We start from the raw sequence: 71,805 nt of genomic DNA, 5'->3' as shown, positions 1-71,805 counted from the left end.
GAGCAAGCAGGAGCAGGATCGGCAGCAGCCATTAAAATATCGAATTTCAAACTCAATTATGACAAAACATCTACATTCCACAGCCGAATGCTCATCGAATGCGCCTGGCAGGTTCACGTCTCTAGAGATCGGTCTGTGCACCACCACCGCTGCACGGTGCGCTGCATGCCTGGAACGAGGGCTCTTCCAGGTTTCCGTACCATATCCTGTAGACTGTGACAGGTTTTCTAAAGAGAATTTTACTTTATTGGGTGCTGTTTGACCTTTAGGATGACATCCTGTTTGCCTCAGCTTACAGTCAATGCAGTATATTATGCGACAAATCAGGGCAAACATTACGTAACAAGATTGGAATGGATATATTTATTTAATTAGCTGTTTATCTCTCTAAACCAAAAGGGGGTTTGGACCACTTTTTATGTGACAATTAGGTTGGGTGGATGATGTCCGGAATGTGAAGGGTGTATTAGTATTTTACAGTGTATAATTAAATCCCCTAACATGAATGTTATTATCACAATTAATATCACCGTACGGCAAGATCAAACAAATAAAGAAAACTAGTGGCTTAGAAAAAAATCTAGTTTCAAAGAATTTTCAAACTATTTTTTTTAAATTCAAGACACCAATATAAGTAATATCTAATTGGATATTCTTGAAAAGACTAAGGCGAACATTATTCTCCCTATTATGATATTTCAGTTAGGTTGAAACGATCTAAAAGAAAAAAAAATGAAACCCTATCAGATATCCCAAGTTACGTGACTTTAATTGACAATAAAATGGAAATATTTAACCTTTAGTCTATAATTTTGATTGTTCAGAATTTCAATCAGTTATTTTCTGATCTCAATTTTACTTGAAATCTTCTAGAAATTTTGAAATTTTATTTTAAGAACATTCAAAGCTATCTGTGGTCTTAATACAACGACCACCACTGTAAACCATGGGACGTGTTTAAGAGATTTCATATCAAACATTTACTATTAATCCCCTTAACAATGTATCTAGATACAAATGTTTCCCCTAGATAACGGACATGGTGACGACATATTTCTCTGCCCAAGTCTGCATAATTGTAGCTTCCTCCGAATCAATTCATCAGCAAAGCTCAAGTTTAAAGTCATCGCTACCACGGTTTGCAACTCTTAACTCTCTTAACCCTAATTAATCCGCACTCTTAGATGTTTCCACACCTCAAGCTCATAAGTTTGTGCCCAACAAAAAAAAAGGAGCAGCAAAAAAAGGGCCACCACTAATGCATTCACGGACTGATGGTTCCCACTCAGCTCGTTTACCCAAAAGCAGTTTGTTAACAGCGTCAAAGCTAAGGGCTAAGGAGCTCTCGCTCGATCGGAATCAGATAAAGCATACACTCGACACTCAGCGTGGCGAGTGGTATGTTAAATGCCGCTTTGCGCGATAGCGGTTGCCGTTCTAGCACTCGACCGGGCTGGGAAATATGGAAACCCTGTGCTATTTCTGAAAGCAGCGAATGAGCAGGAACAACAACACAAAAAAATCAGCAAAGCGCAAAAAAAAGCCTCCATCCACACTCGAAAGATCGGACCAATAAGAGCCCAACCCAAACGCATTGGGCTGTTGACTTGGCCCGGTTTCGTGCCTTCGGTTAATGCATTCTGCTTCCATCGAACGGCTAATTGTACTGCGTTCTTACACACGAACGGGGCGCGCTGCTCGGTTGAGCGATTTTTGGGGTCTTAAGACACCCCGATTGGCAACGAGGGAAAGATGGAATGGCAAAAAAAAGGTTCCGTCGATGCTTATCGCCAAGCCTTCGAAAGCTCACACTTTGAGGTTAGGGTGCTTTTGCTCCGCCAGCGACCCGAGCAAATGCAGCAACTGCGGACCGGCGCATCGGAAACAACAAAACCAGCTAGCAAAAATGCATTCCATCGCTCCAAATGGCCCTGTTAAATGTTTTATTCCAATTGCTACACGATAATCGGTATAAATTAACTCTACCGTAACGTCTTAAGCGATGCCGAGGAGTTACCGGATACGCAAGCGACGTGAAGGAAGGCGGGTTCAGCGCTGCGGTACGAAAGAGTACGAACCGAAAAGCAGTGCGAAACAGGCGCTCAGCCAATGTTTATTACCTCCGTTTTTTTTTTTACAGCGAGCTTAAACCCGAACCACGATTAACGTTACCTAGGTTACGCTGCTAATTAGATATAGATTCACGGCAAAAGTGTGTTCAATAAATGCTCTCCCCCGGCACAATCCACGCCGGGCAGGAAAATATCTGGTTGTACAAGTGCTTAACCAGCTCGGAAAACATTACGGATTAGAGCGTGTTTGCACATGCGCAAATTAAGCCACTTGCGACAGAAGGGGGTTTAAGCCGTGACGTTTTAAGGCACGCTTAGGCAGCGCTTAACCAGCGCTTTACGTCTTAACGGGTTCTCCTGTAACCTCGGTGATCCGGCAGATCGGGGAACTGCCGGGAACAGGAGGAGAACGAAATCTGGCTGCTCGTACAACCTTTAGCCTGTTGAATGTGCTAAAATCGGATCCGATAAATAAAGTTAATCCGAAGCTGCGAAAACGTTGTTACGAGCCCGTGCGGCCCTAGCTCCGAGGTTAGTTGTATCCGAAAATCGATTGAAGTGAATTGATAGCTATTCGATTGTTTGTCTTCGCTGTCTAACTGTTTCACTCATCTTTGGTCATTTATTGGTTATTCCAAGTAATTAGGCAATTGTAAAATCCTGAATAGAAGGTCACTATGAATCAACAGGATATGATATCTCTAATGAAGATCTCAGAACTTCATATCTCTTTAAACTGAATGAACTTTTGGTTATGTGTTATGTTATGTTAAGGTGTTATGTGTCAAAAATCCGAAGTGGTTCATTAACTTGAAATGGTGATTGGAGCGGAATTGCTTTTGTGTGAGATGTTTCCTGTCATATATTGGATTGCTAGACTGTTTTAAACTTATTCGACTAATCCATCCTTCAATTTAATTTTAATTCTTTAACAGACGTCGTTCAAATTGCTGGTTGATTCTAAACAACTTGAATATTACGTTCTCAATATTATTGGCGCTTGATAAGACTCTATATACAAACGATTCCAGTAAAGTGCGGAATAAAACATAAATAAATCCATATGTAATTATATTCAGAACTTATGAAGATCTTTAGTTTGTCCTGAACTTTATGGTATAGTTTATTGGCTAAACCAAAAAAATATATCATGTTTGTTGTTTATTGTTTTTATAGAGACTTTGAGCTGGATAGCTTCATTCGCCTCTTAAAAAAATATCACAAATATATTTTTAATATATTTAAACCAACATTATCTTCTTATTGGATAATACGACTGGAGTTAGAATTATAGAGAATTAAGAGTTATAATTATAATAAATAAAATAAATAAAAATTATCTTCTTATCACTATTCAACAGCATAGACCTTAAGAACGTTTTCAGCTATAAACAGTCCTCAAAACACCCCATTTTTGAATTTATTTATAGCATTATTATGAATCAAAGTAAAATGCAATAGCCTGGTGTTGCGCTCTCATCTCAATTAATAAATGAATGCAATATTCAAATTGAATTCCCGATTGCCCCTGTCCAAAACTTCCGAGATTCCTAGCCACTCCGGCACAAACCTTGGATCATCTTTTAACGCCTCCAGCGAACGGCCCCGAAGACGTAAACAAGGTGTACTGTGCTTTGCAATGGCACCCGATCGTCTATAATCTTCCCGGTGCCATTCAATTAGTGAAATTGCAACTTTATTTTCCTTCGGTGCCCAGGTATCTAGCCTTTCATCCCGGTTTGGCAATTAATTTCTCATGGCCCACACACTCCTATCCCTTAGAAAGGGCACCCATACACACACACACCGGCGTGGCATCTTTTTCCTCCAATGGCTGATATTTCCTCCTTCATCCTCACCAACAATTCAAGGCTTAGGCGCTGCACGCATGAACTGTTGGGCACAATTGGAACGCAGGACCAATTGGCCTCATCGCGCTAGGGTCCTTCAATTTCGATTTCCACTTTTCCCTTTTTTTGTTTTTCTCCCCACACCGGCCCTTACGATTCGATAGCAGCTCAAAACCGTTGGGCTGAGCCTTTTGCGGCCGATGAAAGGGCACCGGCGGTACCAAGGGCCACAAATCTCCCACCGGTCCCGAGGCCCCGAAAGGCGGGCAGCGCATTAGAGCATTGCAGTATCGCAGAAAGGGTCCACAATTTTTCTTCCATTTTCCACAATTCATTTCTATTTGCAAGTTGCCCCGCGTTGCTTATCTCCTTTTTGTGTATGTGTGTGTGTGTGTGTGTGTGCTTGCCCTCGTGCAGTTGCCAGGACGCGCGTTGCGAATGCATTCACTCCCTCCTGCCTTTTTTTTTCTCCTGTTCCGTCTCCTTTCTTTGACAAGCGTGCTCACACACGCACGCACGGAGTTTCATTCTTTTATTTGGGCTTGTTCTCCCGAGCAACAAAAACCGTATTAGCATCCTAATCTTGTGTGAATGATACGATACCCTCGCTCCAACGCTGCTGTACCTGGGACCACAATTTGTGCCGAGTTTTCCTTTCCTTCCATTGCTGCTACTAGTATTGAGCTGATCCTTTCCCTCCAATTGCACGGTCACCCATCGTTGTGTGTGTCTTCCACCGGAGCACTTTCGAAAGGCAACGAACAATATTTGCTACAGCTTTTTTTTTGCGTTCGAAAAATGCATTCACATTTGCTCCTAGTTTAAGCGAGGTGTAATGTAAAAAGTCCTATTGCACACTGCAGTTTTTATTAGAACTCCACGAATTCCACTGGTAGCCTACAGCGGTGTATCCAGATGAAGATCGCACAGTGTATAGTTCTGCCCTTTTACTTTTCCGACTACAACTCGCGCTCACGAGGCCCTTATTTTAAACATGATTGGACCTCCCAATAAAGGGAAAAGATGACGTATAATGTAATAAGAGTGATCATAATTATTTAAACAATTCGCCATTCTGGTTATTGTAGTAGAATTTTAACAGTGACCTTTACCCCGAACGTGATTGGTAGGTAGAGTGCTTAAAATATATTTAAAATTATTCTTCTGCTCATATTTGTATGGACGTGAAAAGTAACCTTGAAGAAAGTTGGGTGCAAAGTGAAGTACTCGGCAGAAGAAAAATCTTTTTCGGTACTATCCGTCAAACACATCCTTTATGCATTAGGACCTTACATAATCACAAACGTACACATCAATAAAAAAACACCTGAAAACAACGTGAAAAAAACTAGCTCTTTACCTTCCTTGCGAAAAAAAGGATTTCATTTCACTTTAACCACTCTCATTAATTTTGTTCCACCAAAATCCACCCGTCACGGTCACAGGCGGCTTGTTTTCTGCAGCGTACACAAATCCCGACCTTAAAAACTGACTCGCGCCCTTTCATTACATAGTACTCTCCCTAAGCGCGTGGCTCCCGGTTATTGCAGTGTCTAATGTTAAGGGTTAGCGGCACGACATTTATTGTAGTTTTAATTCCTAAAAATACTTTTTATTTGTCTGTAGTCAAGTTTACGGCTCCGTTGAGGGTGGCCAGCAACGCCCGGAGCGCGGATGCAGTTTGATGAGTAAAGCAGTCGGTAAAAGTAGTCCCCGAGTGTGGATTAGCAGATGCTGTGGCTTGAACGGTAAGTGCTCGGCACCGGTTTCAATGTTTGCTGTAACAGAAATGAGAATTTTTACGTCTTAATTTCTATTTTTTATGGCAGATATTTATAACAAATAAGAGAAATCAAATTTAAAACATTGGATTTGAAACATTTTATTTTATGATATTTCCCAGTATAGGTAGTCGACTCCAAATTATTTGTGATAAATATTAACATGCTTTTCCGTTATCCACGATTTCACTCACTTTTACTTTTTACTCACTTTTTTCAATCACTTTTTTGTAATATTATAATAAACACTAGAGATGTGCATAATGAGTAGGAATTAATTAACGAATTAAATCTTGTTAGTGAGTGAGTTAATTCGATTCATGACAAAGGGTTGTGTAAACTCATTTGTAATATAACTTGCTCGCCGAGATTCATGTATGATTCCAGAATGTAATTTTATCTGCCCATTAACAGCAATACGGCATACATGTTTTTATTTAGCAGCACCCTTAACACAACACATGACAACAATTTGTGCAATACATACATCGATTCTCACGACGACTTCACGATTTGTATCGACTATCAACTTGTCCATGTAGAGATGGGAAATTAAATTATTTTCTGGGATTTAAATTTAGCTAAAGAGTTAGAAAGAATATTTAACTCTTAAACTCACTCTTCAAAATTTTAATAATTTGTTGCTGCAGCCTTCAACTGAAGATTTAAATCGAGAGTTAAAGTCGCCCTTATGGGAAATAAAATTCTTTTCTGGGATTGAAATATGTGCTAAAGAGTTAGAAAGAAGATTCCCATTCCCATTCCATCCCAAAGAGTTAGAAAGAGGTTCCCATTCTGAAGAATTAAATCTTAATTATTATGATTTGAATCCCAAAGAGTTATAAATACTCTTCTTGGAAATTTCAATTAACTCACTTTCTAGAAATATTTCAATCATTCTTTCATTCTTACTCATTGTGCGTATCACTACATCCTTGTGGTCGGTTAGTCATTACACTTGTGGGTAAGTTGACACATGACTCTTTGCGACGACTATCCACTCATTCGTGTGTGAGTTAACTACACTCATGTGTGAGTCACGATACATGAGTTATGATTCTTTGTGACTATCAACTGATTCGTGGATGAGTAGTTTGACACATGTGTTACTATTCTTTACAGCGTCTGTCAACTCATCAACAACTCCCCGTGGGTTTTCGAGAAATAATTCTGACAGACGGGGTAAAAGAGTAGGCACTTCCATGCAACTCATTCACTCTGAGTTGAATCTTCAAAATGAGTTGTTATTCCCATCTCAAATAAATACATTTAGCACTGTCCTAATTTATTCCTCTAAGAATTTATTATAATAAATCAATTACAATAATTCAAATTCTAATCTCAATTAAGAGTTTGAAGTTATTATCAAAGTTTTTTTTTATTCTAAACATTTTTCTATGCCTATAAGAAAATGTTTCTGACGCATTGCACTCAGTATTCGGCTTCGAACCCTAACAGCGCCCATCGGAACTAGCCGATTCGGGACGTGCCGTTTCGGTGCGTATTAATATTTACCTATCGAATTAATTCGCTCACCGCACCCGAAAAACGGAATCCAAAACCCCCATAATGGTACAATTTGCCCGTAAATCTCTCCAGGGGCGTTATGCGTGGTTATGGTGTGCGCCCTCCCGTACGTTAGACGCTTGGGATTCATTCCTCCCTCGCGATTTGGGACCCTCGCTTTTGGGTTGGCAAACGGTCACGCATCTACCTCATCATTGCCGTCGTCATCATCAACGTCATCTAGGCTTTGATCCCTGTCGTCGCCCCTTGCAATGTGCAAGAGGTTCTCCATTTTCCCTCCTATTACCCCCCCCCCCTCCCTCTTCCACCCTCCTCTTTATCGCTCCTCCTCTCAATCACCCTTACAACACGGAAGCAGGAAAAGAAAATCCTCCTTGCCAACCGCATCGCACGGGATGCTTCTTCACCCAGGGCCGGTAGGCGGCCGACTGAAGCCAACACTTTTCTGTTTACATAAATCATTAGCGCAATTGTTTGGCTGCCGCTGCAAACGAGACGGAACGGGGCGTGCAGGGGCATGCTTTTGGGCTGACTTTTTGCTGCCAGTCGGGAAATGATATGTTTACACGGCCGGCGGTAGGCGTGTGCGGCGGTGTCTCTAAGTTATGCAAACGAATGATTTATGGCGGCTAATTGGCAGCGGGCCGTTGCGATCGTTTTTGCGGGAAGCGCACATGGAATTGATTTTTATTTTCAACCATAAAAAGAATTATGAATCAATCAGCGAGATCGCTGTGCGAGTGCACTTTATTGGTCCCGTGCGTGGAAGCAAATTGGCAACATCGAGACGGTTTCGACAACACAGTCCGTCGCCGTGATGTGCTTCATTTCCGGCGTGAACCACGACGATGCGAAACAAAATGTCGGCGATGAAAGGTGTGGAATTTTGGAAAACCAACCGGATAAGCAGCTTTGATGCATGGTGGTTTTCTGTTTCTTCTATGAAACAGTGATGTTTTTGCTTCAACACAACCTTCTCGATTGTTTTATCAAACAAGAGCACCATTATGATGATACAAAAATATAACCAGACCGTCGTCCTTGAGGGAATAAAACTCTATAAAAATAATGTTGTCCTCCATATTGGTGCTCATACATAACATTAACATTCTAAAACATTAGAAAAATATATCAATACGGAAGCAAACTTAAAGTCTCTTGATCTTTAGATGGCTATTTATGGTCCTAAGAAAGGTCTAATGTCTAGCCTTAATATTTATTGACTTTGTATGCAGAGTTTGCAGGCAGTTTCTGATGGATTGCAACGGAGAGCTTATCAATGTCAATGGTTCTCTAGATCAGTAACTATAGTTACTCCAGGAAATTTTCAACAACAAAAAAGATGATCTCATTATTATTCCCAGAATTTTATGATATAACTATCACATATTTGCATTTTGAATGAGTTCTTGAATTCAATTCAATTCCAAGTACTCAGATTAGTATTATTAATAAATATTGCTTTATTTATATTTAATTTTCAATTATTCGGAGAAGAGGGTAAGAAACAATTTTATTTTCATATCCCATGAAGTGAACCGAGGATAATATAGTTAACATAGCGAAGTGCAAATGGTTAACTAATATTGAACGATGCTGTAAACACAGTCACATAACAATGACTCACAACTCCGATACAACGGAGCATAATAAACAATATATATTATTTGAAATCCTACCAAACTATCGAACCAATAATTTGTACACAACCTAGCCTTTTGCTGTGAATAGGCGTTAAGTAACCCCTTACATTATTCTACCTCATTGTGCAACTGATTAACAACAGTATCTGTATAAAATCCCCGACATGTATTCAAATCCAACTATGCGTTCATTGAGCGGCAGCAAAACCCAACGCAGCATACAGGATTGCATCCCACGAATCTGTTCCAGTGCAGGACAACTAGCGAGCCCCGGTCTTATAGAAAAGGAGCAAGGAGTTCCACTGTCCCGCTGCCTTCCCCATCTCTGCATCTCTGTTCTCTACTGCGGATCGTTCATTAAATGCGAGTCCTGCGTCGAACAAAACTGCTGCAGACGGTGCGTCGCCGGGGATGGGATATTACGTACCGGCCCACGCATTCCACAACAGTGAGCAGCCATTTGCCCCGGGGGGGTCTTGGGAACAGTGCACGTTGAAGTTCCTGCCATGCACACGACGGCTTGACTGCGACCCGGTTCTTAATCCTGCTTTTCCTTGCGATGCGCTTGAGGAAGAATTCACCTCGCCACGACCAGTCTATCGCCACCGCCGTGACAAAAGGATCCGCCCGCCAGGCACGGTCGTCTTCGATGGAATTCAATTACCCCACGGGTAATGGAAAAGGGTCTTCCGTCCAACCAGCTACTACAGCAAAATGCCTATGCATCTGACTGGTGGGATCCAGCTCGGGAACTACGAAGCTTGGGAACGCTCCAGTCCCTTTCCAGAGTCGTGCCCTGCCACGCATCCCGAGGTTTGTTGAGGGTCTCTTTTCGTTGTCCCTGTTGGACTCCCTGATGACGCTTATGACCGAAGATCCAGCACTGACATGTACGACATTCCTAATACAACCACCACAAGATGAAATGCATTTTTCGCCCGAAAGCACCGGCACTACTCGACCAGCCTGCTACAAAACGCAATCCCTAACGACGATCCCTAACGCAATCCATTAGGCAAAACGTCGACATCTTCTCAAGCGACTTCCAGGCCTACAAAAACGCACTGTCCAACGTGTGCGGCAGTGTGTGCGGGGAAAACTCCAAAACGCACCAATGAAGCATGAAACCTGATCCCTGGAAAAGCGTAATCACAAAACGTTCCGCTCCGTTTCGAATCGACTGGAGAAACTCAACAACAGAAAAAAAGAAATCCTGCCCGCACACACACACACAGGAAAATTCCCCAAGGAGTCCCACTCCCAGCTTTTTTTTTTGTTTCTCCTCCGCTACACTTGTTCGACCCCTTTGCGGTACCTCATCGGTGCCGCACGAAGGATTTAAGATTTCCAAACCGTACCGTACGCAAAATTCCCAGCGGGACCCGTCCCAAAAAACATGTGTAATGAATTTTATTTCAATTAATCGTACGCAAAGTACTCCCCCGACGGGACGTGCACACTAATGTGCGACGTCGTTTCACCGCAAAATCACAACCGAGCTTCGGTGCTGCCGGAACAGGACGGGCGCGCGCGCGCGCGCGCTCGAGTTCACCCAATGTATAATACACTGGAGGGTTTTCTTCTCCGCCCCAAAACAGAATAACGCAGGGTTGGAAACGTTGGCGACTTTGCTTTTGTGTCTGTTTTATCAGGATCGGATGGTTTTGATTTCCCGGTGCCGAGTTTACTGCGCTACTTGGCTGAGTTTTCCATCGGCAGGAAGTGCCTTTGGATGCTTTTTGGTTTGTTATTGGTGCGTTGAGTGGCTTCCAAAATCGATATTATTGATTCGAACGGTCTACCACGAAGGTTTGGTTGTCGATTTACACGACAAGAATTGTTAAAAAAAACGGTTACAGAGTGTAAGAGGAACGGGAATGAAGGAATAGGGTGGCACTGGAAGAAAGTTTGAACAAAAAATGCGAAGGTTATACCCTTGGAGTGGCCTCCAACCGTCAGTGGACCGCTTATATTAGCGAACCACCGGCCAGGAGCAAGTCTAAAGTACACAAAAAAGAAATTTTCTGTTTATTAATCCGTGTTTAGTACTTTTAGTCTATGCTTACTGAACCAGTCTATGACCACGTAGTTCATCACACTAATCTCCGTTTCGTCGGACACAAAACCTCGACCGGAAGGTCCAAAAGCGGACGGTACGAAATAAGTACACGGAATCAATATTCATTTGTCAATCGCTAATAGCAGTATTAGTATGTTCTCTTTGGGGTTTCATCAACCACCTTCATCTGCGTTGTTGATCCATCAGAAACGTCAAATATTTATTTTCTTTCACTTTTTGTCAACTATTCGGAATTGTGTAGTATTTATATTTCTGTTCATTGTGACCTACGGTCTTCAACATTTCATAAGGTTCATGATGTTGTGGTACAAAATAATGAAGTTGAAGTCTTTTGTAGGCTTTGAAAACTACTACGATGGAAATCAATTTTATTGTAGTGTTGTGCTCAGTTAAGGTTTTGAGAAGAGTCTTGAGAAGAGTCTTGAAAATATTCATATGAATCTTTAGTGAGAAGAATTAGAATTAACATGTAACGAAGGTACCAAACCGCGGTATACTGAGATAAGATAACGTAGTTGTTACGTTATTAGGTGCGGATCATTATGAGCCCAAGAAAAGGGTAGATTATAAAAGCTAGAAGCGTGAATGTAATCAAGCAGAGAAGCAGCTCATTAGTAGATATCGGTCAACTCCAAATAACAGATAAATCCAGTATCTTAATATTGAGCAATATATCAAATAGAACATTAGGCTTACTGTTTAAATCGACGAGGTACTTTAATGACCCACATTGTCTAAAACCACTGTGTTGTTCGTTGGTTCGTCCGTTGTTAGAATACTGTTCAATTGTGACTTTTCCGTATACTATTATATCAATACAAGGCTTGAGATAATACAAAAAATGTTCACACGATACGCCATTAGAAAGCTAGGTTGGGCCGACGGATCTTTGTTACCACTCTACAAACAGCGTTGCCTTCTTCTGGGCATAGAAACTTTAGAAGTCAGACGCGCAGGTTATCTTTATTGCAGGACTACTACTAGGAACCATAGGTGATCCATCGCTAGTAAGTAACATTTCGTTTGCTGTTCCTCGATCGGTATCTAGACACCGACAAATGTTGTACGAACCTCGCGTTAACACAGTGTACGGTACTAACGCCCCACTTAAAGCCATGAATAGGCGATTCAATCAGTGTTCGTGTTAGTTCAGTTTTATGATGTCTATGTCCGAATTTAAAAGTTCTTTGCGTTTATTGTAAGTCCATGATCCTCGTTAAACCATTCTCGGTAGACGAATTATTTAATAAACATTAAACATATATCAGAAGATACAAAACGTTTTAAGAAGTGTGGCAACTTTGAAAAATTTTAATCTCTGATGGTGTATACCGACAAAAGGAAGATCCAAGGGCGTGACCTTAGCGCCGAAACCGAATATCCAGATAAAAGAAATAAACCTTTGAATCTAGTTGTGAGCTTAATTGTATCATCCCCATCACTAGCAATAATGAAGAAGCGATACGTCCTCAATATAACTGAATAAATGTTATATCTTTGGCAGTTATTTCTGAGACTCCAGAACTTAGCTGTTTTGGTATAATCAATCAAATTAATCCTGCAGGACAAATTGACGCTATTTTTGATCGCGAATAGTTATAATTTGATCCTGCTCCATCGTTTCGAAACAATATCACACCTAAGATCATTTGACAGTTGCAATTATACTGAAATTTCACCGTAGAATTCCAATTCCAAGGACAGAATCTCACCAACATCAAATCAAAGTTTCCCAACAGGAACAAATACGTTACAAACATGAAGAAACTTTCGCATGGCCGTTTCCGTCTCAGTGCCAGCGTTAGAACGATCCGTCACTGAAAGCTGGCACGACATTCCTCAACACGCGCAGGAACAAAAGAAAAAGCTCTGGCGCAGGGTTTTCTGATCGCTAACAGTAATTATCACCAGATTCTTCGCTGACAGAACAAACATACACGCGCAGCATGTGTTTTTTTTGGGGTGCAGAAGAAACATAAATCCCGTGCAGTGCCCGGAGGACTGATATTTGCACATATGTCAGCACTGGGTCTCCGCTGGCCCGAGATGACAAATCCGAAAGGTTCCCTCGGTAGCAGCAGGCCACTCTCCTGGAAGCAGGAGAAAGGGAAGACTTAATGGGGGTTGCGGGGCGGCGGAATGAAACGTGCGTATAGCAAAGAAAGGTGTGCTCGTGTTTGCTTAAAAATGGTTTCACAACAATGAAGCAATTATTACTGTTTGTCATCCATACGTCATCATTCGGAAATTGAATATAACTTCCATTTGTTCCCCTTTTTTTCTCTTACTCTGTCTGCTCACCATTTTCATACCTAGCGCTCACTCTCATTGAGCTTTGTTTGTTGTGTTTTTCTTCTCTGCTTCTTTTCATTCCTGCCTTTCCTCGCCTCGCCCCACTCACTTCCCTGCCCGCTGGGGTGTGTCCCGCACTAGCAAATGAGCCCCGGAGAGTAATCGCAACGAAAATTATTTTTAAACTAATTGTCACTCCCGATCGGGTGTGGATGAATGAAAGGTGACAGCTCCGAGCCCTTACGGGTTTGACAAGCGAAGGCATCAGGATGGTAAACACGAGATCGCAACAAAGCATCGGAGTGAATGTGGTGCCTCTGCTGCCGTTGTTACACCGAGTGCGTGTGAGGGCAGACCCATGCACGAAGGTGAAGGCGACAAAGCCCTGAATTCCCGCAGGGCTAATCTTTCCTTCGTTTCTTTTTTTTTGTTATTATTTTTTCTTAAACCCGGCTCTCCCATTTATTTGTTTTGTTATCGATGTCAGGCCGTGATTTTTAGCTTTGCTGCGCCTGCGAAACCCCTTATCCTTTCGACACGTTGGACGGGGGGGGGAGGAGACCGGTTGTCCAAAAAAACCGCTGCACTTACGCAGCGGAATGATGATTATTCTGCTCGTTAATCCCTCACACTGCTTCTGTTTCGTTCCACAGAACCTCAACCAAAAACCCTAGACATGAAGTGAGCCCGGGTCCGGGGCCGTTTGCGCGATTCGATTCTCATTGCTTTCGGGGTTCGGACCGTTTCCACAGCACCCGGGACATTTCCCGGGATCCGCAACTCTTTTCAAACGATTGGCGATTTGTTTAGGTTGCAGAATGGTTTTCTTGTTGCTGTGGCTGCCACTATTCTGACATAGTACAAACGACCTCAATGGCGCCGGGAGTTGGAAGCCAACTACCATTAAGCGTGTTATTCAAAGCGTGATTAAACGACGGTCGCAACGAGCAGCTAAACCGTACGAATATATGTGCCACCAAATTGCAAAAACCCCCCGTCGCCTCAGTCAAGTTCATCAGTAACTTTGAGACGCCTTTTGTCCCAGATACGGCACACACCGTACATCTTCAACAAGCCTTATTTACTAGGCAATGAATGCATAACGAGACAATCGAACCAATGTTTGCTCACCAACCTTTCCAGCATTATGCGGAATATCTTGAGCAAGATGGCGGCAGTGCGCATAGACCAACTGGGGCATGCCATGCCAACGGAAGCGGTTTTGTTGGTGCAAGATTCGTGCTTATGAAAATCAATACCATCTCCCGGTTCCTTTTCGCGAATTCACCAATGCTCATGCTTTTCCAACATTTCCGTGCGCACAGCGCATTCCATTTCCAGCGTCGCTGGAAACTTTTGGAGCCATGGGGATTGTTTGCTTCCTTTCGAGGCCCCCCGCGAAAGACACATTCGTATTCATTCAGTTGATTACAGGCCACTGCGTTTACGCTCTGACATTACCATTGTCATCTACCATTGGCTGTTGACATAGGGTGTGGACAGGCTGGGGAACGGTGGTTGAGGACCCCGCGGGCCCACTCCCCGCAGAGCGTCAAGACGTCCAATGCGTCGACCATAGTTGCGCACACGGGAAAAAAGGTACAATCCCCGAATCGCTCCACATCACAGGCCGTACCGCTTTTAAAGATTCGCAGAAAAAGATGACTGATGTAGGCACAATACACGTGGAGCCCTCGCCGTTCAGAAACCCTATTGTGGTTGAAGGAAAGCAAAAAAAAAAAACTCGCAATACACACAACAGTTCGTTGCAAACATGCAAACGGGAGCTGTTGAGCACGGGCCCAGTAAAAAGCGATAAGACGTCTGGAGGGCCTTTCGGGTAAACTGGCGCGCCGTGTAACATGTTTTCAACTTAAACCTTTTTAAATATTTACAAGCCCTCGACTGGTGACTATGGAAGAAGTCTTTACATTTCTCTTCCTCTCGACATCCCCCTCACCCCCCCCCCCCCCCCCCCCCCCGCACCCCCTTGCATCACCGCATTCTTTGCAGCATCTCGCTAGGGACAAACGAAATGAAAGAAATATAAGCTGCCACTCGTACGCCTCGTACTTGCGATTGTTCTGCCGAAGGGCATGAGTTGGGGGTGAGTTGTAAGCAACCCCCCACCACCCTCCATTACCAAGCGCCATGGTAAGAACCAGGATGTGGGCAGGACGGGAAGGACTTTCGGTGGAGAGCGGTTGGGGAACTGGGAGATTGGACGCGTATGTATGTGGATGCCTTGAGAGCAATAAGGATGCTCAGGACTTCCGAAACCGTTTCAACAGTCTCGCAGCAACAAACGCGCAGGAAAGAAACGCTACGACCTAACGCGGAGTTTCCACCAATACTCCCCTCCTTTACGTTCACCCCCCACCCCCTCTCCCACCCCTGGAACAGTGCAAAGGGACCCAATAGGAAACGCCTCCCGATTGCACCCCTCCCGAGAGGGAGGAGCTTGCAACATTGGAACCGGATTCGTTCCGTTGATGTTGTTTTCCTTGGTTTTCCACCGTTCGTATACACCCGGATTCGGTCATCCCGCTCGAACCAACCAAGATTCGAACGCAGAACCAACAAAACCCACAAATAAAAAAATCAAATTCACACACGAACATACAACCACACACACAGAGGCGCCTGTTTCTTTGTGTCTCGGTATAACAGTTCGGTTGGGAACGGTCGGACGGACGGTGTGGCGGTACGGGCGAATAGACATGGGATGTTTTCAACCCCTATGCCCTGGCCGAATTCAAACACAGCTGGTATTACGTACGGCATTCGGGGACTGTTTTTTTTTTTTTTGGGGGGGTAGATTTTGTTTGTGTACGTGTGCCTGTGTGCCGCTACACCCCGGGCCAACAGCGACTTTTGCGAGTCATTACGCTGCGGCACCATGTTAGGACAGAAGTTTTGCAGCAGTGCCCTAGCAGTTGTTAGAAAATTTCCATCGAACCAAGGCAAACGTTTGCGATATTTTGGCATTTTTGTTTCTTCCCTTTTCTCTCTCTCCCTCTCTGTAGTATTTGCGCTCTAGTACTTATCATTTGCAATGTACACGATTTCAGCGATGAAGCAGTAACGTATGCAAACAAATACAACATACAATCGCTGCGTTTAACAACTAGGAAAACTAACCAAGATGCGGCCAATAATACAGGTTTTTATGGCTTTGATCATATTTATGCTTTAGTTTCAACCTTTTAATAAGAGGAGCATCTTTATATAAGGACTTTATAGGAACAAACTGTCATTTATAAAAATGATTCTGCTTCTGCGAGATTAGTATAATTACATTACAAGTCCCTTTCGAATAGGCGAAGTAACGCTTCGATGTGAAGTATTTGTTTGGTGGAATTGTAATAATCAGTAAATAGAATACATACCGCGACCATACGATAACTAAGGCCCAATTTGAAGGTTTCCCTGTGGAGTTTCTTTGAAATGTTTATCTGAACACCACCGAAGAAAATCATATTCCTGCCATAAAACGTCTCCGCTTCTCGTAGAACCTTACCCGCCCATTAAACTGCTGATAATTCAGGCCTGACTCTACCGACCTGTGCTGCGAACACCATTAGAAATAACATTTGTGGGCTTAGCTTCAATATCATTAGCAGCTAGAACTTACACTAAATATTTGTCTGCCCCATAAACAGCCGACATCATCCATGCTGAAGCTGGAAAGCCTTTTTTTTCTCCCCGACACACACAATATATTGCCACGATTTGCATTCTTAGCTGCAAACCATATTAAGTGTTACCCCCCTTAGGTTAGCCGACCAAGCTGAAGCACCTCGTTAAGTTACCTACCATTTTATCCTGCAACGCTAATTATGCCCCGGAATGCGCCAACGACTGCACCGACGGCGATAAAGGCGATAAACATCATTAGCTGTACCGTTCGGGTTTGGTTCTCTCGCATCCCCCGGCCGAAGGGTGGTTACGATGCGTCGGCATGATAAGACATTGCGCGCCGGGCGAACAACAGTTTTCCCTCCTTTGATGTGTCTTTCCCGGTACGGGCGCGATGGTTGCGGCGGTGCAAACGGGGGTTCGTTTCTAGTCGCTTGCGGGGGATCTAACCTAGTTACCGACGCAGTTTAATAATATAATGATGTTTGTCTGACGTGCCGTATGGTTTTGGGATTGAGGAATTAATTTGTGAAATGACTCAATGCTGAATGCCAGGATATGAATCTGTTTTCCCACGTTTCAGTTTAACTTCCTCTGCATTTGCAAATTATGGGTAATATTAATCATTTTCCCTTGACTTTCGCCAATGTTGGTTAGCTTACCGGCTTAAATAAGCAATGTGGAACGACATTTTAAGTTAACTCTTAAAAAGAGAATTCATTTTTCCCAAAATTATATCAATTCATCCCTAAAAACAATTTTCATTTATTTATTTGTTTGCCAAAGTATTTGTTCTTCATTCTTCAAGTACTTCGGCACTACCGTTCCAGGAGCTCCCTACACCTCGACAATATTGTATAGAAAATCAACTCCTCTTGAGATTTCAACTAATAGAGGCAATAGAAATTTAACGATTACATCAATGTCTCTGTAGTTCTCGAATATTTCGAGGTTTTTATAGGTTAAATATCTGTAAAAACATGACTTCATAGAGAAATCATACATTGATTCTTCGCATTTCTAAATGTTCTTTATTATAAGTCGAACACCAGACAACTTGAAGAATATTGATGTACTTAAATACGGAGCGATAGTCGCTTACCTCAAGAGCACCTTTTAACAAAGACTTTGAACAAAGGTACCTCATTCTTTACATCACATAATGTTCACTCTGAGGATACCTATCCACAACTCAAGCAGAATATTTCTTCCTTGGTATCATTGGTGAGTCCTCTAAGCTTCATTGTATTTGGCACAATTTTACTGCCACTCTTATACTCTTATTGGGGCCCCACATCATATACCTATCATTGCTTCAAATTAATCACATCGTTCGTCAAATTATAACTGATTTTCTTCGTCAGTTACCATTTGATTAATCGAAATGAAAACCAATGAACATAGTGGTCTAAAGCTATGAATGTTCCTAGCATACTTATGGTTATGTTCACCAGTTGATAACTGATTGAATTTATATTCTTATCAAATCTTTCTTCTCAAGAAGAAGAGCTACGTGCCTATAGCGAAAATGTGTCATATTCTTAAATTAAATCCTAAAATGGTGTCAAATAATAAATAATAAATATTAATCAGATGTAATGTTTTTAATTTTGTAAAATAAATACAATGGAGCCAACATTATTACATACTCTTATATAGCTTTATAATTAAATTATCTAAAAAAAACCTAATTTTTCCTTTGAAAGTCAACATCATCATTATGTAAATACAAAAACTAGTGATCCAAATTGCGTCAAATTCAATTAAGATATCCTAAAATAGGAATTTCGGAATTTCACAACATTCCAGCTTTGCAGTTGCTCGCCCTTGTAGAGGGTAGGAAAACCAAACCATTGCATGCGATACACGCAGATTATCTGCAAATAAAGTATAAATCAACCACTTGGGTAGATCTCTCCGCCCTGCGTGTGGCCCTGCTGAAGACGTTCTATTAGACGACGACTCTTATCGTTCTGTACTGCTTGTAATTGATATTAACAACACCCTACCTACTCAACCGATTGCTACGAAAGAGAGAGACCAGGGAGCCCGGAAAACTCCTTGGCGTGGTAAAACAATGAGGGGTGATTCTCACCCGCCACCGCCTAATACATATGGTCACAAACGGCGCACTGTTTGCTCATTTTCGATTCATTTATTCGGCCGGCACATATTTTCACTATCAAATCAATGTTTCCAGGCGGGGAGGAGGGAAACAAACAAACCGCAGTCCTCGAGTCGAGAGCCACAAGCACAGCTGCTTGCGTTTGGCGAGGCGCAAACAACTAACTTGACACAAACCATTCTTCACAAAATCTCGGTGTCCCCTCGGTGGCAGGGAAAATGTGTGAGTGATTTGTTCCCAATCAAACATTTGTTCATTTAACTTTGATATCCGCGAGGGCAGTCGTCGCCACCTTGCGGTACCAATCCGTTCGGGGTAAATCGATACGGTGCGGTAGGGACCAGTGCCTTCCAACCAACTCTCACCGACACAATGTGTGTTTGTAACATTTTTTTTTGTTTCCTTCGTTCCGGGGGTTTCCTTCCAACACATCAAACTGCTTTGATTTCGACGTTTTCCACTCCGCCGACTCCTGTTAGTTCGGTGCAATTTTCCTTCCGACACCCGATTCACGAAGGAACTCGGAGGAACGCCGTGGAGGGAAGCCACCAGTAATATGAGCCGTGTGCGAGTGGCATACTCGCAGGATCACTCCGGGTGGTGCGGTTATTTTATTTTCATTCGCCTCCCTGCACTCGACGGCAAACACGAGAGTTCCCGCAACTGAAGGATCCACTCGTCGACAAAGGACTGCAAACAATCGCCGGCAATAAGCGCGGCAGGTTACGCGCGCAAGGACATTCGCCCACATGTGGCGAAAAATATTGCGACACGGGAAGGACTGGATTCGCTTGTTCCCGGTTCGTTTGCTTGCACTGGGCAACACTTGACTGATGCTCGAACGGGTACGCGACGCGGTTTATTACGAGACCTTCTGCTGTGGAACGCGTTAAAAGACTTTTTTTTTTGACTTGAATTCCCGGTACTTTACCACCAATTGTCCAAGGCACCCGAACTGCTAAGAAGCAACCTGTTTTTTTTTCAAACATTCATTTAACGACCATTTCACTGTAGTCGAACGAGGCACTTTAAGGCTTGCGAGCACTTGCGTTTTATAGTACGAGTTTTTCGCGCAATTGTTCTGCCGTCTAAAACATCTTAAATTCCAACATGTAATCTAGCAGCTTTTATCAGCACAAATGCCATATTTGTCTTGAGCGTCCCAACCTCCCTGTGTCTGCACAAAATCGATCCACATTCCTAGAGTGTCACCGTCCAGCTTCACTTCCCGGCCCCCGCTGTTCAAATGTTTGGACGCGGATCGGTCAGCGACGGTATTTACTAACTCACGATCGGAATCTTCCATCGACGCGTGATGAAGCTTCCGGGCCCGATGGTGAGGCGCGCGCGTCCGGGCGATCGGGCAATAATTTTATTTTTTACGACCACTCGCCGGGGCGCTCGTAAAAGATACGAAATGCATTTGGATATTATTCGCTGTTCAAATCTCGTAAAAGCACCGGGTGCCGATGTAATTGCGTCAAACCGCACGCCAGAAGCGATCGATTTGCGATGGACAAGTTATTTAAGCGGGACAAGCAAAAATTAACTCACCCACATGCTAGATTATATTTCTTGCTTCATTATTATGCACGCAGCACGAATGCGTAAGACACCAACCAGCTATGCCGGGGATTTCATCAGTATGAAAAATATGCTTGTTCGAGGACAGGGTTTTCCTTAGTAAAATGAATTAATTTTTAAACCTACATTCTAAATCATGTTAGAAGCTGTAAACTGTGTAACTAACCAAAAAATATGGCAATTAATTAACTGACGGAAATTTAACGCCGGATTTTTAACAAACCTACAAATAAAAATACTTTTTTAATGATTATTCATGAATTCGTTTCGAAACGTCAAATCCTGCATTTTATTTTAAATTTGTTTAGTCCAATACTTATTCTTACATTCCTTTTACCTTATTCGTGAAACGCATAATAGTTAACTATTATTAAACACTGGCGTTTTAAGGGAAGGTTTCATAAAAGGTTTAGATTTTACAATTAGAACGAAGAGTTAGCTCGAACTAATAACTTTGCAGAATTTAAATGGCTAATTCTTGTTTTTAACCTCTATAACGACAAACAGTGAAACAGATCATTGATTACGTATTTTATTCACATTTTAAGTCTATTTTTTACAGAAATTTAATAAAACGGACAAATGTATATAAATGTCCCTACCAATGAAGAAGCTCAGCATTTCCAAAGCTTTTAAAAGCTCTTTCTTGCTAATGCAATGTAAAATACTACAAATATACTGGATCACATTGATCGTTTAGTGTATTCTTAGATTAGTACTGCAATGATTCTATTGATTACACAACGTAATGCAACACAATTTGAACTTTCCCATTGAATTCTTTTTGCAGATTGTAGCGCCATCTGTGAACTTTGCTGTCACTTGCATACAACCCTACCGGCAGCTTTGAGTACAATATAGACGAAGGAATGCTTCAAAAAATGTTTTAGTTTTTATGATTTATGAATAATTATTTTATCAAAAGTTTTAATCAATTCTTGATGCAAGTTATCAAGTTTGCACACTCTGGTGGTTGCTTATCAATTAAAGTTTTATTATAAATGACACGTTCCTTGCACCTAACTAGAAATAATATATATATATAAAATACTTAATGCTAACATAATGCCATATGATCGTATACGATGCCGTAACTTACATAAACATACATTTCAGTACTGCCTATCATTTTAAGAATCTTTTTGATCTGTAGTAAGAGAATTTTATTAAACAGTTTGCATTATATCTAAAGTTTGGAGAGTGTCAGTAAATTCAAAGTGCTTTTAGAAAAGCCAACATGGAATTAAAGATAACTTAATATCAATTATTATTAATATCAATCAATTAAACATATTTTAAAATCGTTAACCATATATGGGCCAAGCCAATTCATCCGTAACCAAAGAATTACAGACTGTCCAATCAGTCTCCACCTAGCCTCCGACGTGATCGGACGTATTTTTTAGGACGAGCCAACCAAGTGATAAAAACCAACAATAAGAACCCAGCCATTGCACCCGACCGCTCGACTTAGAGCTATGGGCCGGTCCAGAATCAATACGCTCAAGAGAGCAAAGACCGCAACCGTCCCAACCGGCAAACCCAAACGGCCGAGAGATGAGCCAGTGCATGGAGTCCACACTCACAACGAGTTTCAACTGTTAAGCAACACTGACCCAAACATGGACATTGCGGATCAGAATCTAATACGCAATCGCCGAATCTCACAACAAGCGGTCAACGAGAAGACAAAGAACCCACGCATACCACCAATAATTGTAACAGGTACCACAGTTAGCGACGTGCACCGACGCATCGTATCCACGCGTGTAGTGAACTATACAACCAACCACACAAAAAAGGGCATTGTGGTCACCTTATCCACCGTGGAGGATCATCGCACAGTTAAAAAGCTTTTTGAGGAGCAAAAAGTTTCCTTCTATACACACCAACTAGTGGACGACAAAACCACAAAATTTGTAATATTTGGACTGCCAACCATGGACACTAATGACATCCAAACCGCTCTCGAAGAGAATTATGCAAAACCGTTAGCCGTGAAGAGCTTGACGATCAAAAACAAACGGCACAATGACCAAGCCTTGTACTTACTCCACTACAAGAAAGGTACGATAACATTATCCGAATTGAAGAACATACGAGCCATAAACCACCACAAGGTTTATTTCGATCACTTCAATAGCAATAGTGGCCCTATGCAGTGCTCCAACTGCCAAAAATTCGGCCATGGCAGTGCAAATTGTTTTCTCCCACCTGCATGTATTAAATGTGCCGGCACTCACACCTCTAAAGCCTGCCCCCTGTCGCAAACCACACTCATACCTGATGGCAAAATCGCTACCAACAAGCTTCGCTGCGCCAACTGCAACGAACACCATACGGCTAACTATCACGGTTGCAAATCTCGTCCAACTGTTAGTACACGCATCAGGAAGCAACCCATCTCGTTCTCCCTACGGCAAGAGATGTTCCCACCACTACCGATACAAAACGCTCCCGAACCAACGGTCACCACAACGCATCGTAGATCACCAACCTACTCCAGCTTATTCACCGAACACAAGAGAGTTCATCCATCAGAAGCGGATATGTTTGCTGCTGATGAAATTAGTGATATCATCGAAGATGTGTTTACACGCATGAAATCGGTGCGCTCAAAGAAGGATCTCATAACAGTTATCGTTCAGGTAACGGCAAAATATTGTTTTCCTCGTGTGTGAATCACCTAAAACCCTCAATATCCTATCATGGAATGCAAACGGCATTCCTACTAAGAAAGATGAATTTTTTAACACTCTATTAGAGAAAAAAATAGACGTAGCGACAATCAGTGAAACCTTTCTAAAACCTACAATCCGTTTCTCACATCCTAAGTTTATTGTGCATAGACTAGATAGAACAATTGGCGAAAAAGGAGGAGTAGCCGTTGTTGTTGCGAAAGAAGTGCCTCATTTGGCTTTGAAAGCCCTCGATCTCAAAGTAATAGAAGCTATAGGAATAACTGTTAAACTAATATCAGGGCCCATATCTATAATATCCATCTACAACCCGGGTTCCAATACTGATCAAGCTTCCTTCCAACAAGACATTCTTAAACTCGGTAAACTCAAAGGTAAATCCCTTATATGCGGTGATTTTAATGCAAAACACCGTTTGTGGAATTGCATAAAGGGTAACAGTATGGGTAAAATCCTTTTTGACGTTATTCAAAGAGGAACTTTTTCTCTCCATTACCCTGACGAACCTACATATATTCCTAGTGATCACAGGCGTTCACCTTCAACGCTTGATCTAATTCTTGATAAAGGACAAGTAGCAATAACATCAGTATCTACGTTAAAAATATTTTCATCGGATCATTTCCCAGTTTATTTCGAAACAACGGATAGCAAAATCATTAGTAAAACTCCTTACCTTATACCAAACTATGCACGAACTAACTGGAAACTCTTTAAAGATACCATTAACAACCGTATTAACCCCTCCTCGCTTAATCTAAAATCCATCACTAATACTACACAGATAGATTCAATGGTGACCTACCTAACCAAATTAATTACTCTATCCCAAAAAACAGCAGTTCCCTTAACCCACCCTGTTCAATACAGCTTAACACTACCCGATCCCATTATCACAAAAATAAAAAAACGTAACATTGTGAGACGTAGGTGGCAAAGGAACAGAAGTAATCTAGCGCTCAAAAACCTATACAACAAACTAGCATGCGAAATTAAGAATGAAATACGCGAGTTAAGGAATCAATCATGGTCTCTTAAGCTGGAAAATATCAACACCTCACCTAACCAACATAACAATAGCCTTTGGAAAACGATAAAAATCATTAAAGGCTGTTCTCTTGCTGTACCTCACCTAACTTCCAACGGGAACAAATTATACACACCAAAAGAAAAATGCGAAGCCTTAAAAACTCATTTTGCTAGCGCAAATGAAACAACCTTCAACAACATAAGTCCAATAGAAATTTCCATAAACTCCGCATTGTCCCAATTCCTTAACTATCACCGCACAAAGGACTATAATGACATGCCCGAACTGATTAAACCCAAAGAGATCTATAATATTCTCAAAACACTAAAAACAAAAAAGTCCATAGGAATCGATCTAATTAGTAATAACGCACTAAAACGTCTCCCTAGGAAAGCTGTAACCCTTCTAACCTTCATATTTAACAGTTGCCTAAAATTGAATTACTTCCCTGACTCCTGGAAATTAGCAAAAATTATACCCATAGCTAAACCCAAGAAAGACCCAAAGAGCCCTAGTAATTACAGACCGATTAGTATATTAAGCTGCTTGGGAAAAATATTCGAGAAAATCATAACCAAACGACTCAACGCGCATACGAAACATCACAACATTATCCCGTCATTCCAATTCGGGTTCCAAGCAAATCTTGCCACCACCCACCAACTGAATCGACTTACGAACACCATAAAAAAGCAACGCCAGATAAAAAAATCTACCGGACTAGTCACACTTGATCTAGAGAAAGCTTTCGATACGGTATGGCACGATGGACTGTTGTATAAAATGATCAGTTGTAATTTCCCCCCAAAACTAATCCTGCTAGTACGATCCTTCCTATCCAACAGATCTGGCTCAGTCTACCTTCAATCATGTAGTTCAGAAATCTTTAATCCTCTTGCCGGCCTACCACAAGGTAGTGTACTGTCCCCAATCCTATTCAATATCTTTACATCCGATATACCCAAAATGCAGGGCGTAAAAAAATACGCATTTGCTGATGATTTTGCTATCAGTTCATCGGACTCCAACCCCAACACAGTATTGAAAAATCTTAATCAGGGAATTCGAAAATATGTCGATTACTGCGACAAATGGAAACTCAAGATAAATGATGGAAAGACCGAAGCAATATTTTTCACTAACTGCCGCAGTGCTAGGAAACTCCCAAGCCACACCCTTCATATCAATAACACCGATATTGAATGGAAAAACTCTATCAAATATTTAGGAGTAATATTAGACAAAAAATTAACATTTCAAAAACACATAGAAGCTAAAATAATTAATGGCACAAATGCACTAAGAATTCTATACCCATTTCTAAACAGGAATTCAAAGTTAAATCTTCGTAATAAGCTACTTATGTATAAATCATTAATTCGGCCAATACTCTTATATGCTGCACCAATTTGGTGTGACAGTGCAGCATCACATATACACAAGATACAGGTTTTCCAAAACAAATTCCTTAAAAGAATATTGAATCTTCCTCCATGGTACAGCACTAGAATAATCCATAGAAAAGCACAAATCGATAGGGTACCAGAGCTGATTGGAACAATTAATCAAAAATACAGAAAAAACTGCATGAACAGCGTAGAGAAAATTCTACGTAACCTTATAATTCAAATTAAACCATAATGTTTACCTCCTAAGATTAGGTTAGTATTTAAAATTAGATTAAATTATATTTAAGTTCTTTAGTTATAGTTAAGTTATAGTTAATCATTATTAAGGGGTTTTTTTTTAGAATTTTTCCCCAAACAAATTTTCCTCCCAATTTAAGAAACACAATCAAAATAGCCACAGGCTACAAATATCATACTATTCGAGTTAAGGAAACATCCGGCACCGATTAAATACCAATACTGTTAGTGACTACATATATATTATAAATAATAAATACGAATGAATGAATGAACAGACTGTCCAATAAATTGAACTTATTATGCCTACTAAATAATATTTCATGCAAGTCAAGCTACTATGTAGAGCTTAAAATCGCTTAGTAAATGATGATTCTTCATCAAAAGCTTCGAAAAGATACAGCACGATAATTCAGGGTAGTTTCAACTTACCGGGCGCCTCCATGTACATAGGAGATTAATCTGAACATTTCGTTTATCATTGCACAGTGCATACCGGGATAAAATTATTTTTTAAGGAGATAACGTTGAAACTTATTTTATTTATCAAAATCATCTAAAATATCATGCAATCGTACAACAACACCAGGTAGCGCTACTGTTTGATACTATAAATTCAGTATCATTTTTTTTATAAATTAATTATTAGTAATAATAATAATAATATTATTATTATTAATAATTATGTTATTAATATTATTATTAAATATTGATTTTATTATTGTTTCATATAATTATGCAGTATTATATTCAGGCATTTTTGTTCGGTACATCAGTCTTGATGTTATTCATTTTAATTTGTCTCATATATGTCGCTGTTTTCCTCACTGTTTTCCTATAATAAAATACTGATACTACTACTACTACTACTACTTGGTTCTGATCTTAATTTATTGCATCCATCGTTTTCCTGGTTAGAAACAGCGAATAGTTTTTTTTAACTTTCTCTGAGTTAGATGATTCTTGTTTTTCTGATATTTTTTTTTTAGCAATTGGTATAGAAGATATATAGAGATCAAAAGAGTATAAAGCTTTCATAAAAATATCTTTTACGTTAATTTCCCTTGAAGTTTTCCGTGCATAGTTTCGTCTATACCTTCTAATGATTGTAAAACGCCCCTCCGCAGCTTCTTCTACTAAACAACATATTGGGGCTGAAGAGTGGATTATCTTTTACAAAAACAAAAACGCAAAAAAATCTTTTACCTTTTTTCTTTACTTTTATGTTGGTCTTTGTAAGGGGAAGTTACTTGTTATTTTTAGGTACTAAACTCGATTCTATATTCAAGACCTTATTTACATCCTTTGGCTTAGCCCCACAAATGCAACATGTTTGCATTAAAGCAGTATTGGTATGCTAGCATTTTTCCATCAATTAGGCTCAAATAAAATTTGTAATGAACAACTACTTTTACCCTTTTGCTCAATTTTACATGGAATGGTTGCAGACTCATTATTTTATTTTTCATATCCTTTACTTGGTTCATGACCATACTTTCCTTTATACATTCTATGTCAATTGGCCTACAAAATCTAACGCTTTGCGGTAATATGTTGAGCCACACAATATCTTCATCATTCGTCATCATAGATAACCTAATTGGACTTAAGGAAGTTGCTGGAAGATGGAAGTTGCACGTGCATCCTCTATTTTCTTCATCACTTCAATTGTTTGTATCTGTAATATCCTTGCTGTGTGATCAACAATCGCTTGTGAAGTTCTACTTTGACTCTGACTTGTATTGTTTAAACGATAACGTTTCGTCAGTAGGTGCGCATTGTACCTTTTCCTTAGATATGGTATTATACGTAGGAAACTATTTTTTCGACACTTTGTATACATCGATGTACTGTGCCTTTAAGAGCTCTGTTATTAACGAACGCGAAAGCATAATTGACATTTTAAGTTGTATTCAGTGCATTAAAAAAAAAAGGTGTAATATGTCACTATTACGAAACGTCGTGTTGTCTTTAGTGGCGTCTTGAATCGAGGACAATAAAGAGCAATACAAAGCAGAGCACAAATAAAGATGCTTATGAGTCTTACCAATTTTGGAACTATTTAATAAATCCTTGAATCACTATTTCGACTGTTGACTGTAATAGCGCATACAGCATGCAAAGGGTAGTTATAGCGATTCACAGCAAAATTGTTCGCTTTAAATTATCATTAATAATTTATAACATCCAACAAGTAGACATAAATCACATAAATCTTTCCTTGGTTAAGTACTCCAAGTATTGTGAGCATTTTTTTTATTTTGCAAGGTGTTAAACCCTTTTTGTTTGTTGATTGATCCACGGCTTATTTCGTAGAAGCGGGAGAAAATTGCTTCAAAGTTCAAAGTTGATGAACACAGAAAATGAAAATTCCACTCTCTGTACGTCATCCTTACGTGTTTTCCCTTCATTTTATTAACTAGGATGTAAGTTGTTTTTTAATAAACACTTTTATAAAAAAAACCCTTTTTTCTTAATTTGTTACTTTGGATATTTTAGATTTCATTTAGAGTTATCCTGTAGTTAACCGGAAGAATAATCATTTGGTGCAAGGTCCAATTCGATTTTTTGTAGTTTATCCCGTTGTTTGCCCATAGTGCATTGGTATGACTTAATATGACTGTTCAAGCGGATGATGCTCTGTTGCAAGATTAAAAAACTTTGTTGAACTCCTTTTCTCACTGACACGAGGCAAACACGATAGAGTTCGAAGATATACTTTTTTATTAGATGAATTATTCTCGTGCATACACTGGACTTAGCGTTGGTCCCGATCCGCTTAAGCGGTAGCGGACGAAGGATAGAGAGTGTAGACGTATGTCGATTAGGATTTGTACCCGTTGCCGAGGAACGTGTTGCCATCAGGATATTGAAAGTTCTGTCTGTTGGATGGGAAATTTTGTACGCTTTCTATACGCTTGCCGTAACAAGGACGATAAGAAAATTAAGCTTATATTGATTCCAAAGCTGTTTTGGTAGCTTCCCTAGTAAAATGGTTGGATATTTAGTTTTATCAAATGTCCAAACTTGAGCATATATTATTTCAAAAGCTAAGGCTCTTTTATTTGAGCTACCCTGTGCTAAGTTGTTTTCAATATTTAGTTTAGCTTTAGCGCCGGGTATTCTGATGATGTTAAACTTATAAAGAAAAACTTACAAAGCTACTGGAGAAGTTCAAAAAACAACAATTTTAATAAAGCAGCCATCACTATCGCAGCTTTGGTAGCAACTTAAATAAACTACGTGAAGACAGCATTGAAGTTCTCAGTATTTCATCCAAATGTGAATTCATCGAACATTTCTTAGCATCTTCATGCTGAAATCTCAAGTTATTATATATAAACTTATTTCATATAATTACCCACCATATTTGGTGAAAATCATTAAATCCTTTCTCGAAAACAGACAGAACTGTGTCCAATACAATACCTGATCTATATTTTTTTCACCAAAAGCTGGCGTACCACAAGGTAGCATATTATCACCACTGCTATTTAACATTTACATATCAGATCTATCAACTATGAAGAATTGTGAACAATACCTATACGCTGACGACTTTGCCATTACATCGTCATCAAAACAACCAAAATCAATAATAAAATCACTAAAACAAAGTGTAAAAAAGGTAGAATAAATTTTACAACAAATGGAAACTGAAAGTAAACGGAAATAAGTCAGAAGCTCTTTTCTTTACTAAATACACCTGCGGAATACTGGCGCCAAAACTAACTTAAAGAAGTTACAAATTTGTCAAAACAAATTGCTTAGAATTATCTTAAATGTACCACCATGGTATCACACTATTGATCTGCACAGAAAATCAAACTCCCTTTTTATTGTAATTTATATTGAAGTTATTTCACGTAAATATTACAACAAATGCTAGATGAGTAAAAATTCATTTGTACAATAATTTGTAGCATAATCTCGGTGTAGGTTAAGTTTATGTAAGTAAATTAGGTTTTCTATAGATCTAAGTTAACTTAATTCAAGTAATTTTTTTTCTGCACGTGAGTTTTTTTGTAAATGTTTTTTCTCACATTATCAAGTCTAACCACTTATTATAAAAAACTGATCACCAGTTTACGCGAAAGCAAAAGTTGTATCAATGCGGAAAGATTATTAATCGTACCCATTACTCTAAATTGCCAATGTGATATCACACCAAGAAATTGTACAATAAAGAAATACTTATTTAAATTAACTAACTAACTCATGCTGAAATAATTTCTATGAAAGAAAATTGATATTTCTCATTCAAACTACAAACTAAGCATTTAGAGCATTAAAAATAAAACGTCAACGATTCTTAATCTAAACAACTTACACTATTTTCATTCATTATGATAGAAGATAGTTTTACTCAACAAATACTTTTTAATAACATAGGTTTAAATTTTAAACCAATATTTCCCTCAGCAGAATATATTATCTAAAGGTAAAGGAGAATTATTTTCATTGAAGAAATATCTTAACAAAAAAAAATGTTTCAAGTCAGCTAAATGTGAAGGAGTTCAAAATAGAAATATGAACCGAAAATAAAAAATCGATGAAACATAACACCCGGAAAAGTGAAAAAATTTCACGATTTATGTAACGCTTGAAATAACGCTTAGCAGTATAACAGATTTCCTGCCGCCTTTGAAAGATTTGCGAAAAACACGTTACGTGGAAATAACCTTTTTTGTTTCAGCTCCCTCTGTTGGTCGTGCCCGTAACGAATACAGGATACAAAATATCGTCGAGCAAAGACAACCACCGTTCATCGATTTTATTTTACAGCCACATCTAGCGAACCATTGACGCACCCCTTGGTGAATTTTCTTTCCGAGAGCAAAAGCTCGCTCTTCGCTCGCAAAATTTCTCTCGTTTGTCTTACCAGTGTGTCCTGCTCGTTAGGAAAGCGCGGTTCAACAAGAAAAAAAAGAAGCAAAAAGGAAAAACAGCCGAATACCTTAAAACGGTTCACCGTTCCAACCGACCACCAGTCAGTGTCGGGATTGCAAACAAATCGGAAGCGAGCGAGTAACACGGAAGCGATATACGCACACGCCACCACACAGGAAAGCAAATCGATCCGCTCGATTTCAGCCTCTCTCAACGCGATTTTGTCGAACGGTACCGTGGCGCTCAGGCGAGGTGGCGAAGAACAGTATCGCTAACTACCGTGTGCTACTATGTGACAGAACGTTCGGCTGGTTTTACTATCCATAGGCAGTGGTGGAATGCGAATGTGTTTGTATACGAGGTGCGTGATTGATGCTGTGGTGTGTGTTGTTGTACGTTCATCAGTAATGCTGTGTACCTTCCTTTGCGTTTCCTCTTAAAAGCCTCCTTACCACCCCCCCCAAAAAAAAACCCACCCACCAAGAACAACATGCTGCTGGTGTACTCCACTTCGGGACAAACAGAACGCACGGGAACCGAATGAAGTCGTTCGAAGCATTATTTCTTTTGAACACGATTGTCTGTCGACTTCCCACTCCATGCTGCTGGGTGGTAGAATTTCATGAAACTCACCACCATCCACATTACATCCCTCGCTCCATTTCCATCGCTTCTCCAGCATCCTACCATCATCACTGCCTGTTCCTCTCGCGCGCTTGTCGCTTGAAGCCAGGCCGCAACGGGACGGGAGTCGGGCCGATTCAACGGATAACGGACAGAACTCTTAAGCTCGCTTAACGTGAAGAGTCCGTTAAAACTGTTGCAAAAAAAACGAAAGGGCAGCATGTGAGGGTTGAAGGCGAAAAATCACAGACAGCGTGGGGTGCAAAACACAACAGTGGTAATGTGAGTGTTGGTGGATGGACGATGCGAGGACGACCGTAAAAAAAAGACTTGGAATGGGTAGATAATGTGCATTAGCTGGTACGGAACCATCCAAATCTAGCATCTCTCCGGAGGCAAGATATTGGATGATAAAAATCGAATCACGCTAAACGTTACCGAGAATCTCCATGCCAGATTACCCCACGGACAAAGTCAATGCCTTCTGCTCCGGTTATAACACATTCTACTCGAAGCAAGTGACAAAACGAGCGTTAAAATCTGCAGTGCAAATCGTATTTTGTTTGCTTTTCATCCCGAAGACTACCTTGTCCTTCCGCTCGATAGACCACCAGAAAGGGCGCAGAAACTGTTTGATACAGATAAAGCTTGCCGCGGATTAGTGGCACCCTGGGGGAGGGTGAAACCGTCAATCAACACCCAAGCAACGGCGACCAGGTAGTGCTGCCACGCTAAACCACAGTACCAAGCCAGCTGGAAACGCTGGAGCACCTGAAGATCCTGGCGTGGGATATTCGGTGTATATCCGCAATATATTCTAGGTTGGGATAATCGTTTCGTTATTGGAGTGCTCTTTTTTTGTTGTTGTTGTTTGGAGGATGGAAAAATGGAGCACAACCCGTTCCGCGCTACCCCCTTGTGTACTATCGTCTCCTCTTTGGGAGTTCTTACATCCGGCGAGTTTCGTGTTTTTGGTGGGCGGTTAATCAACGCCTGCACCGTTTAAAGATAGACCGAAGGGAAAGTGTTTCGCATGGTGGCTACGAAGGTGCAGGCAGGGGTGTGTCTAGAAGGAAATTAAAAAATCAAGGAAATGAGACTACTTCCTTCTATCACCTCCTGAGTTGAATTTCGAAAAGCAAGCTCACAAGTATATCAGGCTCACGATCAACGGAGGTCCACGTTCTAGCCCAAGGGCTCTTCCCTAGCCCGTGCCATTCTTTCCACAGGTTTCGTCAATCAAACTACCTCGCAATCAATATGGGTGACATCCGTCTGTCGCGGTGATGTGAATATTGGTGGAGATCCACCCCGCCACCATGGTCCAAGGTTTTCTGTGAAGCACACCTAGCCTACTTTACTATTTTGCACCATCACTCGGGCCTCGTTGCTGTGGGAAGGGAACGGCCCGATAGATCGATCACCATTAGAGCACCTATCCGGTGTTGCTGCGCCAGTGGCAGTTTCGTTGTGCGAGCTAATAGTGAGCTAGAATAGCAAAGGCTTACCTCCAGCGGGTGGTTCGGTGGCTCGTATACCTCCCACCTGCTCGGTGCCGAATCGATACGCGTATGCGACTGGCTGTCCTCGCCAGCGAAGCCGGTCGGTTGAGTAACAATCGCTGTGCCCAACACCTGGACCGCTAATACGCTGGTGGCTGGTGTATGTAAACAAGTGTATCGGCGTTTGAAGGCACCAGGCCAAACGGAACATTGTCATATCAGCAGGCTAACACATTTCGCTTTCGTTCCTTATTTCCCCACCCACTACCACTCCTTACCCCACTGCAACACACACGCAGATCAATCAAATTAACTTACCGCACTGTCTCTGTCCACAGCGAGTAACGCGTACAATGGTGTTTGATCAGTGAGGTGGTGAAGGGAAACAAAAAAAAATCGGTGTCCACCAGCAGCTACACCGCGGTGTGCAAGGCAAGCGAACCCCACTGGCACGCAGGCTGACGCAGGTCAGGTTTCGGCCCATCAGGTTGCGGGAGCCATCGCCCGTTAGATGTACGCACACCGTACGCCACGGCAACGTTCCTGCTGCAAGGCGCATAACTGGTGCAGCGTGTCGAACAACGCCAACCGACTACCCATCGGATAAATGACCCACGTCACCTGAGCACGGCGTTCAATCGTAATTTGTCGGCAGTCGGGTGGCAGGACACCCGGAGAAGCAGGAGGGGAACAAAACCCGTAGAGCGAACGACAACTGTCCATCACAGACACACACACACCCCCATACACCCAACACAGCGACGCATATTATCCCCAGCCAAAATGGTAAGCAAACGACTCTCCGTTGCGTGGTGTGCAAAGTGCACACAATGGTCGAGCGACTCCACCATCGAGAGATGTCCAAAGATAGGGATGCAACCCATTAATCCTGCAACATCACACACTGCATGGTTTTGCCCCGGACACATATCGGGAAAGTCTTCTCACTGGTTGCGACTCCACATGCGACCTGATAAGACGGTGTGGTTGTGCGTGCCGCAGGGAACCCATTGCTTATGCTGCTGTTTTTTTCTTTCTTTCTTTCTCTCCACATGTCTCCTCCTCACGACGTCCTCGGCAACAACACACACACATACACCCACGCCACAACTTCACGACACTAGTACGGATTCGTGAACTACGCGCTTGAGCTACTAGTTTTAAAAAACTTCGGTCTAAATATATGGGAACAAATAAAGTAAGTTGCATGGTACCGGTGCGTTACAGCGACGAATGGCACCCCGGCCCCCCCGAGGGTGCCGAAGTCTATTGTTAGATAACACTTCATTTTCCTTCCTCGCGCACTCTGCGCGTGCACGAAATGTACGCAAACTTTTCAATTGAATTCTGGTTATGCTGAAAGTTTCGATTCGCCGTTTTTTTTATTCTCTTTCTTTCTTGAATATTCTTGCTGTTTCTTTGGTGGGGTTGCTTTTTTTATTATTATTTTAATCCATCTTCTATCCCCAACTTGATCTGCTGGCATCGCTAGCGTTGACGGTCAAGCGTAGCTGCAGCAAAAAAAAATGGCTTGAACCGGGTTTAAGGATGGAATCAGCTTTTATTACCCAGCTTCTTCGGCAGTTGGCCAGTCGCGCTCGGTAAAAGATTGGTTCAAAGCAGATGTACAAATAATGTGAAGAAATTGTTAATAACAGTTCACCGTACTTGCTTTGTTGTTGCTGCTGTAGCTGTATGATTCTTTGCCATACCGGGAGTTAATTGGATTCCTTGCAAATCCAGCTGACCTAGTTTGAAAAGATGTCCCAATCATTCCCTATCCTCGAACGCAATCTGCACGTTTTTTTTTTTCGAATGCTTTTTTGTTCCTTCTTCTTTGTTTTTCCTTTTTTTTGTGTGGCCGATTACTGTAGTGGAAAACCGAAAGTCTCTCAGGAGTTCTTTTTTTTTTTTTGAGCATGTCGCTTAACTGTGCCCGACTAGCGTTTGTGAGTCTCTCCATCCGTTGGGCCTGAAAGTGGAATATACCGCACAAAAGTGCAATACTTGGCATCAACCCAACGTGGCTGGTGATGGTTGATGAGTTGCAAAAAAAATACTTCGCTGCGCCAAAGTGTGGACAAAGCTATTCGACGCGCTGGTGCCTGCACCGGCACCAGGACCCTCGGGTCGATTTCATATGTTGGCAACGCATCAAAATACGTTCGTCTCGGGTTGGGATAAAATCTGCACCCCTGCAAACTTCCCCTCCCCGGGTCATAGTTCCCCAACGCATTGCGAGCTAAAACCACAACAAAACTGATGCAATTTTATGGTCATGGTCCAAGAATTAAGTATCCGGCAAGCGCTGGTTATAATTTCGCATTGCTCTGGCACGTTAACAAGTGCCACGGAGCGATGGAAGCATTGATGCTCGACATCCTCGACAACGCTGGCATATCCATTAATTAATAAACTAGTACCGCTTTTTTTTTGTTTGTATTAACGCCGAAATGAGCACACGAACACGGGTTGGTACCAGTGCTCCTTTTTGTTCGCTCTTAATTTCACAGAACATCACTTCATTTGTGGTCATTTATAGTATCATTTCCGTTTGTTAATTATACTTGCACACCATAAACCCGTCCCGGTTGTCTTACGCGCTGCAATGATTTTTAGTTGCGAGAAATTCAATGCCCAATGCCTCATTATTTATATTATAACTCACCGGATTGTCGTAATTAAACGATGCTCGGATGCAGTAATACACAATGCCCGGTACTATTTTTTATCATCGCTGTTATGACATAGCTGAACGAACCCCCGTTTGAGGTGCTGAGTGCCCCAAAGCCTCACATAAAATTTCATCGCTATAGGATGGGCTAACATTTTATGGTGCGAACTATACTTTTAAATCATAATCGTAAACTTTCTCTATTTACATAAAAATGTATACCATTGCCATTAGTAGAGGGTTGGATTTTATGCTCCCTTAATTGGCCAGTGATGGAACGGTGCAGAAGTTCAATGATTGTGGAACCGGTTTTAACTCCCTTCCTTACATTTAACTAATTGACAATAAAAAAAAGACAATATTAATTTGATTAACGAGCTACTTGAAAGACAAAATCCAAGTCCTGGCCATATTTTACGTTCTTTTTAAGGTTTTTTCGTTAATTGTTATCTGTCATTAAGTGGCACAGATTTAAATCAATTTTGTTAAATTTTTAGGGTGAATCTAGTTCAGTATCACGAGTCTTACTGATTTAAAGTGAATGAATCGTGCTCAGCACGGAGATCGTTCGTCGAGATTCGATCGACGCTCACCAAAAAAAATGAGCTCTGTGATTTTTAAAAATACGTCTATACCTCATGACTTTCATGATGATACTTTCATTTGAATCTGAAATCTGATTTTTTTTAACTCGTTGTTCAAGGTGTCACATATTTGTCCGTTAAATATTCTGGTGCGTTTTAGCTATTTGACAGTTAAGTTTATGTTGAAATGTTTTTTTCCTCTTAAATTTTTATCGATGTTTGTACCATCTAATACAATTGATTTGTGTAATTTTCCCCCTCAGTGATGGAACTTTTTCTCTCACGGCAGGGTCGGTTATATGAAATTATATGAAATGATTATTTACTATTGTTAATGAGCAGATTAATTTGTTTAAGGTACTTTCAAATTCACTCGAAAGTTGCACCAATACCAATACAATACAACACATTAGTTAGAAAAAAAAGGAGCATGTACAATTAGAAATCAATTGGGATTTATGATTAGCTTTCAAGAAAAAAAAATAGAATGGCATAAAACATATTTTTACATGCAAAATGCTAGTAAAATTATAAACATTTTCAAATTCAGACTTCTTTTTAATAAATTGAATCATTTATAAAAACGAATAATTCCAACATTACTAATTCGACGCGAATCTGCAACGAAATATGTTAGGGATTTCCTCCCATACAAACGGGAACGGATGTAGCCGTCACAGAACTCATTTTACACTCACTCAGATTTAAAACTACCATTTGAATGAGCTCTATTCAAGAAGAAGTGAGCGAAAATAGAGTGCGGCGTTCGAAACTCGACGATCGATCTCTGTACTGAGCACGAATATCTCTCCGGACTTTCTTGAATTATCAACAGTTGATGAATCCTTCAAGTTTAACGAATCTATTAGAATTCATCAATCCTAGAAGAGTCATGAGTCTTTTGGAACGACTCTTCTCGATAGAATCATTAAGCATCACACTAATTGTGTATCAACTGACAAAAACTCTCGTCAAAATCGTCGAGAATCAAAACATGATTTCGTTTTATTTTCCTACAATGCCAGGAAAAAGGCGCAGGTAAATATGGAAGGCCAATTTTTGGTAAGACAAATCTACGAAGATGACATAACGTACAATTTGATAGAAGCCGCTGTGGATATACTTAGTGAGTAGCTAGTAGCCGGTCTCGGTGAAGCACCTGTCTCCCATCTGACCGTTCTTTCTCTCCGTAGACATCCCAGCCGGCGACATACTGGAGCTGTTCGGCAAAACGTTCTTCGAGTTTTGCCAAGACTCGGGCTATGACAAGATACTGCAGGTGCTCGGCGCAACGCCGCGCGATTTCCTGCAGAATTTGGACGCATTGCACGACCATCTCGGCACGCTGTATCCCGGCATGCGGGCACCGTCGTTCCGCTGTACCGAGACGAACGGTCAGCTCGTGCTGCACTACTACTCCGAGCGTCCGGGGCTAGAACACATCGTGATCGGGATCGTGAAGGCCGTCGCCTCCAAGCTGCACGGTGTGGACGTCGAGATCAAAATTATACGCCGCAAGGGCGACCCGATCGAGGTAGAGCCAAGCAAACCGGCCGCAGTTGAAGGGGCCGCCCCGAGAGCACGGCACTCGATCCCGGTCGCGGCACCGGTCAAACCAGTTCCTATCACGTCCTTCGATCCGGCCATGCCGGAACTAGCCAATCTGGGACTGTGCAAGCGAATTCTAGCCTCCAAAACGTACGGTGAATCTTATTTTTCGAATAGACTTAATAGTAGGTTTCAACGGCGGTTTCGCCCGCTAGTGCTTGTACATAACCCCGGAAGAACCACCTATTAATGCGTAGCCCATTTTCTGTACCCATCTATTTTCATCTCCGCGCATTACCGCCCGCCCGTTCCCTGTTTTATGCCCGTACCCGTGTGCACCAACGCTCATCGCTAGATCTAGCCACCTCCAAGAGCAACTCCGCGCTCAAGCAACCTACCGAAACGGCGTCCAGTCATGGCAATAAACTTAGCATAAGCAGTAGTCAAAATGGAAGCAATAGTATACCGCTTTGCGGTGCGGTTAGCAAAGCTAGTAAAGACACCAATACCAATTGTGATAGCAGCCAAACGCACGTTGACGGGGAGTGGAAGAAGGCGGGCAAGGGCCCGAGCGCGCCCGTCGAGCGGTCGGACCATTTTCAATTTCTAATAACGGAGATATCCGGCCCGAAGACGCCGACACGCCGTTCGGATGAGAAGGATCAGCAAGCGGTGTGCCAGTTGGTGGCAAAAGGTATTAAGACCTAGCGCAGATGTGACGGCTCTCACTAATCACTTTGTTTGCAAACGCCTTCCAGAACCAATGATCTCGCCGATGACGTTCTGCAAAATCTTTCCATTCCACCTGATGTTCAACCGAAGCATGCACATCGTACAGGCTGGACGTTCGGTTTCACGAGTCATTCCCAGGTGGGTGTGCATGAGCCAGCTGTGAAAAGCAATATGCGCCTGACCTTCCTATACCTTTACAGAATCTACGAAAAGAATTGTCCTCTGCTAGCACTGTTCGAAGCAGTTCGGCCCCATCTTCAGCTGAGCTTTGAAAATATTCTGGCCCACATTAACACAATCTACGTCCTAAAGACAAAGGCGGGTGTGATGTCCAAAAGCGAGAGATATCTAAGACTGAAGGTACTGTTACAGATGTCTGTAGGCAACGCTTAATGCACTTATCCTTTACATACTGCACTTTTCTACTCGTCAGGGACAAATGATGTACATTCCGGGATCTGATCTGATACTGTTCCAATGCTACCCTAGCGTAATGAATCTCGACGACTTAACCAAGTAAGTGCGTGGAAAGGATCTTTGTTTTGCTACGCTCATCCCCCTTCCCCAACTCCTTACTCGCCTTTGCAGGAAGGGTCTACACATCTCCGACATCCCGCTACACGATGCCTCGCGTGATCTGGTGCTGCTGAGCGAGAAGTTCGAAGCCGAGTACAAGCTCACCACCAACCTGGAAATACTCACCGACCGGCTGCAGCAAACGTACCGCGATCTGGAGAGTGAAAAGCAGAAGACGGATCGACTGCTCTACTCCGTCCTGCCAAAGACGGTCGCGAACGAGCTGCGGCATCAGCGGCCGGTCGCACCGAAGCGGTACGACTCGGTGACGCTAATGTTTTCCGGCATTGTCGGCTTCGGCCAGTACTGTGCAGCGAACACGGATGCCGAGGGTGCGATGAAGATCGTCAAGATGCTGAACGAGCTGTACACGATCTTCGACGAGCTGACCGACTCGAAGAGCAACTCGAACATCTACAAGGTGGAAACGGTCGGTGACAAGTACATGGCCGTTTCCGGGCTGCCGGATGAGTGCGAAAACCACGCCAAGTGTATCGCGCGGCTTGCATTGGACATGCTGGACATGGCGAAGAACGTTATGATGGGGAAGGAAGCGATGGTAAGTGCGTCTAGCTAGCGAACCCTCTTGGCAAAAGTAGCGTCACTCTACTCTCTGCACGTAGAAAATCACCATCGGTATCCATTCCGGGGAGGTCGTGACTGGTGTCATCGGTAACCGAATGCCACGTTACTGTCTGTTTGGCAACACCGTGAACCTAACCAGCCGAACGGAGACGACGGGCGTGCCGGGTCACATCAACATCAGCGAAACCACGTACAAGTAAGTGATCAATCGAGCAGATCTATATATTTCTGAAGTTTGCGAGGAAGCGGCAACTTCGCAACGCCACCGGGTAGTTGAAAGTTTTCCCGCAACGCATCCCGTATGGTGCAGCGGCAGATGTGCTTCAGGGTTGGCAGGCCGTACACCTGCTCCGCTGGCAGCAACCCATCCTCCAGCAAGGCAGTGTACTTGCAGTGAAACATCTCCTTCCGCACGGCATACAGATGAGGTTTGTAGGGTAACTCCACCATGACGGTCGTGCGCAACAGCAACTTCAGGCAGGACACCAGCTGGAACGGATAGCAGCGGTCCTCGCTTTCGGACAGCTTCTCCAGCAAGCTGAGCACCGGACTAGCGCCACCATCGTCCGGGCAGGGGTTCGCACCGTGACGCAGAAGTATCAGCACAATATCCGGCGCGGATGCCTGCAAAGCCACACGCAACGGAGTGGCCTTGCCGCACGAATCGATGGGCACGTCGATAAATCTGCGAAAGTAAAAGTATCGCGTTGTTACGGAACTGCAGCCAATTATTCAGACCACGGTCGGCGACTTACTTCGTTTGGCGCAACCGTTGGTAGGCGTACGAGTAGGTGGGATATATTGCCCTCGCCTTTGCCGAGTGATGCAGAAAGAACACTACCGCCCGCAGGTTTTCGTCCTGATCGTTAAAGTCACTTTTCCAGCCGGCGATGAAGTGGGGCGCATTGCAACCGAACAGTGCACCCAGGAACAGCCGCTCGAAGGTTTTCTCGCATTTAAAAATTTCGTCTAAGCAGAGGGCAAACAAGAGTTTTTCTTTTAAACAAGAATTCTTGGACGAAAGTAGAACATCACCTCACATACCTAGCAAATTCCGCACTATGTGCGAATCCTCCAAACCCCAGTCCCAGGTGATGCGTAGCGCGATGTACAGCACGTTGTGATATTTGCCCATCATGCACACCTCGTAGTTGTCACCCTTCATCCGGTTGTGGTAATCGATAGCGGACGTCACTGCCAAACCGACCGCCAGCTGCGTGGAGGCTGTTTGACGCCCCTGGATGCAGCCGGATATGACCGAGTTCAGATGGCTGATGATATCGCGCCGGCCGGCACGCGACATCAGTCCGCTGCGCGCCATCTTGTCGAAGCACTCCTCGAAAAAGACATCAAAAACGTACTCCATCGAAACTGCGCACTCAAATCAATAATTCATTCAGAAAAAAAACTGGGATGCAGTGTGTGCCGCGTAGCGTTCGGAATTTGACTGGTAGAAAGCGACCGACTGGAACCGTACGAAACGGCTCCAACAATTAAAAACCAGTCACAACACCGTGAAGCCCTGCAACCTACCGCACAAACACAACGATGCAGGAAGTATCCAAAAACGCTTAGACAACTTTATGGCTTCTTCGACACAGGTGTTACTTATGCGCCAGCGCGAGGAATTGGCATTCCCCTCGGGAAACTTCCAACGATTCCAAACTTATTGAACTAGCCACTTGATTGTGTCTGGCAGTTACAGGAGTGTTCTACAAATGGGAACGCATTTCTTACATCATGCGTGAACGGCCTTCGTCTGGAAAATCGATTCTGAAGACTTTGTGACACGTTGTGTGTTGTGTGGCCTAGAGATTATGTAATTTTCGAACATGTCCTTGTCCAAAGTCGTAACAGATGGGATAAAGATGGGCTTGGTACGTAAAGTACCTCCTGGGGAATATTATGTTCACTAGATCTTCAAGTTATTGGGTGGCATCTTCAATATCCAAAATTACTTTGCGGGCTGGATTGTCCGGTGTCATTCCGGTCACTAAGTCTTCAAAGTCTAATATATCCTGACTACGCACTACAGTTGCAATCTAGGGAGACTTAACAAAACTCTTAGTGTTTTTCTCGCAAACTCGGTTAAGATGATTCCGTCAGCTTTAGATCAATCAGAGCTGATTCACCGAAAATCTCAGCTGCGACAGGCAGTGGTGCATTAAACCCTTTGAAGACTCTGGGCGGAGCCCCTAACTACCCCGGGAAGGTGGTCATAATATAATTTCAGAAATACTACAGTTCTGGTAGGGGGGAGGGAGTTGGTACGAGGCACATCAAATGAGACGAAGCTAAAAGCGTCGTTGGCCTGATAACATCCTTATCGGGCCGCCCGATAGCATCCTTATTGGGCCGCCCAATAACATCCTTATTGGGCCGCCCAATAACATCCTTATCGGGCCGCCCGATAGTATCCTTATCGGGGTGCCCGATGTCATCCTTATCGGTCCGCCCGATAATATTCTATTCGATAATATCCTTATCAAGGCCTTATCAAGGCCGAGCCCTCAGCTCAAGCTCACGCCGTGTGGGACCCTCCGAAAAATGCTTTTTATTAGGGAAAACTGTATGAAATAGTGTAGATAAGGGCATAAAAAGCGTCGCTTAAACCAGGGGTCGCCAAACTACGGCCCGCGGGCCGCATGCGGCCCTCGAGAGTCTCCAGTGTGGCCCGCGAGAGTCTCCAGTGGGCTATTGCTAATGTTACCATTTTAATGAAAATGTCTAATTTAGGAAAGTTGTAATGTTTTTAACTGTTACAATATTAATTACTGTAATAGTTAGTAGCATTTAATACTATAAAATGTGAAAAAATCATCTCGAGCGCAACATCTGTGTAAATTACCCGCAAGGTTTACAACAGATAGAATATGACGAGCCCAACTTAATGAATCACGTAAGTTTATAAGATAAATGTGGAGATTGATAGTGAAACACAACACATTTAACTGAATCGCAAATGCTGGATTTGGAGTCACGAGCACAATTTCTTCTTCGTCTTCTTTTTCGGTACAACAATCTCAGGAGGTCTAGGTCTGCCATTTCTGGCTTTCTGTGACTTCATTTACCCTAAGCTGGATAGTCAGTCCTACGTACGGGAAAATTTACAATTTTAGTGCTTCGGGATTTAGTAGCACAATTTTGTGGATGTCATATCCGGCCGGGCTGTTTACGTACCTGGCGGATTCAAGAGTTGAGATATAATAAAAATAATTAATGTACAAAATGTCAAACGAAGGTTGCGCAAAATATCGGTTTAAAATAATGTTCAATGGTGATAAATACTAGTGATTAATTTCCAACTCAATTCTGTAGTTCAACGCTTGAATCCGCTTGTACGTAAATAGACCGGCCGGATTTGACTTTCACTAAGTTGTGCACGTGATTCCATATCCAATTTTAGCGATTCAGTAAACAATGTTACTTGTTTTATTTGTTACTTGTGTTAGTGTAAACTTGTTTTAGAATATCGATATTCGTGTCTACCTTATTTGTTTGTGCGAGTTGGATTCGCCATGTCCTATCTAATGTAAAATCCTGTAATGTGTAAGTGGCCCCCACTCTATCATTACTTCAACCAATGCGGCCCGCGGGCTGAAAAGTTTGGAGACCCCTGGCTTAAACCATGCCTGCATACAAGGGGGCTCTGGAGAAGTTAATAACCCCCTCCTACCACCCGCCCCCTTCCCACTTCCTTTCCGCTCACCACCGTCCAACCTATAAGAGAGACAGTTGTGGGGTCCCATTCGACTACGGGTCCCATTTTGGAATTTGATCATGTTATCCAACCCCCTCCCCAACAACCCCTCCCCCCCCCCGCTCCCTTCTAGCATTTTTTTTAATTAGAGGTCCCAGCTATCATTCCGCCCCATAAGGCCTCCAAGAGAATAAATCCGCCACTGGGTCCGGGAGGTATTTTTAGACCGGTCCGTTCGTGTGGAAACCGGCACCGATATAGCAACTAGATTTTCTTTCAACCGTCTAAATGGTTCTTCACAATAAACTGCCAACCCATATGGTAGAATCTCATTAGCTTTTTGTTCTATATAATTCTTTGCAGGCTGCTTTGCGACCCAGTCAATCACGACCCTTCGTTTAATCTGGAGTACCGTGGCCCGGTGGTAATGAAGGGAAAGCCGGAACCAATGGACTGCTGGTTTTTAACACGCAAAGGGACACCGGCAGCAAAATAATTTCCCCCAACTGTACAACAACCCTTTCCGTGAGCAAAAACGAAAGAAGAAAAAAAAAACAAACCATAACGTGTGCTGGAACCAAACCAAACTAAAGATGTAAAAGATCGCCACTAGCGAAACCTGATAGCTTTTTACTTCTCAGCGGTGTGTTTATAGATGTTTGATGAACCAATGCCTGTCTCACGGCCTGTTTGTTGTAATGATCGTGACAAAATCGTGTAAAGCAACCAACTCAACCGGCAGTGGAATCCGTTTCCGCCTGCATTTGGTGTGTCTGCTGTAGCGTAGGGATGTATGTTTTGTACCTTTCTGCCAAAAAAAGCAATCTTAGATTTTTGTGAAACCCCACGGACGCTGCTGTGGCGGCCGCACTATGTGCACGGTGCGGACATGCGGCGGGAAATAAAAATGGCGGAAAAATTTCTATCGAATATATGGAAGATTTAAAACGCGTCACTGTTACAGTTCTCTTTGCTCTCGGTCGACCCTTCTATCCCTCTGTTGCTGCAGGAAGCATTACTGAAAAGGTGTTAATGTGGACACCATTTCCCTTTCACCAACACTAGAGCCAGAACATGTTTTTTCGCTGTTTTGTTAAAATCTCATCCTATTACACAGCCTTGGTGCGTACTTTTGTAGCCTTTTTAGATAGCTGTACAATGAGAGTATTTATAAAACGGTATTGTTTTGACGTTGAACAGTGTAGCATGTAGGTACCAATTGTAGTCTTCTAAAGATTTAGTAGATGGACACAGAACATTTAGCTAATAGAATTTGGGCCAATCGTGATAGATGTACAACTAGTGGAATGCAACATCGGTGCCAACCCGAAACAAACAAACAAAAAACCAGCAAAAATGCTAACCAGCGCGCGAAACAAATTATCTAATGCAACGTAACAAACCAAAAAATAATAACCCCATTACACATGCGAACTCTGATGTCTAGTAATACATTTCATTAAAAGTCATTCTCCCTCCCCCCCCCCCCCCCCCCACCCTGCCACCACATCGGCATTCATCCACCTCCTCCCATCGCAACCAATGACTCACACCTATTAAAAACTGACGAATTACGCTAGAGCAATCGAAATTGTGTAGTGTGCGTGAAGCGGCAACCCATGAACGGCAGAACGAATGTGAATGTGAAATGATGCGTCGCGTAAAAACAAAACAAATGATGTTATGACCGGAGCAAACAAAAAATAAAGTCTAAATAACCCCTCCCTACATTCTTTCGTGGTGTAGCACCGACGGATTGTATGTTAGCACAAGCGTCATTGATAATATAATCCAACATGCCTAACTAACAGCCGGTAGTAAACAAAAAAAAAAACAAAACAAAAAAACAAAAGCAAAACGTTTCAATTTTACGTTTTATTCATTGTTTTACGACGGTTTTCACATCACTTTTAAGTGTTTTACTAACCCTGTTAAAAAAAACCCAGAGCAAATTTAAAGCAATATTTAATGTTTATTGTATCTTAAACATTTTAAATTATGATAATAGAGACGACACACGTACTGCGGAAATTAATTTAAAATGTTTCGATATATATTTTAATTATTTTAACAAAAAATATCTAAATACATTGTTAATGTCATCTTCCTATTTGATTTAAAACCGATGTCAAATTGCAGTTTTCATTTTTCACTTTATCTTTTCCAGTGATTACCTTGAAGGGTGTAAACGTAAAACCAACAATTTTTGCTCTCGTTTATATTTATAACACTAATTTTCTATTTTCGTGAACTTTCATTAGAATAAATAATTAATATGATGTAAAGTATTTTTTTTACTCAAAATTATTTTCAAATTTTTGAATGACCTATTGACAGTTGAGCTTTCGAATCACTAAAATAAATAAATATCTCAACAAACAACTATAATACTTCATTTGGTGTATTTAAATTCTGACCGCACCCGTGCCTTAGTCCCAAAGCTATTCGTTCGAAGTAACGAAAGCTCCATTATAAGCTTTACTTTGTTATAGCTTTCTTCACTGGTTTGGAACTTAAATGAAAAGTAATATCAAGATTTTCTTGTGAACAAAAAAAATTCACTTAAACATCGCTGTATAATTTAAAATTTTAATCTTTTTTATTTTATTATTAACAACTGCATTAGGATGGTTCATGGGCATGTATCTTTATTTGAATAAAATAAAGCCAAAATAAAAGCTATATGACCTAAGCCTTTGTTAGATAAACATTACGGTAGATGCGGTGCTATGTGCAGTATTCATTTTTAAACTCATTCTCCTGGTCGGCACGCACCGGAGCATTGTTAAGCGGACACACCAGTATGCTGGAACGCATCTCCATCATCTGCACGTGGATGCGCTGTACGTATACGCGCGGCACCACCAGCAAACGCCAGGTCAGCGGATTGAGCGGATTGGTGCGGTACTCCCACGTGAGGAGCACCTTGAGCGGTTTGCCCACATGCGTGCCCGCCAGGATGGCCGAATAGTTACCGCCCGGCTCGAAGTACACCGGGTCCCTGGAAAAGTCCATTTTTCCCGAGCGCACACCACCCTCACCGTGCAGCTCGATTGACATCTTGCCTATTTCACCGCCGTGTATAAGACTCTCCTCCTCGCCGGAAACGCTCATCGTAATGCGGAAATGCGATCCTACGAAGAAAGGCACGTAAGATCCCCAAGAATGCGTTCTCGTGGCGTTGAGATACTCACGGCAATACGGTGGATCGGAACCCGTCACCATGTACACGCTCAGCGGAGCATTCGGGTTCGTGATAACACCATTCTCGATCAGCCTGGTGTAGCTTTCTTGGGCCTTCAGACCGAACTCGATACAGTAGTGACCGTCCCGGTCGCACTCGAAACATTCACCGCGCAGAAACTGGGCGTACGATTCGCACCCGATGCCAACGAATGGGCAGCTGTGCAGTACGCTGTCGGTGAAGAACTGGTGACACCGCAGATGGTTGCAGCCGAAGAACTCCTGGAAGCCCCAGAAGAAGGACTCATCGTGCTTGCGGATGAACTTGTTCATCGGGTCGCTACACCCGGGCTGATTGTAGCCCCCGTTCGGATAGAAGTCCACGTGCCCGATTGGCTGGTACATCCCCAGGCCGCCCTTGCTCACCCACTCGGACCCATCCGAATGGATGATGTCCACGAACTTGGCATCGCTCCGGTCCAGCCGCACCAACGGATCCGTGTCGGAGAACAGCGGTTCGGCCGGATCGAGACCGGTGATGCGGCCCAGCTTGATGCCGAAATCCTTCTGCAGATGATACCCGGCGTAACCGCACAGATGCGAGCCAAGCGAATGGCCAAGCAGGTGCACCTTGTCCAGGTTCTTCAAGTTTAGCTCCTCCTGCAATCAGAGTAAGCAATGTAACGCGGGCTCGGCAAAGGAGTGTTTGTGGTCAATCGGAGCTGCGGACGAAAGCCTACAGCCTGCAGCCTACATAAAGTAAGTAGATGACATGCGCAGTTATTGCGCCGATCAGCCGAATGTTGGCGCAGGTCTGCGTATAGGGTGGGTTCGAGGCCTTCCGCCAATCAATCACTACGCAGCTTGCCGTACGGTCCGGATCATTGTCGAGCAGTGCGTTCACCATCTGCTGAATCTGTTGGAATATTAAAAAAAAAATCCTGATAAGATCTTCCACACCCAGGAATTCTTCCAGAATTCGTTACCCAGGGTCGATCGCCAGCCTCAATATAGCCGTGCGTAATAAAATAGATGCGACCGTTCGGATTAATGCCGAGATGACGCACGCTTGCCGGATTGTTGATATCGATGAACTTCGGATGATCGGTGTTCGACTTCACAAACACCGGATACCGTACGTCGACCTGCGAGGGCGATTGTGGATGGTAGGCGACCGGGCGCTTCTCGTCGATCCATGGATAGGTGATCGGGAAGCAACCGTACACACCGAAACAGCGCACATCCTCGGCCAGCGAGAATTCTCCTTTGTTGGTTTTTAGGGCAAAGAAGAGGGTTTAGGACACATTGTACAGATGCGCAGCATGTAACGCATGATCTCACTTGTTCCGACACCTACCGCTTGTCAAGTTACTATCCGCGCTGAGCGTTTTATTGTGGATAAGGTTTATCAACGAGTTGTTGTACTCATGGTTTGCCATAAACAGTATCGTTTGCAGCAAAATCCCGGTAGTATTACTCATCTCCATCGGTTGATTGTGGTTGCGTAGTGTTGCCACGCACTGTCATCGGTAAACAGCAACTCCGCTTCGGTTGATCGCTGCTTAGTGTAAATCGAACGCTCGCGCACACAAATTGCTGCTCGCTATTAATACCGACCACATGGATGGCTTCCGCCCGACTAAAGGCGAAGGGCGTTTACCGTACCGTTTACCAATTGTACATTGCCTCCACAACAAGTTGACGCTCAGCAGCAAAAAAACAAAAACCCGATCGAGCTGTTCCGATTCCGAAGCAAGTAATGCTGACCGAGCGATTCACTCGTGTAAAACACATGGAAGATTCCGCATCCGTCGACGTCTCGGAGACAAAGAATCACTGATAAGGATAGATTCAGCGAACGGAACGACCTGTTGATGGCCAAGTCCTGGAAACACAGCCGCAACTTCCAATAGAAGCAAGAGAGAGAGGGAGAGTATGATGAGGTTTTTAAAAACGAACCGGCTACACATGCAAACGGAGTGAAAATTGTATGCAATCTTCAAACGAAGTACTGCAACACGGAACCTTCCTCCAGCTAGCTTCCATCCCGATTACCATTTGATGGTGGGGTAAGCATGCATCCCTGCAAAGCCAAACAAGCGTGCTTTAAATGCATTGTAATCTAGTAGTTTGATGTCAACAATGGTGTCAAGTACAGAACCACAACACGGCACCACATCTTGGGAACTGTTTCTTATCGATTTTGGAGTGAGTTTTTTACCGTCAACTCTACGTCTATTCTGGAGGAGCGTTGTGCAGTGTTTAGACGATTGATGTCTAAAAATAATGAACATGATTTCGTGAAGCAGGGTGAAAAGAAAAGAAGCACTACACACCATTTAGATGAAGATTTCATATCTATTGTTTATTATAAACCCACCAGATATCATACTAGCTTAAATAAATTTATTACTTTGGTTAATTTATTTGACAAGCCTCAAATAAAATAACTTCAAGAAACTCTCCCTATCGATAACCTGAATATTGATCTTCTCTGAAGTCTGATATCTTCACATCATCTCATTGACAACTTGAAAGAGCCCGAAAGAACTCCATTTCTTTTTAACCTTTTCTTACAGGGAGTGTCCTTGACACTGGCATTCCTTCATTTTTCTGAACTCTGATGTATTTGACTTCAGGTATGACCTAGACATAGCCTGGAGGAGCGTGATACAGTGTGAACGATTGATGTATAATAATAATGAACATAATTTCATGAAGTGTCTAACTCGCGGACAAAGCATTACACACCATTAGACGAAGATTTCATATCTATTATTTATTATAAACCCACCAGACATTTGCTTGACAAGCCTCAAATAAATTAACTTCAAGAAACTCTCCTTATCAAGAACCTGGATATAGATCTTCCCAGAAGTCTGATATCTTCACATCATCTCATTGACAACTTGAAAGAGCCCGAAAGAACTTCAGTCCTTTTGAACCTTTTCTTACAGGGAGTGTCCTTGACACTGGCATTCCTTCATTTTTCTGAACTCTGATGTATTTGACTTCAGGTATGACCTAGACATAGCCTGGAGGAGCGTGATACAGTGTGAACGATTGATGTATAATAATAATGAACATAATTTCATGAAGTGTCTAACTCGCGGACAAAGCATTACACACCATTTAGATGAAGATTCCATATCTATTATTTATTATACACCCACCAAACATTAGCTTGAAAAGCCTCAAATAAATTAACTTCAAGAAACTTCTCTGAAGCCTGATATCTTCACATCATCTCATTGACAACTTGAAAGAGTCCGAAAGAAATCGACTCCTTTTGTAAGTTTTCTTACAGGGAGTGTCCTTGACACTGGCATTCCTTCATTGTTCTGAACTCTGATGTGTTTGACTTGAGGTATGAACTAGTCATACAGCACCATAACCAGCTATTCCCTACAGAGAGTAAATTATACGAATGTTATACTGGCATTACAAAGTATTTAGTATGGGCATTGGAACTTTAGACGATACTGAAATACACCATAAACGCGTAACCCCCATTTATGCCAGCTGTTAATCACTACTAGCAGAGGTCTATAGAGGCAAACCAGAAACGATGCTGATGACGCTGTTGCACGCAAATCTAAGAACATCTGCACTGACACATTCGCCGCTGTGCCGTGTTGCTTTCTTCGGCGTTCTCGTACGCATGGTCGCCCCATTCACGTCACTGATAGTGGGCCAGGCACGCTAAACGACACAAAGTTCAAAACGCGAAGCCGAGTCGTAAACACGGCTGCAAACGGATAAGCCGAGCGATTCCTGCAAACGCTCGCGAGTTGCCCTTCGCACCCTTCGGCGATCGGTGGATGCGCGACAAACCAGGGCAAGAAGCCGGATTTTGACATTTGCCCGCCGCGTGTGTTGGCTTCTTATCAAGTGCGCAACACGCTAAGATTACCTTGAAACGCGTCGCGACCACGGCACGCTACAAACAAGACGGGTTTCATTAGATGGAAGCAATTGATATGCGGTGTATATTTATATGTTTTACATACATTCGTTAATTACAATACATTGCATTGATAAAGGGCGGACGAGTGGGGTCTGTGCAGGTTCAAAAGGCGAGATATTAAAGTTAAAGGTTATACGTAATCCTACTAGCTCTATTGGAAGTTGCTCTAGCAGCTACGGTTTTATCCAGTCTGACTGTTCAGTGCTTTTCTGTTTTGTGCATTTCGTCTCGGACAATATGCTCACTTCATTGGTTGAGATGGGCACATTGGGCGTCTGGCACAGCTTCAGTGGTGTGTGGTGCGTTAGGAACTGTATATCCACGTGGGCGACGTATACACGCGGTGCGCTCAAGAGCCGCCAGGTGAGCGGGTTAAACAGATTCGTCACATACTCCCAACCCATTTTAACGGATATTGGTTTGCTATCGCTATGGACCGCGATGACGCTGGAGTAGCTGAGTCCTGGTTCGAACAATCTGTGCGACGAGAAGAAAGAAAGCATGTGTGAGAGAGAGTCAGGCTCGTCAACATGTTGTATTATGCTGTCTACCATACTTACAAAGGAGCCTCATTGAAGTAGATCCGCTTGGGTTCGGTACTGTCACCACCATCAAAATACAAAAAGATCTTCCCGATCTCAGCCCCATGCTCAACGCTTTCTTTCGTGCCGGAGATTTTGATGGTAAACTTAACATTCCGCTTCAGGTACGGTGCTTTCGTGTCCGTCCTAAAGTACAGCTGTATCGGCGTGTCACTGTCCGGGCTGATTTTCCCATGCGCCACCAGCTTCCTGTACCCGGCAATACTGTTCATGCCGAAGTCGAGACAGTAGGCGCTATCCGCCCCGCAGTCAAAGCATTCGCCCGCGTTGTAGCGATCGTACGACCCGCAGGACACCACCTTCAGCGGGTGAATAATACTTTCCGTGAAATACTCGTACGCCCGCGAATGGCTGCAGCTGAAGAAGTGAAACATGTCCGAGACGAAGCGATTGCTCTGCTTGAAGAACGGCCGCTCACATCCGGGTTGATTGAAGCCCCCGTTCGGGTAGAAATCTACGTGCCCGATCGGTTCGAACAGGCCCAGCCCGATGTTTGGCACGAACGGTGTGGCGTCGCTGTGCACAACGTCCACAAACTTCGCATCGCTGGGATCCAACCGAACCATCACGTCCGTCTCGGTGAAGGCTAGCTCGGCCGGATCCAGCCCAGTTATTCGACCGATCGTTAAGTTGAGGTTCGGATTATTCTTCAACGTGGAGCCAGCATACCCCGACAGATGAGCGCCTAGCGAATGGCCAATCATGTGCACATTATCCAGATTGTCCATTTGGAGTTGATCCTGTCGGACAATCGGACAGATTAATTTAAAAAAAAAAAAAAAACATTTTAAAACGGTCTCTTCGCCGTCGCGTCATTTTTCAACCCTACCTTCATCGTTTTTATGAAGTGCGCAGCAATGTTTCCCACCAATCTTATGTTCGCCACCGCTTGATTGTACGGTGGGTTGGACCCTTGACCCCAATCTATTACAATTACGGTAGATCCCGGATCCTTGTCCAACAGTCGATTCATCATTTTTTCAATCTAGCGCGACAAAAATAAAACATTTTTAAAAACAAAAACCCAAAAGCGAACAAACAAAAAAACACATATCGTGCGTCAGAGTGTCGTGCTTACCCATTTCGTAGCCCCCTTCTCCAGGAAACCGTGCGATATGAAGTAAACCATTTCGTCCTTGTTGATGTTCGCTTCCTTTATGATCTCCGGTATGTCTAGATAGTAGGAGTACTTGTTCAAATGCTGCGGTATCCCTCTATTTCGCGTATTGAAGAACACAAACCGAACACCGAGCTCTTCGGGATGCTGCGGAAGCAGTGCTATAGGTCGTCGTTCGCTGGTCCAGGGTGAGTTGACCGGGTAGCATCCAAACATTCCAAAACATCCTGGAGTTGCCATTAAAAATGTGTTTAAAATTGTTTTCACTATACTTTTAGGAACTCGGAGGTATCTTTGGAAAATATCAACATTACCTTCGTCATTCTCATTGGTAAAGTTGCCTATAAGTAACATTGTATGAATCAAATAGCCCATTCGTAACGACATCTTTATGCAGTCGCGTCTTATAGATTGGACGATCTTTGGAGAAATTGTGGCATAAAAAACTTCCCACAGGCACACTATTTGGCAAATTTGTACATAAAAGTACCACACCTAAGGTTCGCACCTGTTCGAAAACACCCTAATACCTTGCTTTAGCGATTAATTATGTCCCAACCGGTATGATTGATTGATGTATGATTCGATGCGTGAAATATAAAACTGTTTGTCACAGCACAATGAGTTCGCACTATTTACACGCGGAGCAACCTATTACTACTGGGCAGCCTGTCCAACGCTTAATGCTGCTTTATACGTTCCGTTCTGTACGAAGTCCCAAAACAGTGACGACGATCGTAACTTCCGCGTTGCTTTCCACTAGTTACGTTGCGAGCCCTTTTGCAGGGTATTGCACCGAGCCGGAGATGCTTTCCGCTACTGATCCGTCGGCGGACGAGAGCGATTTAAATAGCGTTCAGCGCACCAAACGCAATAGGAGCATCCATACTCACGCTCAGCCGAATTCGTTCGGTGAAGCATTCTGCGCTGCGTTGAAAAACGACGTCGAGATTCGGATTTCGGTCGGAGAGCGAGACCAGAGAGCGAGAAACAGATGATGTAGAAAGATGCCCCTCACTGAAGAGGCTGTCGATGCCAAACCTGACGGCATCGGATGCGCTCAGCGCATCACATGCGGTTTCGAACCTTACCAGAAATTGTGCGTTTTCTTTTTAATTGGAAGAAATTGTTTAATGATACGTGTCCACACTAATTGTGGCATTCTTTCACCAGACAACTAAACCAGAACTGAAAGACGTACAGCAAAACGAAATTGATACAGTTGAGCGTTTTGTGTCTTTTTATAAGCAAGCAAGTGATTGATGAAACTATTTTTAAAAATCGTTCCACTAACTATAATCATTACGATGTATTATGCCAGGGGTCTCCAAACTAGGGCCCGCGGCGCCATTATTTATATTTATGAATCTGACTTATGAAACTGGATTATTCCACCAAAGTTTTAATATTTTCTAATCGTTAAACTATTTATTGATTGTTTAAGTTTATTAAATTGAAATGCATAAGTTCAGAATAAAGGAAATATTTTGAGAGCAATATCAGACAATGAGGCAGATCATACCATAAGTTAGAAAGTTTAAGTTTTTAGCCTGTATCTATCAACTAATCCAGGGACCCGGACTGTATCATTAAGTACAAGTATTCGTAAGTATTCGTAAAGAACACAGCATTTTGACACAAAAAATGAAACATGGGAACAACTTTTAATTAAATTCATTTAAACCAATATACAAGTCTGATTATCAAAATAATCCTTTTTTAGTTATTTTCGTTAAAAAAAATTGTTTATAATTTTCGCACACGGGAAATATGGCCAAACCTGGTACAGACCAGCTAGCAAAATTCTTTGTTTTAGGAAATTAGGAAACCAATCTAATTCTTCTTTCCTAGGCTTAACTCGGCTTACAATTTGAATGGCGAAGCTGTAAGCTGATAAGCCCGGAAACGTCAAAACGCATACAAAAAAAAAACTGGCTCAGAGTATGATTCCGGCCACCATCAGTCCCGCAAGATGCTGAGTTATTGGCCCCCGGCTACGGCTAGTTTCAACCAATGCGGTCCGCTGGCTGAAAATTTTGACCATCCCTGTATTATGCAAATGCAAGTACATCAATATAAATAGGCCTATAAACCTGCGCCGTATTTGTAAACGAGCGCTGGGATACATTTGATAAGAACTTTGCTAAACACACCCCCCGGTGACGTCAATAGAACCCTTTGTACATCCGGTACAGCGCGATGCACTTTGCACGGTGCCATTCTAAACAACAAACAACCAGCAATCTTCCAGTTCAGTTTAGTCTTTTTGCTCGGTTTTATTGTCAATTGTTCATTTTGTTGTTAAATTAAATTGTTACACTAATACGTTAGTTGGTGACTAAAGAGATTTAAATAAATACGCCATATTAGTCAAAAGCTGAATGTTTTTTTGTTTGTTTGTTGTTGTTTTAGTGATTGGAAACATGTATTACAGTGAGAGAGAATGAGAATGTAAGTAACTGTTTGTGTTTGTGTGCGTGTGTGAGTGAAGAAGAAGGGGCAAGAGGTAAAGAGTAGTAGAGGAAGATGAGAATAAGGAATAAACACCGTTTAATGGAAGGATAAAAAGGAGCAAAACTGGTTACAGTGCGTGAACCACAAGGTGGCAAACAGTTTGTTCCCCGTTGCTCTAGACCGGCGTTGTGTATTCGCCTACTCCGAGTGGGTGCGCTGTATGGCAAGCTCGATCTTGTCACCCGCTGCAGCTATTAATGGCACCGTGAGGCAGCAGTCGAAATCCTGCGTTTTTGTTCCGTTTACCTGTAGGCGTTGCGGGAAAGCATTAGTGACTTAGTGTCCCCCTGCTAAGATACCACCCTCTTCGGTTCGCCCCCCCCCCCCCTCCCCCCCCATGTACCTGTATAATACGATCGAATGGTCTCAGCAGACCGGCCAGGTCGGCCGGACCGCCGGACCGAATGCGGTTGATGTAAACGCCCCGCTCGTACAGCCCATCCGACACCGAAAAACCGTAATCGTCGTACACCCGATCCTTGAACAGCGTCACGTGCATCGTCTGGAAGTTGGCGTGCGAACCCTGCCCGAACGAGTTGCTCGATGCGGCATCGTTTATCGACGGGCTGCGGGGTCTGCGCTGCACCTTCGCGTACACGGCCGTCGACGCGGCCCGGTCCGGCGTGTTTAGCCCGCTCACCGGTTCCGATCGCGCTACCTGCAGATCAACAACGTGCTCGAACTTTTGCAACAATTTGGTGGCAGTGGTGAGCGGCACCCCGCTAACACTTTCGCCATTGATTGCCAGCAGACAGTCGCCCACCTGCAGCTGGCCAACGCTGTGCGCGACGCCACCATCCGCAACCGCGCTGATCTTGATGGGCTTTTGCAGATCCTCACTTGCGGCGAGCGTTATGCCGAGTGGACCACCGTTGGGTTCCAAGCGGACGGTAAATACATGTTGCCTTGGTTCCTCCGGCGCTGCAGGGAGTTGTGGCGGTGCTGGGGGCTGTTCGTTGGCATAGGAAATTGTGTTATCGGGTGACGCAGTGGAGGCACTGCCAAAACCGACGTAGTTTGTGTTGCTAATGTTCATCGAAACCATCTTGTAGTGCATAATGTCGTCGTACCGCTCCTCGGCAGGTTCACTATCCACGCTGAGCAGGTGGGCCGGTGGCAGCGGTAGGTGCTCTGTGCTTCCGCCCGACTGTGCAGGAGCTTTCAGCGTACCGGTACTTTGGCTCGTACCAACCCCATCGTAGGAAGGCGTGTTAGACCACACAGGGCGCCGGAGCTGATCATCCATCTGGTATGACTCTGTATTGTTGTTCATCTTGAGCATCGTCGCATCAGTGTATCTACAAAAAAAGCACAACGATGGAGTGTGAGCAATATCTTCCATAATCGACCACCTCTTCACAGATTAGCTACCTGGTTCCGTACGCAAACGCACTGTCCTCTGTACTGCCATAGATGCCGGTTGACTTTTGCTGAGCGTCGAATAAGAAATCTGGCAACGAGTTGCGCTTCACCGTCAGCGTGATGAACTCGTTCTTGCTTTCCTTCAGCAGCAGATCCAGATTGTAGTGCTGCAGGGGACGGTTATCAACGGCCATCAGCAGATCGCCGGCCCGCAGTGAACCCGTCCGGTGGGCCGCACTGCCCGGCTTTACCTCCGAAATAATAAACGACCCGTGCGCATTACCGTTTACGGTAATCCCGAGCCCGCAGCGGCTTTGTTTCAGCAGCTTTATATTAAACACACCACTAGCAGGCACAACCGAGTCGGCCATATCGAACTCAATCTCCAGCTCCACCCAGTTGGACGTTTGCGCTTGGTTGTGGTAATGGTTCGCCACCGTCACCGGGCCGAAGTCGCCCAGTATCTGCCGGACCGCATTCACGTCCAGGTTGCACATCTTGTTGATTGCGATGATGCGGTCCCCTTTCTGCAGGCAGCCGGATCGCTCTGCCACCGAGTCGGGCATGATCTGGGCGATCACAAAACCCCGCCCGCACGGGCTTTTCGGACCGAGACAGATGCCGGAACCTTGCGAACAGTCCAGTATGATGTGGATCTTTTCCGCCCGGCACAGACCGACGGTCGGGTGCAGCAGCCCATCTTCGGTTGTTTGCGGCAGTGAGCTCTTGCGCAGCAATCGTCTATGCTTGTTGCTTGCGAGATTTTTACGCGAGTCGACCGTGTTGAAGCCGTAACGGGGACTGGAGCACGAAATGCCTGCAATTAGCAATATTTTATTGGTAGTTTTATTCAACAGATGGTGCATAGGCAGTCGGTGATGTTCATTGAAAAGGTCGTCTTAATATCTCCAAAAATTCTCGAAAGATTTTAAGAGCTTTAACCTCAAATAATTGAATAGAGTGTGCTCTCGATCCTTTTATCTCCACATCTCACTGTGTCCTTCTCCAAGGCATTTTCGACCTGTTTACTACTTGGTGTACTAGGAACTCTCCAGAATTGTAGTCGTATTACTCCAAGTATGTCACCAATCAGAGACATGCGTGTACAGAGCGTCTTAGGATGGACTGTAATTTTACATCTGAAGACATTCTGAATTTATAAAGGCTATTCGCTGAAGCGCTCCGGAAGATGTTTGAGTACTGCTCTGGGATTTTAGTACCCGGAAGGGTTCACATCAACCTTATTGACTGAATTGATTGGAACAGTTTTGCACCTTCCGTTTGTGTAGTATTGATATTTGATGTTTATTAAATACCACCGAAATACGGCTACACGGAAAACATAATTTAAACAGGACATGACGCTATGAATGCCAGACGTAACATAAGGAATTTTAAAATCACATATAACAAACATATTAATTTGCTATAAAACAAATCGCAGATGTTCCCTGAATGCTGTTATTTTCATATTAAAATCGAAACGCTCAGACAATCTGTTGAATTATCTGGCACATAGTACACCTGCAACAAATAACGCCTGTTCTACGCCTGTTCTCTAGAAATGTCCAAACTGGTAGGGAGGTAAGTTGTTACGGTCTTTCCACAGTACGCGTCGAACAACATATCGGGAAAATCTTTTTTGGATCGATTCGATCTTATGTTTCCATAGCTCGGAATGCGGGCATGTAGTGATACACCAATATTCCATAAAGGGCCTATAAAAGGCTTGAATGAAAACAGAATCGACACAGTCTCTCGCTACCTTAAAAATCAATCCCAGTGTCCTATTAGCACGCCTCAATATGTAATTTTGGTGCTGCAGAAAAAATAAGTTTAGTGTCCAATATGAAGCCTTGGTCCCGAATTTCGTCTTTCCATACTAGTAATTGTCCGTTTATAATATTATAGTCTACGTAAATTGGAACACGCATACGTGTAACCGTGCAATTAGACGGTGACAATTGTCTCGGAGACTTTTTAAATTAGGTAAACGAAAATAATCATCTGCAATCGTTTCTCCGAGACATTTATGCGCTCATTTGTTTGTTTTCATGCCACTTGTAGGTTTTTATTTAATTTTTATGTATGCAGTTAATATTAATTTAATGTTAAGCTTGAAATGACTTGCTTTTGTTGATAAAACTTGTATTTATGAACAACTGACAACAGAACACCAGCCAAAATATAGCCATTTCATACACGCGTTATAAATGGGAAGCCGTTTTTTTATATATGGACTTTTCAACGCATTTAATCGAAAAGGGGTTGGTGGTGAGCATCATCATCATCATCCAAAAACATTAGATATTCATGTAAATCTTCAAAACAGCACTTTCTCTGCACACAATCCGGACGAGATGCGGCGTTTTAGACCATAAAGGTGAGCGGCTCTACAGGAACTAGCGACAGTGTATTAAATCAAACTGGCAGCAATAGTTTGCTTTCCGACTTACTGCCATTCCCGCGTCTAATTAATAGCAAATAATTAATAACATTCGAAAGCAACGCAGCCGTACAGAAAACACCTTAAAGTATCGCTCGGATTCACCTTCACCAGAGAGAGAGCACATGGAGTCGGGGCGGTATACACCGACCGAAAGATAAAATTAGCAGCATATACGAGATCCAACGTAACGTTCTGGGGCCTCCCCACTGTTTACACCACCTTACTCGCTACGGCTCCTTCGCACTCCAAACTACCATTTTTATTGCCCCAGCGGGATCCCGCCGAGACGCCTTCTTATAAAGGACGCCGGGGGCGATGTCATTCCTCGTCAAGCGCATTAAGAAGCCCTTTACCGTGCAGCTGTCACTCCGAGTGATCTCTTCGTCATACGACGACGCAACTCCATCCACTGTCTACCACTCCGGCACCCCGACCAACCTTTTCATCTCAATCGATGCGATGAGTGGTTCATGGATAGATCTTTTTTTTCTGTTGTCCCCCCGTCCCTGGTCTTCTTGAGTCCGCACACGCAAACGGCGGCGGTGACTGTGGCCCGCGTTCGGTGCGCAATACCAAATCGCGCTGGCGTTCTCGGAAAATGTCGGGCTAAATAAAAGGTCCCGCCAGTGTGACGCAGCATCAGCGCGGGCGCGCACGCTCCGCGGTAAGTGGTGCGAGTGTGGGTCTCGTTTTCCACCCCTCCCTCCTCTTTTTTCTCCTCCTCCTCCACTCCTTTCGCTTTTCATTCCGCTTTCCACGGAGTTTGTTGTTTTTCATGAACCATCGCTGTATCTCTCTCGCTTCTTTTCCTTGCCATCCACATTACGGAATCGAATGTTGTGGCGTTTGTTTGTCCCGATCATTCAGCGGGGGCAAACATTGCACTCCTACATCCTACGTCCCCAGAGAGGCGCTGTGGGCAGGGGGAGGGGGTTTCCTCATTCGCGCCATAGGGAAAAGAAAGAAAAGCGACACCAGCGCCCGAGACGGAGTGGAAAGAAAATATCACGCTAGTGGAAGAAAACAAATTATAATGAGTCTAAAAATAACATCGCACCGTAGCGTAATGTGGCGTGCTGTCCCGAAAGGGGCGATGAAGCTGCCCCCAAAAAGAAAAAAAAAACCACACCCATACTTGCGCGCACAAACCATGCCCGTGTACATCAAAGTGCGTTTATGATGTTGGGCACGACATCCTACACTCGGATGTCACTTTACTATCTTTCTCTCTTTCTCTCTCTATGTTCTGTATTTTTACTCCATCACACGATTTTGGCTTAAAAATGTCAACCAAACAATTCTGGAGCTTGTTTTTTTTTTGTAAGTAGCAGCCGCATCGTCCGTATCGAAGTGTGTTGGGTAATGACAACAATATTAAATAATAACCGCGTCATATCGCCGTAGGAAGCACAACGACTACAACAAGGGACACATTGACCCTGAACGGGTTCCAATTTTCGCTCAGAAACTGGTTTGACCCATCCCCCCGACGCGGTTCATAAAATCATGACACATAAAAAAAATAAGACTCGCCCCAATATTCGATGGTGCGTTTTCACTTTCTAATGAGCCGCTCTTCTCGGTTTAATTGCGTCATATACATCCGGCCGGTTTATGGATCGTAAATGCCCGCGAATGTGGCACAGAAATATTATGTCAATGAAATGATGGTGCGTTTGGTTGTATTCGCTGCTTCAAATCATATTTCACTTTGCAACTGAGCACCAACTAAGCACTAACTAAGCAATAACTATTCTAATGCACTTGCAAGATTCCTGTTTTAGTGTGGGTAGTAAAACTAGGGGCGATCTTTTATTTGGAATGTGCGACTCGTTGCAAGGTATGTATATCTCTAACCAAAGCAACAACACAAAAAAACACGCAGGAAAATGTGGTAGAAATGCAGGAGACTACCCACATATGGCAAATTATAAGTGTCATCGTATCGTTATATTTCCGGTCGTGCATCTTCTGCCAGAACGAATGCATGCACGCCCGGCGTTGGCAGCAGTGAACGATCTGCTTATATTTTTGTTTCTCACCCCCAAAGAGTGAACGGTTCAAACGAAAGCGAAAACAGAACCGGGAACGTCATGAAATGAGACTCCAAACCCGGTAGGATGAGCATGTCAGTGAAAACGCCGTCAAAACGCAGTGCAATTCTAGCGAAAGATCACAAACAGTTCGCATTAATTATAACGATTCTTTTAACGAAGGTTGCAAAACACACCGGAACCGCGTTCAGAACTCTCTCTTTCGCTCCTTGCTATTTGATTCATGCCTGCACAGTTACTCATATACGTACCTCTACGTCGAACAAACATATGGGCAGGAAGTATGTGCAATTGGGTGTAACCCTTAATGCAGTTCGCATCCAACAGTGCGGTGGCCTCCTCCAGCGAACACACACCATTATCGACCACATTTTCGTCTATCGATAGTATTTGATCTCCAACGGTTAGGGCACCACATCTGCAATTGAAGGTTGAAGGTGAGATTAAGCTTAAAATCTCCAAGACAGAAATCTTCAAGTTATGCTGAAATTTATCAAACTTTTCTTTTGGTATCGGAAAATGTTTTTGATGTTCTAAGTAACTGATCTGATTCTGGCCTAATAGAATGATTTTGATGTTCTAGGTAACTGGGTGATGTACCTAAATAGACACTCATAGTAATATTAATATTTTGAAGTTATTAAACTCTAAAACTTTATACCAATATTGGGAAGCACTTATATAGTCAGAGAATCTTAATAATAGGAACTAAAGGCACATTACAAGAAGGATTAAATCCAAGTCCTATTCTTGAGGTTACTTAAAATTTCCAGTTGTCTAATTGCCTGTACTTAGTGTTGTGACCAACTACCTCATTTTGATGTGTAGAGCTTAGCTAAATACTCAATAGAATCAGGTCCCTCTTTTGCTCACTGTGTGAGGTGGTGTCATATGACTCCTCCTCATTTGTTCTGAGGTTCTTTCGTGAGGTCCCTCTTTTTGATGAGGCTCAGTTGTAAGTTCTCTTTTTTGCCTACTCGTTAGTAGCACTTGCTAGCTTTGTTCTAATAATCTTTTGGTATCTAGCGTTAAGAAATGTGAACAGTTAGACTATTCTCGACATAAAAAATATGAATTTAAAGAGGTACCTCATCCAACAGAGCTCACTCGCTCAGATGAGCAGAGTGAAATAGGCCCTCAGCTGCTCATTGCCCAACACTCTTAACATTACTTACCTGTCGGCAATGCTGGCGGGTAATATACTGGCTATGAAGATTCCATCCGGTTGCACCTCATTCAGTTTGTAGCTACTGTGGTAGATATCGTTCAGGTTAACCGCGCTAGAGTAGTTGCTCAGTATCAAGCCCAGCTTCTCATTGAGCGGTCGCTCGATCTCCAACAGCAACGGTCCCATGCTCAGCTCAACCGTCTGCATCACCGAAACGTCGTACTCGATCGTGAGGTTGGTGTAGCCCGATACGTGCACATCCTTCAGTATGTGTTGCGCCTCGGCAAGGCTCTTATTCAGCAGAGAAACCTGTCAATGCAACGCGCAGAGGGAAGATAGGCGACCACCGGTAAACGACAAAGCGACACGGAAGATCCCGAGTTGAACTCACATTGTCCACACGCAGCACACGATCGCCCGGTTTGATTTGGCCCGTCTTAAACACTGGCCCATTCATGCGCACGTTCGTCACGACCAGCGGGTACTCGCCGCCACCACGAAGCGTCAGCCCCAAGCAGCCATTCTCCCGCTCCACCGTAATCTGGGCGATCTTCGTCGTCACGCAGAGACTGTTCTGTGAAACTGGCAGCGGGAACGGTTAGTGAGCAATGCGTGTCTGTTTGTCGCGATGGCAGGCCGCTACTACTACTCACTGTACTCGGGGAACGAATACTCTATCTCGATGATTGCTGGACCCTCGCCGTGGCACAGTATGCTGAAGATGTGCTGGTTTGTCAACCCGATCGTTGATACACCGTCGACCTGGTGGATGCGGTCGCCGGGTGCTAGCAGATCGGCTACCGGACCATTGATAGATTCCACCATCGGTGGAAAGGAGAGATCACTGCGCTCTGTAAGCGTGCAATAGACCAGAAGGTGCTGAAATAAATCATAATTCGATACGCGCGAACGAGTCATACGCTACCTGCTAAGACGATTCCGATTTGTCCGTTGTCGCGTGGCACCGAAATCGTTGCGTACGTTGTGCCACGATCTGCAGCCAGTCCCGAATCTTCCGATTGTGCTGGACTCATAGCGCGATCACTCGCTGAAAAAATGGAGCATAAAACACGAGTTATGTAAAGACATGAGAACAAAGGTTGTAGGACTTGCTGAAGTTTCAGCGATACATTTCTGTAAAAATGTTGGATGATGGAAGGATTTTTTTTTTAAATATAACATTATTATGTTCAGAAAATTAAATACAAGTCTCTGGGTGGCATCTCTTCTACGTGATCTAATCGTTAAAGAATAAAACTAACGCTTGCGGTTTGAGGAGTACACAGGCAACTGTTTCAATTTTATGCGTTGATCCCAATAGTGGTTTTGTGGGGTGTTTGTTGTTTATGATCGAGCTTCCTGCTTACTTCCATTCCAGTGTCTTCTCCCGCGAACTGCAATTTTGCCAATGTTTTGCGAGTGAGATTGGAAGTTTGATTATCGTTCTTGTTGACTTAACTGTGGTCCTCCACAAGCACGATGCACATGAGTTGGAAATTTGTGATTTTGGTGCAAGAAAATTGAGGTCACCGCATTGAAGGCTGTTTTCGGATCGTGCATTCCAACACGTCCGTCGAAGCAAAGCGAAAGGGGTGAAGAAAATAAATGTGTAATTTTCGACAAACCCCTCTAGACGATTCCGTAGTAGATGATTTAATCTTAGGGCGTTGTGGAGGAGTGTGCTGCTTTTGTGGGTATTTAACTAGCAGTGCCCCTTAGTTTGATGGTTATTTAGTTTTGTTTAGTAGCCACAAAAGGCCCCCTTTTAAAGCAGAAAATTAAAATAAAATGTGTTACACATGACCCAACACGTTACTACAATTTTGAACCAATTTGCTTCCAACTACCGTACATAATTACCCTTTAAGTTTAGTTCCGTTCGGTGCATTCGTCTCAGCGTTTGTGCGAGTAAATAAACATCAAGATAAAAGTAATAGACATCTCCCAAACATCCACAACACTTCCAGTCAATAACCAAGCAACTTCCCTGTGTGTGAAGTTTGTATCATTAGATCGGGTGATTAATGTCAGTGCATTGACCCGTCGTAAGGCTGGGTAGAAGCAGTGCAGTATAATCTGCAAACCGCACCAGCCATTTATTTATAATTATGCATCCCCCCCTCCCCATTACGCATGCCACCCAAAGTGACGGACGCCGTCGTCTCGGTGCAAGCTGGAAGAGAGTACGCCAAAGAAGCAACTCCCTATCTCGGGGACCTTCTAGCAGCTTCTAGCCGCGAGCAGCATAAATCGTTAGTAGATGTACGCTTTCCAAATCGCAACACAAACGAAAAAAACAACAACGGTATGAGCAATGCGAATAAAGCAATATCTTTATGGCAGTGTAACCCTTTCTCCGGAGAGCAATACGCGCCACTTACGAAAGAGTTTTTTCCACTATCCACCGATGCCGACAGTGGTCTGGTATGAGGACCGGAACAAAAACCTACTGTACGGAGCTCGAAGGCCGGGACGTATCATTCCGGTTCGGTCATTGCTTTTTTAAAAAAGGCCAAACATAGCATGAAAACACTGAGCTGAGCGGTACGTCGTCCGGCTGGCGACAACACTGGAGGCGCTGTGAGAGCTACCGTCGAGTGTGCCGGTCGAGGCAACTGGCGCCATGCCTTCTAGGAGCCACAGCAGGCGTCGAGACGAGTCAGGATGAGATGGAAATGTGCCAAAGTGGAGTATTTGTTAAAGGCTCTCACTGTGTGATTTTATCACTGGACAGCAAACTGATATTATGCCGTCCAGACTTCGCTAGAACTGTTTGCAATTGAATATTTGATTAATCTAGAGTAACAAGAGACCATTAATTGGGTTTAGAAGAAAATTCAATTTGCAGTTTTATTCCACCACTTCTATAAAGGATTAAAAAGAGCCCGACAGATAACGCTGGTACTTCCAATTAATATACAGTGCGGTACGAAAAACTATAACGTCTCCTGTTTTTTTTTATTTCGAAATAAATAAAATTTGAAGGATAAACAAAAATGACGTCATTAGTAAAAAATTGTAATTTTCATATAATTGAACTTATGTTTTCAATGTCTAGTGACTTCTCCCATGCACTTAATTCTAGTTCATTCTAAGGAAACGAGTGGTCGTGTTCTTATGTTTCAGAATGTATTAATCTACAATTAATTCAAATAAGTAAAAAATATTCAGACAAATACAAACTAAGATTTGCAACACCAAATAAATAAAATACATAAAAATTGGTTCACAACGCTCACTTAATAATCTGTCCAACTATCAATCCCTCACCGAAAAAAAAAACAATGTCTTGGCGGCACAACCGGGGTTCGACCCTGACGACAGATAGAAAACATTTGACTCATCCGTTTACGAACACGCACACAGCCAGCAGAGCGGTGTTTCGAACCGATAAATTATCGCTCAGCAGCAGCCACACCACACACACCTCAACCCGGATACTCTGCTGCAGCAACAGCGCGCCCTGTACCGAGGCGAGGCGAAAGTCGCCACACACGGGGGTAAAAATACTTCAACCCAATTCGAACCGTTGGGTGCCGCGCGCGCCGCCGAACTCAATCTTTGCGCGCGGACACAAATTCATCAGAACCCACTGGGGCACGATGGAAGTGTCTACACGAGTCGTGTGGTGCCGCCGCTAAGAGGGTAGGTTTGGTTTACGCTTTTTCATGCTTCCTCTTTGGCTCGATCATATTATTTATAATGTGACATTAGTGCGGCACGGGATGATGCTACCGTATTTCCACCCCACCACCATTACAGCGGAGCGCTGTTGCTCTACCCTTGGTCACGAGAACGTTAAGAAAGGAACGAAATATAGCAGGGGAAAGCAGAGGAAAATAAAACATCGTGGGTAGTGGGCAACACCTACGCATTTATGAACCACAACCGTCTGTCGTGCACGATCGACGGAAGAACGTTATGCTGGGGCCGATTCCTCAACACATCCAAGGCCTATGTTGGTTTGTCTTTCAATTGACTGCCTGCAATATGCCTACTTGCTGCCCCTTTTCGTTCAATTAGCTTCCGTTTTGTAATGAACACTTAAATATGTGTGTATTTTTTTTATCGAACGCAAACGCAAAACCTTTTAATGCGGGTGTTCCTATCACCAACACAACCCTAATTTAATTTTCATCGTTTTCGATACGAAAGTGTAATAATTTGACAAATGTATTAATTGATTTTTTCCACCTACGCTTTCTACTTACTACTAGAACTAGAACATAATTTTGATAATATTGTTCTTGACATTATTTTGTTCTTAAAACCAAGTATTTGGTTTGTTACGCACTGCATTCCTGCAAATAATGCATTTTTACAACACAAATAAACCAAACCTATTCTTTTTCATTTATTTTTTATAATGAAGGATTTTCCATATAATATTATAATCATAAAAAAAACTAAAATAAATCTAATTCAAAATTTTAACTGAATCTGGTACTAACATCGTTAAGTCGTAAGTAAAGTAAATGTTAATCGTTAAGTAAATGATGAACGATCATTTAGCGAATAAATCATTCCAAGGGCAAAATTCGACAACATTAAGCCAATTCGTGCTGATGGTCGTGTGCTGCACATTTATGTAAATCGTGCCACCCGCCGATTGTCCGGAGCGGGCATAAAGGCATTCGGTTTGTCTTCAACTTACCCGAAAACATGTTTCCGGTTGAGTGCTGAACCATGGCGGAAACCACACCAATACCACCGCCCGCCGCCAGCGGTCCACCGGCCGGCTGTATGTTGCCGCCCTGGTTGATGAAGGATGTTTCGGCACTGCTGTCATCGAGCGCGCTGCTGCTGTGCCCGTTGCTGTGGCTGCTGCCGCTACTTTGATTGCTGCCGCTGCTGTTGCTGCTGCTGCTGTTGCTAAACTTGCACGTTTTCGACAGCATGCTACCACCATTCTTAAGCGTACCGCCCGAGCTGGATACACAGCTCGTCGTGCCGTTGCTGGATGCGGTGGTGACACTTTTCTTCGATTTCCACAGCTTCATCGCGTCGAGCCGGCGATCGAACTGCTTCCCGGGTAGAACTTCTTGTCTAAGTATGATGTTTGCCCGATTTCTAAGTACGTTTCACTGTGCATTTATCGCATCCTGTGTCCTGCGCGTCGTTTCACAAACACTGGTTAACGAGACGGCAATACCATTCATCTAATTTGGACTCAAAAATCACTACATCAATCAATAAATGTTGAAACGATTTTGGCGACAAGCGCTTTATTCAGAGGAAATTATGCCAATTTCCACCATGAATGTGCTCACGGAAACTGGGTTTTAAAAAAGGGAACGTCTAAAGGCCATGTGCGCAAGACTCGCCGTGCGTAGACTGCGTCACACATGAGCGTACGCAAAAATTTCAACAGATTGCCCTGCCATAACAGAAAAAAAAACAATATTTACAGTGTTGAAAACTTCGTAACACCTAGGGCAGAAGGTAACAAAGAGTCGCGGGGGGAGAGCGCCAGAAAAATGTATATATCTCGACTCGAACGAAACGTGCGCAAAGCAGTAAGGAGTAATGAATCTCAAGTCTGGAACATTAAGAGTGAAGTAATTTATTTGTTTAAAATAGACAAGTCTACCAGAAACAAATCAGCAATTTTTTGGAGCACCATACCTACTCTTCCTGCAAATAATCAAGCACTTGTTACATGTGGATTTCATACGCTACATAGTGCTACTGTTTTAATTTTTGGAGAGATATATTGGAAGAGTTTGAGATAATACTTCGAAAAGTGTCTAATGGGTAATGAACACTGCTGAACTGTATTTTCTAGTGCTGTGCTTAATGAATCTTTTAAAAAGAGTCAGTCATATGAATTATTAGTGAGGAGTCGATCGAATAAACATTCGGCTTTCAAAAGATTCTTAAATCCTCAGAACAGTGGCGAAAGTATCTCATTTGTATTGAAATTGATTTTGAGATTCAATTATATAGTTCAAAGATTCAATCAGATGTATGAATCTGTGTCAGATTCAGTCAACATTAGTATCTTGTCAAATTCTTGTAAGATTAACGCTAAGAGAAATGCTCAAACACCACCCGATCAATGTGCATTTCCAACAACGGAATAGACCGTCGCAGCGTGGAAAATTCTTTTTGGTAACAATTCGATGCGCGCTGACAAGCTAACTCCAACGCAGGAAAATAAAACGCACATTACGCACAACCGCCACGCATAGCACGGCACCTCCGAAACCAACAAATACAAAAAAAAAACGTATGAAGCGGCACACTAAACGGCGTTCTGGTTGATGGGCGACTTTGATTGTGCACATTGTTCTGGTGTTATGCCTAGCTGCAGCTGTCAACTGTGTGCTGCCTGCTGTGTCTGGGAGTGTATCTTCCTCCACCGGTTGTTAGCAACATCCAAACCTCTTACAGCTGTTACACTTGGTACAAATATATAACACATATACGCTCAAGATCACTCAACGTCTCTGAAATACACTGGTGATTAACGAAATCGATCTCCGCGCTGGCTACGATCGGCACAATAAACACACGCAACAATTAATTAACGCTCACCCAATGCAATTAAACGTATCCGAACGTGTTATTGTTTTTTTGTCTTTTTACGATTTTGATTTACTATTTACGCACAAAATATCGGAACAAACAACTATCCACCCATGCACGCGCGTACCCGTAAAACAAAACCCAATGCAGCGGAATTTACGTCCAGCAGTTTCTGTTGCTTAGTTTCAAATGAACTGTAATGCTCATCTTTTCCATTAGTTTCGCCCATCCAAACACCAAAATGAGAGAAACATTTCAAAAAACCACGAGCGGGCGTGCGCTCGCGAGAGAGAAAATGGTTCTAAGACGGTTATTTTTGGATGCTTGAGATTTTCAACCCCCAAAACGACGAATGTCGAGATGCAGCCTCTTTATAGAGAGTAATGCAATCCAGTGTTACTCAATCATTGCACAATAACAGCGAATTGAATTGCAAGGTAATCATAAAATAATAAAATAATTATTTGAAACAACGAACATATTTCATGTTTCCAGAACACAGCGAACCACTATTTTCATATATTGTATGTCTTGTATTCAACAAGTTGTTGGCTAAAAAAAAAAATGGAAGTATTTTTTATGAAAGCAAAATATTGGTGAATAAAGTCAAGAAATAACGAAGTTGAAAGAACTGCATTCAATCATAGCAAACCGTCGCGACCTATTATTATGCAGTGTCTGTTTAATTTTCATGACCAGCTACATGAGCTGCAATGTGACTCTTTGATAATTTATGTTTTTTACCACATTTAGTTTCTCCTGCAGTGTAAGAATAGTATTTTGGGCGTCTGAGGAACTTCTTTGTCCATTACGAACCAAGCCAAAACTTTACCGTTGAATTTGAAACACCTATCGTAAATTTTTGAAGCACTTTTTTGTGTGCAATAAAATAGGATCGGTAAATTTTCTTTGATTAAATTATTGTACAGTGGATTGAAATAAATGGTTTTTTTTTTTATAAAAAAACGATTATTATTATTATATCTAACCGAATCATGGAAACTATTTTTATTTGTTGGTATTTAGTCATAACATACCCTTGGGATGGTAAATACGGTGAAATAAACCTTATTTCGTAAAACAGAATTCATAATTGCTTGCCCTGAGAAACCCATTCATTTTTGCTAGTGGAGTAGCAAATATTTCTAAGTAGTAGTAGTAAATAAGAGTATTAAATATAATAATCGATTTTTAATAAAATTGAATAAATAGCTTAACTTTGTAATGAATTCACCTATCTGCAGCAAAACGTCCCAATATTTTAGGAAAAAATGTTGACCTACATTATCGATTTACCCTACTTCTGATCTGTACTAGTTTTCTATTTGTTTTACTTTCATTTTCTCAGCCAACTAATATGATCATATATTCCTGTTATTTGACAAAAACATTAATCAATACTATTAATTTGGCCTACCACTCAACTTGATTTGTATAATTTTAATTATATTTTAGATGAAAATCAAATTTGTGTTTGAATATTATTTCTTTTTTTTTATTCAATAAGGACGGCCAGGCCGTATTGCTATGAATATTATTTCTTATTTCGTACAAAAATTTATAGCTATGCAAACTTGCGTGAGAATCGCTGCTCGGGACGGAATGCACCCAATCTCTCAAGAGAATCGTTTGAGAATACAGGGTTGACTTACACAGTTAACAGATGTAATAAAAACGTCTTGCGACGGTAAACCAATCAAACTGTACATACATCTGGCAAAGCTATAATACATCCTTGCTGTTAAAAGCTTGAACGTATTTTTGTAAATTCTATAACGTCGGAGACTAAAGATAAAGATAAATATTCGACTTTTTCCAAGCCAGAAGGGATATCTGCGTTTTGTATATGTAATGGAAAAGGCTATTAACAATTGTATGTACTACAAATAGCATTATGTTACACCGTCTAGCTAAAGTGAAGAACCCTGTAATTTGGTGAGAGCGTACTTAATAAGCAGAGTAAACTTAACTTCAAACATATATGAGAGGGTTCGAACATTAGCATTAGTTCCTCATGCAAACGATTGCACGAAGCACGTTTTCGTGCATATATTTATATAAGTATTCATTATTTAAAATATTCAAACTAAATTGTTTAGTATCCTATCATGTCCACCAGCACAATTTCTCATAATCTATACAAAAAGTTTCAAGCAGGAACCAAACCAACTACCAACCACAAGACCGGTAAGAAAAATCCATTTTTTTTCATATGCATCAGCTTGTTACAAACCATTTTTTTTTGTCTCAGCTCAGAACGAACTCAGTCTTTATTGCAGTGTGACGTCATGACTGCTTGGTGCGTATTTTTGCCCCAACCATGAGAATTAAAAACAACAAATGAAGCATGAAAAATGAAGTTAAAATTGGTTGCGTGCATTTTAAACTACCAACTTTACGTTTTATACGTGTTAGCAGCTGTAGCCGATGTAACGTTATCACCGCGCGGCGCATTGATTTTATTCTACCTTGTAGAAGCAAAGCAGTAAGTAAAAGATCAATGGAGTTGATAAGGGAGATAACATACATTTCAAATAAATAATTAAACATACCACTTTTTAGCTGATGCGGCGTCATGAAGACTTGGTCTAAAAACTAAACTAAACTCATGCTGTCCCTGTAGAAGTGACACTGCAAATAAAAGGCAAAAACTGCTTCTTTACCACCACAACAACCTCAAGAGGTCTAGGCGTGCCATTTCTGGCTTTCTGTGACTTTATTTACCCGGAGCTGGATAGTCAGCCCTGCGTACGGGGTATTGGTCCGGATGGGATTTTGGTCCGGCGCCGCTACCATCATGCCACCGGGTCGACGCCAATGTTAAAAAACAGTTCATATAAATGTGAGAAATTCTCTCATTAACACTGGCTGCGATGCGGAATTTTATGGTAGCTTTGTTGGAAAAAAAACTGTCTATCTTGGGCGCTGTTCTGTTTGCTACTGTTTAGTTGCTTGTCAGGAGAGTTCATTTTACATTGCTCTGTATCGATTGTCCAAAGTGGCTAGTTCAGTTCTAAATTGAAATATGTAATGAAACGTTTTCCTATCTATAAGTGCAAGCGAAACTATTCTTGCTTCCCATTCTTGGAAATTATTCCCTTTAATTTTTCACATTCCTGGCCATCAAAGAAGGAACTTCTTTAAATTATTGAAATCTACTTTTGCAAGGGTCATGTTGCACCTACCTAGCATTCTTCGCTGGACAAAGTATTAGGATCAGGCAAAATCGCAATGCTAGCTGTCGCTCGAACGATTTCCTTTCCCGCACCTGTGCGTAGTATTACCACCGTCCTCTCATGGATGTAACACCTTTATTCTCCCCATCGGCCATAAGGTAGGTGGTACATTGTCATCCTTGAAGACTAACAACTGTCCCTCTTTTAGCTGTACCGGTTGAACCATTAGGTGTTTCGCGCGGGCCTGTAGCTGTTGCAGGTATTCCGGATACCAACGCGACCAAATACATTGGAAGTGTTTC

At 42.7% G+C, this 71,805-nt stretch overlaps 5 protein-coding genes across 5 annotated transcripts; 1 reads left to right on the top strand and 4 right to left on the bottom strand.

The window, feature by feature from the left end:
- Positions 1-22,215: 22,215 nt before the first annotated feature.
- On the top strand, positions 22,216-43,879 carry LOC128719683 (guanylate cyclase soluble subunit beta-1). Its single transcript, XM_053813314.1, has 12 exons — positions 22,216-22,318; positions 22,847-23,241; positions 34,109-34,182; positions 37,268-37,368; positions 37,436-37,975; positions 38,146-38,484; positions 38,549-38,660; positions 38,723-38,882; positions 38,956-39,038; positions 39,111-39,657; positions 39,722-39,879; positions 43,747-43,879. Exons 1-12 carry the CDS (start codon positions 22,216-22,218, stop codon positions 43,877-43,879), a joined length of 2,745 nt encoding a protein of 914 aa, XP_053669289.1.
- On the bottom strand, positions 39,888-41,049 carry LOC128714221 (uncharacterized). The gene is made up of 3 exons (XM_053809100.1): positions 40,728-41,049; positions 40,439-40,652; positions 39,888-40,368 (listed from the first exon to the last, which is right to left on the bottom strand). Exons 1-3 carry the CDS (start codon positions 41,047-41,049, stop codon positions 39,888-39,890), a joined length of 1,017 nt encoding a protein of 338 aa, XP_053665075.1.
- A 2,231-nt stretch (positions 43,880-46,110) lies between the features above and the next one.
- On the bottom strand, positions 46,111-48,053 carry LOC128708794 (pancreatic triacylglycerol lipase-like). Its single transcript, XM_053803778.1, has 5 exons — positions 47,924-48,053; positions 47,553-47,830; positions 47,321-47,482; positions 46,578-47,226; positions 46,111-46,517 (listed from the first exon to the last, which is right to left on the bottom strand). Exons 1-5 carry the CDS (start codon positions 48,051-48,053, stop codon positions 46,111-46,113), a joined length of 1,626 nt encoding a protein of 541 aa, XP_053659753.1.
- A 2,653-nt stretch (positions 48,054-50,706) lies between these two features.
- LOC128719660 (pancreatic triacylglycerol lipase-like) lies at positions 50,707-52,639 on the bottom strand. The gene is made up of 5 exons (XM_053813291.1): positions 52,567-52,639; positions 52,214-52,479; positions 51,965-52,120; positions 51,094-51,875; positions 50,707-51,010 (listed from the first exon to the last, which is right to left on the bottom strand). The coding sequence occupies exons 1-5, from the start codon at positions 52,637-52,639 to the stop codon at positions 50,707-50,709; spliced, it is 1,581 nt and encodes a 526-aa protein (XP_053669266.1).
- A 2,265-nt stretch (positions 52,640-54,904) lies between these two features.
- LOC128707164 (glutamate receptor-interacting protein 2) lies at positions 54,905-66,799 on the bottom strand. The gene is made up of 9 exons (XM_053802115.1): positions 66,454-66,799; positions 62,725-62,847; positions 62,453-62,650; positions 62,191-62,381; positions 61,807-62,108; positions 60,883-61,049; positions 56,138-56,945; positions 55,110-56,064; positions 54,905-55,012 (listed from the first exon to the last, which is right to left on the bottom strand). Exons 1-9 carry the CDS (start codon positions 66,797-66,799, stop codon positions 54,905-54,907), a joined length of 3,198 nt encoding a protein of 1,065 aa, XP_053658090.1.
- Between the last annotated feature and the right edge of the window lie 5,006 nt (positions 66,800-71,805).

The sequence above is a fragment of the Anopheles marshallii genome, chromosome X (assembly GCF_943734725.1).
Source record: "Anopheles marshallii chromosome X, idAnoMarsDA_429_01, whole genome shotgun sequence".
In the NCBI taxonomy this organism is placed as follows: Eukaryota; Metazoa; Arthropoda; class Insecta; order Diptera; family Culicidae; genus Anopheles; species Anopheles marshallii.
Note: the sequence above shows the minus strand (reverse complement) of the source record. Positions and strands in the feature narration are given on the sequence as shown.

Bases quoted from the DNA above. Each gene is read 5' to 3' on its own strand.
- LOC128714221 (XM_053809100.1), bottom strand. From the start codon at position 41,049: ATGGAGTACGTTTTTGATGTCTTTTTCGAGGAGTGCTTCGACAAGATG. The intron at 40,653-40,727 runs GTATGTGAGGTG...CCCTCTGCTTAG, and splicing joins CATAGTGCGGAATTTGCTAG to ACGAAATTTTTAAATGCGAG. The intron at 40,369-40,438 runs GTAAGTCGCCGA...TTACTTTCGCAG, and splicing joins CAACGGTTGCGCCAAACGAA to ATTTATCGACGTGCCCATCG.
- LOC128719683 (XM_053813314.1), top strand. From the start codon at position 22,216: ATGGACATTGCGGATCAGAATCTAATACGCAATCGCCGAATCTCACAA. The intron at 38,883-38,955 runs GTACTGTTACAG...TCTACTCGTCAG, and splicing joins AGAGATATCTAAGACTGAAG to GGACAAATGATGTACATTCC. The intron at 39,880-43,746 runs GTAAGTGATCAA...AATTCTTTGCAG, and splicing joins ATCAGCGAAACCACGTACAA to GCTGCTTTGCGACCCAGTCA.
- LOC128719660 (XM_053813291.1), bottom strand. From the start codon at position 52,639: ATGTCGTTACGAATGGGCTATTTGATTCATACAATGTTACTTATAGGC. The intron at 51,876-51,964 runs GTAGGGTTGAAA...ATTGTCCGACAG, and splicing joins ACTTCATAAAAACGATGAAG to GATCAACTCCAAATGGACAA. The intron at 51,011-51,093 runs GTAAGTATGGTA...CTCGTCGCACAG, and splicing joins TACTTCAATGAGGCTCCTTT to ATTGTTCGAACCAGGACTCA.
- LOC128708794 (XM_053803778.1), bottom strand. From the start codon at position 48,053: ATGGAGATGAGTAATACTACCGGGATTTTGCTGCAAACGATACTGTTT. The intron at 47,831-47,923 runs GTAGGTGTCGGA...AAACCAACAAAG, and splicing joins GGATAGTAACTTGACAAGCG to GAGAATTCTCGCTGGCCGAG. The intron at 46,518-46,577 runs GTGAGTATCTCA...CTTTCTTCGTAG, and splicing joins TTCCGATCCACCGTATTGCC to GATCGCATTTCCGCATTACG.
- LOC128707164 (XM_053802115.1), bottom strand. From the start codon at position 66,799: ATGAAGCTGTGGAAATCGAAGAAAAGTGTCACCACCGCATCCAGCAAC. The intron at 62,651-62,724 runs GTAGCGTATGAC...GCACGCTTACAG, and splicing joins AATCGGAATCGTCTTAGCAG to AGCGCAGTGATCTCTCCTTT. The intron at 56,065-56,137 runs GTAGCTAATCTG...CTTTTTTTGTAG, and splicing joins GCGTTTGCGTACGGAACCAG to ATACACTGATGCGACGATGC.